This window comes from Microtus oregoni, unplaced genomic scaffold (assembly GCF_018167655.1).
Source record: "Microtus oregoni isolate MIOR12 unplaced genomic scaffold, Mior012 000062F_ref0000492, whole genome shotgun sequence".
Classification (NCBI taxonomy): domain Eukaryota; kingdom Metazoa; phylum Chordata; class Mammalia; order Rodentia; family Cricetidae; genus Microtus; species Microtus oregoni.
In genome coordinates, this window is record NW_024543872.1 from 5,340,701 (window position 1) to 5,412,789 (window position 72,089).

The 72,089-nt window shown below is 37.9% G+C and overlaps 3 protein-coding genes and 1 pseudogene across 3 annotated transcripts; 3 read left to right on the plus strand and 1 right to left on the minus strand.

The window, feature by feature from the left end:
• Window positions 1–5,250: 5,250 nt before the first annotated feature.
• LOC121439704 (vomeronasal type-1 receptor 90-like) lies at window positions 5,251–6,177 on the minus strand. Its single transcript, XM_041640288.1, has one exon. The coding sequence runs from the start codon at window positions 6,157–6,159 to the stop codon at window positions 5,251–5,253; it is 909 nt and encodes a 302-aa protein (XP_041496222.1). The 5' UTR covers window positions 6,160–6,177.
• Window positions 6,178–22,416: 16,239 nt separating this feature from the next.
• On the plus strand, window positions 22,417–23,363 carry LOC121439661 (annotated as a pseudogene).
• Window positions 23,364–33,776: 10,413 nt separating this feature from the next.
• LOC121439611 (putative vomeronasal receptor-like protein 4) lies at window positions 33,777–34,718 on the plus strand. The gene has a single exon (XM_041640151.1). It carries the CDS (start codon window positions 33,801–33,803, stop codon window positions 34,716–34,718), a length of 918 nt encoding a protein of 305 aa, XP_041496085.1. The 5' UTR covers window positions 33,777–33,800.
• Window positions 34,719–51,068: 16,350 nt separating this feature from the next.
• Window positions 51,069–51,441, plus strand: LOC121439739 (high mobility group protein HMG-I/HMG-Y-like). The gene has a single exon (XM_041640347.1). It carries the CDS (start codon window positions 51,069–51,071, stop codon window positions 51,357–51,359), a length of 291 nt encoding a protein of 96 aa, XP_041496281.1. The 3' UTR covers window positions 51,360–51,441.
• Window positions 51,442–72,089: the final 20,648 nt, after the last annotated feature.

Sequence of the window (72,089 nt, forward strand, 5' to 3'; positions counted from 1 at the left end):
AGAGCACTGCCTGCTCTTCCAAAGGTCCTGAGTTCGATTCCCAGCAACCACATGGTGGCTCACAACCATCTGTAATGATATCTGGCGCCCTCTTCTGGCCGCAGGCATACATGCAGACAGAATACTGAGAATACTGTACACATAATAATAATAAATAAATAAATCTTTAAAAAAAAATTCAAGGGACCCTGGATATTTGGAATCTGACAGATGGAAAAATACCTGCCCCATAGGAAATATCAAGAAAACTGAATAGGTTGTGTAAGTAAAATATATTAAACCATATTTCTAAATTTATAGAGCTGGTTTTGAAGTTGGACTCTGGCTCAGTCCCTCTCCAATTCCAAGCCTGTTAGTAAGAGAAAAACCCAGAGTTTCTGGAGTTTCTGTCTCATGTCAAGAGCCATGATATGGGACAGAAAGAAATATGAGTTTAGAAAACATCTTTGCTTTTCAATGAATATATCTATCATGCCTTTCATTGAATATATATATATATGTATATATACATATATATATGTATATATGATTAATGTTTAAGTTTTTCACAATGAACAATGAGTTTTTCCTGAAGTGACATTTGAAGTTTCCAGGAAGAAGATGGATCCCCATAACAAAAACTCCACCTGGTTGATATGACGTCATGATATTGATAGCACTACTACAAGACCTGCTTTGGGTACAAGCTGCACAAGACAGTTTCAACTTGGTTAGCTGAAATGGTGCACATCTTATACAACATTTCGGCCAGACCTGGACAAAATATTCAGAGGCTATTTGCAATTTTAAAAGACATTGATCTTGAAATTTAACCATCATTTTACTTTCACAGGATCCCCCAGAAAGAATGTCAGCCCCATGACAGCTGGAAGTAATTCTAGAGGACGACGTCCCTTCTCCCAGTAAAGTTTGCCCTTGGGTTTAGGGACATCATTTAGGGGTTGATTATAATTAGTATATGGTTGAGGGTTGGGGGAGGAATTTTATAAGCTCAGGGATCATTTTAGAAAAAAAATAGGGATCATGGGATAATAGATTTGTAATTGTGAGTTACTGTTTTAGACAAATATATTGGTATCGATTCTTGTATATTGATACAAAGTTAAATTATATTGACTATTGTATGCATGTATGTTTCTACCTCTGTTTAAAACATTTTTTATGTATTGACATATATTGTATATATATATATTGTATATATTTACCATATTGCAGTGTACATTTCTACCTCTGATTTAGATACTTATATATTGTTTGTGTATTGATATATATTTACCATACTGCAACATATATTTGTACATTGTTTATATTTGGAGGTCATTGTCCTCATTTGTTTCACAGTACTTTATTGTCTTAGTCCTTAAGTTAGATAGGTATTGAGAATTATATAGATCAATAGTATTCTAAGTTTGTCATTTATAATTAGACTAATCAGGTTCTTTAGATACATAGAGATTATATTCAGTATAGATAGAAAATCTTCAACCTCTTCAAAGAGCTGTAGAAAATGACCTTTAATCTAACTCAGAGTTTTGTGGTAGTGAGACACAATTGCTCCTGGCAACACTACTCTATTCCCGAGAGAATGTTGAGCACCAAAGACACTCCACCTGGAGCCTTTCTTTTTGGCAGAACTGGCCTTGGGGCAAAGAAATGCCCATACCTCAACCACTTACAGAGATACAGAACATGCATCAATGGATAAAACAGGACTGTCATATCCTGCCAAGACAGGGTAAGATAGTTTTGAAAAGTTGCTTGCCTTTGAAAATGGTATGTCAGTTATATTAGGCCTTAGCCAAAGTTGGTTGCTTCAATGCTGCAAATGTGACTTTGGGTGATTGCCCAGGTAGCCATTTGTCTCTGTGATTTGTTGCATGTTTTGGAAGTCGTTTGATTGCACTTCCTAATTACTCAGGTAACATTATTTCCCTTCTCAGATCTTCGATGGGATTGAAGACTATATAAATGTAGTTACTTTCCACTCATGACTTGGCCAAGCTATTTATTATACAGGACCTAAGCTAGTTCGACTAGGATATTTGTACTTATTGTATATAATTTCGTAGTAGGTTTAGAACTCTCTTACTTAAACAAAAGGGGGAATTGTTGCGGGAGGTCCTTCTGAACCTCCAGCCAATAGCCGCTGAGATACCAGCCTATTGGGGCGTGGTCTCTCTCCCTTGAAAATAGTGGCCACTTCCTTTTCCTCTCTCTCTTACTTCCTGCTCCGCTTGTGGCGACTAGACTCCCTTCCTGATTGCACAGAGGGCTGTTGTCTGGGACAGTGATATGTAAGTTTTTTCCCCTTTAAATAAATAACCATTCTATTAATCATAATTCCAAACTGGTGTGGGATTGTTATGACTTACACCTTCACCTTCAGCTGAAACCAATAATGAGTGAGTACATCCCATGTTCATCTTTTTGGGTCTGGGTTACCACACTCCGGATTGTGTTTTCTATTTCCATCCAATTGCATGCAAAATTCAAGATGTCTTTGTTTTACTGGTGAGTAGTACTCTAATGTGTAGATGTGCTACACTTTTTTTTATCTATTCTTCAATTGAGGGGCATCTAGGTTGTTTCCAGGTTCTGGCTATTACAATAATGCTGCTATGAACATAGTTGAACAAATGTTTTTGTAGTATGATTGGGCATCTCTTGGGTACATTCCCAAGAGTGGTATTGCTGGATCCTGAGGTAGGTTGACTCCCAATTTTCTGAGAAACCACCACACTGATTTCCACAGTGGTTGCACAAGTTTGCATTCCCACCAGCAATGGATGAGTGTTCGTTCCCCATACTCCACATTCTCTCCAGCATAGGCTATCATTGGTGTTGTTGATTTTAGCCATTCTGACAGGTGTAAGATGGTATTACAAAGTTGTTTTGATTTGCATTTCCCTGATAGCTAAAAGTTGAACATGTCATTAAGTATATTTGGCCATTTGAACTTCTGTTGTGAATTCTGTGTTCAGTTCAGTGCCCCATTTTCTAATTGGGTTATTTATAATCTTAATGTCTAGTTTCTTGAGTTCTTTATATATTTTGGAGATCAGACCTTGGTCTGATGTGGTGTTGGAGATCTTCTCCCATTTAGTAGGTTGCCTTAATGTCTTATTGACTGTGTCCTTTGCTTTACAGAAGCTTCTCAGTTTCAGGAGATCCCATTTATTCATTGTTGCTCCTATTGTCTGTGCTACTGGAGTTATATGTAGGAAGTGGTCTCCTGTGCCCATGCATTGCAGGCTACCTCCCACTTTCTCTTGTATCAGGTTCAATGTGGTTGGATTTATATTGAGGTCTTTAATCCATTTGGACTTGAGTTTTTGCATGGTGATAGATATGGGTCTATTTTCATTCTTCTACAGATTGACATTCAGTTAGGGCAGCACCTTTGTTAAAGATGCTTTCTTTCTCCCTTTGTACAATTTTGACTTCTTTGTCAAAAATCAGGTGTTCATAGGTGTGTGGATTAATATCCAAATCTTTAATTTGATTTCATTGGCCAATGCCTCTGTTTTTATACCAGTACCAAGTTGTTTTCATTACTGTAGGTCTGTAATAGAGTTTAATGTCAGAAATGGTAATGCCTCTGGAAGTTCCTTTACTGTATAGAATTGCTTTGGCTATTCTGGGTTTTTTGTTTTTCCATATAAAGTTGATTATTGTTCTCTCAAGGTCTGTGAAGAATTTTGTTGGGATTTTGATGGGGATTGCATTGAATCTATAGATTGCCTTTGGTAGAATTACCATTTTTACTATGTTGATCCTACCAATCCGAGATCATGGGATATTTTTTCATTTTCTGGTATTCTCCTCAATTTCTTTCTTCAAAGACATATAGTTCTTGTCAAAAAGGTCTTTTACTTTCTTGGTTAGTGTTACCCCAACATACTTCATGCTATTTGTGGCTGTTGTGAATGGTGATGTTTCTCTGATTTCCCTCTACAGGTCCTTTGCATATGTATTATGTGTTTTAGCTTTATGTTCTTTATGAGATCCCTAGATATGAACTTGCCTTTCTTTATCTATTTGTGTTTTTTGTTCTTTTTCACTATCTCTTTTTTTCTGATTTGTTTATTTTGTTTTACCTTGATATTTATTTCATTATTAGGCTTAGATGCTTGCTTGTTTTCTAAGGAGAGACAGAAAGGTGTATCTCGATGAGGGAGAGGAGAAACTAAGAGAATCAGGGGAACATGAAACTCTAACCAGAATATATTATATGAAAGAAATAATTTTTTTTTATAAAAGAGAAACACAAAATTTCAGTGGTGGGCTATGGTGGTGAACACATCTAAAGGTAGAGCTGGGGGTGACAGAAACAGGAGAATAACTGGAGCTACGATCTTGGCCTTTTAGTAAACTCTGTGTTACAGTAAGAGATGCTCAAAATAGAAAGTAAATGGGCACAGGAAGAATTAACGGCAAGGTTGTTGTCTCCTGACCTCCATGTGCACATGCACACACATCCTTTATATGAGCACAAGCACATGCATACACACATTCACAAAAAACACACAGAACATCATATATGTGTATATAACAATTTTTAGTTACCAACAATATTTCAGTAAGAGTGAATGAAATAAATTTCAAATACACAGAGAAATGAATTTTTCCACTAAGACTCATTAATTAACCTTGATTAAAAATGGAAAATTCAATTCACATTGTTTTTGTGCTGCAGAGAAACTATACTTATGATAGAGAGTTAAAGCTACAATAGGATATTTACACTATTCTTTAGACTGGAAGTAGATTAAATTCCTTTCAAACAAAAAATGTAAAATATCATTATCAGCAAGGAGCTTCCTTTGAATAATTTCAGTGTTAAAGGAACATTTATGATATAAAATAAAAAGGAGAGAGTAAAAGATTTCCTGTGGAAATTTCAACTTATGCTGTACAGTGAACTTAAAGGACTATGCAGTACTTGGCAACAGAAATCTCACAATATGGCAACAGTAATATCACAAATTTTATTTAAATATATAAGGAATCTTGATTTGTTACTTGAACTATTTAAAAGTTTAAGAAATAAATCTGTATTTTGAAAAAATATAATTGTAACTGAACCAGAATTATGTCTTACAACCATCTCTTTGTTCAGGTCAAGTGGGGCCAATAGCTTCTTCTGACCTCTGTGGGTATCAGGAATCCACACATACACACATGTTGATGCAATACCCATAAATAAAAATAAATAAATTATTTTATTAAAAATGAGAAAAATTATCCTTTTCAAAAAATCTGGTGGCACTTTGACTGCAAGCTTTTCAGTATATCAATTATTCTGCTATCAGAACTGATTTGTACCAAAGGAGTAATTGTGGGATAGACATTCATCACAAACTTCTGAACACTTAGGGTGACTGGGTCATACATCCATAACAGGACTGCAGTAGATGAGATGATGAAGTCCACCGAGTACATCACCACAAAGAAAACTACCAGCAGCAAGATGGTCTGGGTAGCCCTTTTCTCAGGAGATGCTCTAGGGTGGTTGAGGCTGTGAAGATGCTTGTGTTGCCTCTTATGTCTGAACAAGATAATCACCATGTATCCACTAGCGCCCAGCATAACTCCTAGAAGAAACACATCTATAGAGATTGTCACTGCTAAAATCAGTGCCCCAGTGTTGTAGTTCAAAGGGAAGAGTGAACAGGATTTACTGACCTTTATCTGTTTGGCCTCACTAACATTGATAAAAGCACCAGCAGAGAAAATCTGGTTGCTACTGAATGTCAAGTTGAAAAACCAGATAAATAAGAAAGCACAAATCATATATTTCTTTAGCTTATGTTTAAATTTATTCAACAAAGAGGTACTGGGACTGATAGTGACAGCCTGGAACACACTCAGGAGGCAGGTGATGCAGATGGAGAGGCCTCTCATCACCCTGCTTATGTAAAAAGTTGTCTTACATTTGAAGTCATTGTCCATGTTCAGTGACTCAACTATCTCTTTAAGCCAAATATCCCCTTTAGTGAGTACTAGCACTATGTGGATAAAGGCCAGTTGACAGGAGATCATGTCCGTGGGCTTAGGTCTGTGGCTTAGGACTATGAAAGTATAGAAAACAAGGAGAAACATATTGGCCAGGACTCCAAGCCCAGCTTGGAAATTAAGCACAATCTTTAATGAGGACATACGTGGAAAGTGTACTCATCTTAAGCTTGTAGTAGAAGCATATTTCATACATCTGAAAAATAATAGAGTATACATCAGACTTGTGATTCACTGGTCAGTGTTTCTATATCATCATTTTATTTTACCTACTTATTCTTGATTAACTTGTTTCTTTAACTTTTGATGTTCCGGAATGGATATCATAGCCCACATTTCTATATACTTCTCCATGTATCTACCTGTGTATGTAGCATACTAAAGATGATAAAGGCATTCACAGTCACATCCTACACAGAATGCACAGTTTGTGGGCCCGCTACTCACTTATAGGTCATGCCTTAGAAATCCAAACCTATTCATTTACATTGCCTTGTTTTAGAATTAATACATTAAACAGTAGTGATGAACATAGAATATTATTCACATTTTTACACCTGAGTACAACTTACATTGATCTGGAAAATATTCACAAAAGAAATCCAAAAGCATGAAGTAAGTCAGTCTCATGTTGCATAATTTTAATGTGCTCTATTTTACAACCTTTTCAACTCTTAATTCTAATAGAATCATAGAAATAATTCATGATAATTCTGCATTTTAATCAGCAAACTGTCTTAGTTCATATTTTTCTTTATTTACTGTCCCTTTTTCTATGAAGTCTTACATCACCTCAATCTGGAATTAAAGAAATACATACAGTTGGAGACCATTATTGCAGTTTCCACACCTTATTTATTGCATTGCTATTAATTATGATTATAAATGATCTTTAATGTCTTTGAATTATTCCTATTTCATCAGCTTTTGGAACACTCTTCTTCAGGCTTAAAGAACTACCTCACAGCTATCAAGACAAGCACTGGTTTTTCTTTTATTGAGAGGGTGAGTAAATCATTCATAGTAGGATGCCTTATAATTTTTCTCTTTTTGCCTTATGACTTTTTCAGCCATCCATATTGTTATTTTACTACCTCCTATTATATTTATCTCCCTCCACCCTTCCTAGAAACTCCCATTAAATTTTCCCTATCAGCTCAATTGTACTCTGCTACTCCCCTACATCTTCCTCCCACCTTCTGCTATATTTAACCTCTGTCCTCCCCCTGCCTAAGGATCTTTTCGTTTCCATTTCCCTCCTGAAATCACTTGTACCCTGCTGTACTCCTTTCTAAGGCTCCACACACCACCCCAGTCCTGGCCATAGTTCTGGTTTGCTCTGGTCTCTGAAGTTACTACAGGCTACACACTCACATCTTAAATGTGGAGCTAGGAGCATCCAAGAAGAGCGAACATGCCTCACTAAGACAAACACTATTTTCAACACATTGTGACAAACATAAACTTGCCACAGATGACCATCTAGTGATCGTGGTTTGCGATTTCTGTTTTAAAAGCTATTCCTTCCCATGCAGTGGAAATCAAGGGTCCCAGTGTTAACTCACATAATCAACAGTCTTATAATTATAATTTTGATAAACAGTCCTACCTTTGGTTCTTATGTTAGTTATTTGTCCCAGTTACCCATATCCTTAATTTGTCAAATTACTGTAATTCAGTACTTTCAAACAGCGTTGTGATAAAGAAATAGAAAACCACTACATTTACTCAGATTCCTGAGACAAAAGAGTGCTCAATTAAATTGTCAAGATCACTTGTATTCCACACATATAGATGAATGCATGTACATACGTGTGGACATAATGCAGAAGTTAATGTGTGTGATTCTCCCACCAGTGTACATATACAGTAGCTTTACAGTGGTAGTCTGTTTATTTTAAAGTTCCAGAAAACAACCTGGAAGATGGTTCAGTGGTTGAAAGCATATTTTACTCTTGCAAAGGACCTGGATTTGATTTTCAGCAATAACTCGGTGGCTCATAACCATCTTTAACTGCATTTCTGCAGGTTCCATTTCCCTCTCTGACTCATGCATGCAAGTGGCACATAGACACATATGCAGACAAAACTCATAAATGCAAAATAAAAGAAATAAATCCTAGAAATAAATATTAAATACATAAATAAAAGCTCCAGGATACCATTTAATTCAAATCTTCACCTCCAAAATAAAGAATGGTGGTTCAATTCTGTTTTTCAAATTGCAACTGTACAAACCATATATGTAAAATAACCTTCATTAATTGTACATCTATAATTATAGCAATATAGCACATGTATTATATGTAATACAAAAGATGATAATATCAAGTAAAAGGTAATTTAAAATTTTTTTCCTTAGCACAAAGATATGTTCTACAATCTGTATATTTCATATGCATTGATTTGTAAATATCTGTGACTTATAGGAAATCAAGCATCTCCTAAATCATCATGTGTCATTTTTCTATGGAGCTCATTCTGGCTGAGACTTAACCAGAAATAACCCCATATCTACCATTGATACAAATTGAACTATTACCATATAAATGCAATGAGAAAGGATATTTGTTTTACTTGTAAAATAAATTGCAGTGCAGGGGGCTTCGGGTCAGTTTCAGTTACATCATTTACTTATCAGTAGAAAACATGAAGTGTGGCCATAAATATTCACAATATGCAGAAGCCATCACTATTAAATTGACCCAGACCTAGAGACCAAGCAGACTCCAGGCAGCTGTCTGAGGAGATGTGCAACAATAAAAACCAAGGGCTGCTGCGTGGATACATAGCTCTGCATTCTTACAAGAAAATCACTCTAAGCCGGGCGGTGGTGGCGCACGCCTTTAATCCCAGCACTTGGGAGGCAGAGGCAGGCGGATCTCTGTGAGTTCGAGACCAGCCTGGTCTACAAGAGCTAGTTCCAGGACAGGCTCCAAAACCACAGAGAAACCCTGTCTCGAAAAACAAAAAAACAAAAAAAAAAAAAAAAAAAAAGAAAATCACTCTACCCCTTCATTATCACAGTACTTGATTTTAGAACAGTCTTGTTTTAAGACTTATGGTGATCTATGTATTCTTCTTGGTGGAGAATAAATACCATAATGAACATAAAACATACTAGATCAAATGTATCATTTTCATTTTAAGTTTTACCATATTTAGTGAGTAATGACCTAAAAGCAGTATGACGACTCAGAGAGATCATAGAGCAACTGTGTGATTGATGTTCAGGTGACAAGATACATGGTATTGGCTGACGTATTGTCCACTGTCAGCAATATTAATAAGCCTTCAGGAATCTCAGGAAGATGAGGGTCTTAGCCACTCAAATGAGTTCCATGAGCAGATCTTTATGAAATACATAATGCCAGCAGGAACAAATAGTGACTGCCTTTTAAGAATGTATTTATTCATAGCTATTACCTGATACACTTACATAATTAAAATGAATAAATTATTATTTATGAAATTAAATTTAGCTCACTGGCTACTGGAAGCACACAGGCGCTCACTAGAACCTTACAGTCTCACACTTTGGAGCTAGTTCCCCTGCGATGAAGCAGCAGCAGCAGTGTCACTGCAGAGCCTGTGGGGAAGCAGTCAGACCCAGAGCTCGATCACAGGTCACATGGTGGAAGTGTGGGAAAGACATGAAAATGTTCACTGAAAGAGTCTCTCTCTCTCTCTCTGTGTATGTGTCTGTGTGTGCTTGTGTGTGTCTGTGCGTGTGTTTGAAATGACTATTGGGACTAAGAATAGATCAATAGCATATTGTGTGCTGGAGCTGATGTCATGAATATGTGTACAGCACATGAGTGAAACTGTGATTTTTATCAAATATGTTTGTGAAATAATGAACTTTAAGGAAAATGGAGCGTGTGTCCTTTGTTTTCTGTGTGACTTGATGAGATCAATGAGGGTCCTGTCTAGTGCATCAGTGCAGACTTTTAATGTGCATTCTGCAAAAAAAAAATCAAAATTCTATAATGCTTGCAAACAGAAACTCTTGCTTCCATCATCTGTTTTTGTGCTGTTCATAATCTGTGTCCAGTTATGAAATGACATTTACCTGCATAGTTTGTTACATTTATTAAACAAATTCATAATTGTATATTTTCTGATTTCCACTGTAATATTGTTGTATTTGTATGGGTCTGTGGGTTGCTGTCTCGACCTGTAGTTCAGACTGACTTTATTAAACGCACAATGCTTGTGAATTAGCCTTCAAAGTGCTGAGATCAGAGCCGTGTGCCACCACGCCAGCCTTCACTTTCCATGTATTCTCTCATATACATTAGTAAGTGATTTTGCAGCAATATAAAAATGGACTCAAGACATTCAGCAGCTAAACTTAAATTTACTTGGCATTTTTTATGAACATGTATTTTAATGAGCAATTGTATTTTCTAATGACCTTGGAGATTTTGGCTTTAAATAATTTTATACTATTCAATAATTGAAATTACTTTCTCACTGCTAATGAAAATATTATTCAATATTGTATCAGTCTCAATGTTACAAAGTTCAATTTAGAAAACTTGATATATTAAACTTAACTTATTTTACATAAAACACTCACTATGCAACTGACTTTTTCCAACTTTAAACAATGTTGAAGACCATTTTATGGTTTAGTAGGACATAAGCTGAAACTTTCCTCATAATGCCTAAGTATATGAAAACTTAACAAAAACTTACTGATAAACAGTAAATCAGTTAATATTTGTTTTTTATTTCTGTCTTAAGTTTCATATACATAAATGCATGGTCAGTTAGCTTGAGAAAAGTAGTAAAATGACAAAAACAAAGTATAATTTAAAGGAAATTTATTATTATTAATGTACACCTGCAAACTAATAAATGTGTGTTCTCTGATTTTCACCCTCTAAGTTATTTCAGGCTTTTGTGACAAGAATGGAAAACTAAGACAGTGGGCATTACTAGCTGGAATCATGTTCTCAGAATTATTAGAGAACATGCAGGAAAATAGATAGATATCGCTAAAATATTCCACTTGGGGTCACTTTTTACATATGTACTAGTGTATACTCATTGTAAAACTGAAGGATTTTATGACATTTTCATTCAATATATAACATCCATTGATTATCCTCACACTGTTAGCCTTTCCTGTCTCTCTCTCTACACTTCTGCTAGGCTCTGTCCTCTCCAGTAGCCCCACCTTCTACTGTCACACATATTATAGTCAGAGGTCATAGTAAGTGCAATCTATGTTCTTTTACAAATCATTACACTGATATTTTATGTCTACAAACATCTGTTTTTTTTTGTGACACAATGTGGCTCAAAAGTAAAATTCTAAGCACAGCGTTCTCTAATCATTTCATTGCAGAAAATCTGGATTCACTCACCACCCACTTACAACTCTCACTATTAATGAACAAACAATCACACTCACCTGGCCAGGCCTTTGATAAACATCTATGTAGAATGAGGCTCTAAGAAGCAGTTATAAGGAGGAAATGTCATCATCTCATCTCCCTCAAGAAAAATAATTTTCATGTCATCAGTAGAGGGCAGTCCTGACCTTGAAGTTGTTAGGAAGTGCAACCATCAAATGGGAAAGTGAACTTTCCTAATTCCAGGAAAACAGTGCAGTAGGAACAGCTGAGCTCTGGGATTCCTGTGTGTTAGCTATTCTCCCCAGGCCCTACATGTCTGTGCGCATTAGCTGATTCCAGTCCTTGTGAGCAAAACACAAGTAAAATAAAATTATCCTATTTAAAAGAAGTAGAAAAACATTTTCACTTTTCCAAGGTATCCTTCCTGTTTCCAAAATATTCTTGGTAGCCTCCATACTTACTTGACAGTGGCTTCAGAGTCTCATCTAGAAATTAACATAAATTTTGCTGAAATTAACAAGATGTTCATATAGCCACATAACCTTTGATTTACAGCCTGTCCTGTCTGTTATATGTGCTTGGGAAAGGGTGAACAAGAGACCGGCCAGTTACAAGTCTAGCCTAAAGCCCATGGAGGAGAGTAAGCCCACCCTGTCACTGTCTGGAGTACCAGGACACAGAGACTGGATGGCCCAGGGACCGAGGATAGAACCACACACAACAAAAGAAAAAATTGTCAATATAATGATGCTTAACAATGTTCTGTTGTACTCATAGATTTTTGCCTGGCCCACTTGTTAGCAGACAGGCTTCATCCAGCAACAAATGCAGACCCCACAGCCAAACAATAGGAAAGAAATATAAGAAAGAAGAGGAGGAGGAAGAAGAGAATGGGGAAGAAACATCTATAGTTAAAAATTGTGCTTTTTTTTTTCCAAAAAGAAATACTCAAAAATTCTTACCATATCTAAAATAAAAACTGAAGTAGAGATTTGAAGGTTGCTACACAGGGACTAAGATATGAGGCACAAAACAGATGATCAAAATTGGACCACAGCCGGGATGGTTGAAATGAGATGTCCCCTGAAGACTTGGGAATTTAAACCTTTAGTTCCCGGTTGACATTTCTGTATAGGGAGGTTTAAGAGGTGTGACCTTTAAGAAGAAAGTTTGTCACTGGAAATAGCGTAAGTCCTTAACAATCAAAGCCTGCTTCCAGTCTCAGAATAAGTCTGTATCTGAGAGCTGTCTCCTCCCATTTTTTATTCCTCTCTAGGGCTGGGATTAAGGACATGTGTCGCTACCACCTGGTTTCTATTGCAAACAGTTTGGCTAGTGGGATTAAAGGTGAATGTCACTGATTCCTGGTCTGTAAGGCTGACCAGTGGGGCTGTTTTACTCTCTGATCTTCAGGCAAGTCTTATTTATTAAAAGACAAATGAATTTTTGCTACACTTTCCCTTTTTGTCTAAAATAAAAGAAGGCTATAGCTAATATAAGAAAATTGTATACATTAATTCCAATGACTATATACAATATATACAGGCAGTAAATACATCAAAAATGTCCAGTTTATTTGTATTTGACAAATAATTCATATCTATCCTATCTTGGTAAGTCCAACATTCTGTACCTAATTTACTTTTTACTGCAGATGGGTACTATTATGGTGAGCAAATGTATGGTGTGGTATGAGAGAGAGATAATGGCTCATGTGCTATGGGCAAAAGCATATCTGAAGGGGTGAAAGCAGTGAGGAGCAGGTTAATGTGGCTTGATTGCCACCTAAGGCCATGATGAGGTCGGTGCCTGTCCTGCTGCAGCCACCATGTCTAAGTTCTTTGCTCGGTGCATCCATGGTTTGTGTTGATGTCCATGGCTCCTAATTCCGCCAAAGCCCTAAAGGGTAGGATTGTATAGAATTGATCTTGTCCCTCACTTACTGCAACACTATGGAGTATTGGTCCTGCCTCTCACCTAATGAAGCACTCAGGAGAGAGTCCTATACCTCTCCTGGCCAGCACAATAGAGATGACCTTATGTGCTCGGGCATGAGTGAGGGCATTAGAATGGGAGAGCAGGTCAAGCCTGCTATGTGGTTATGTGGTGAAGGAAAGACCCTTCCCCATTCTGTTAGCCAACTACAGCAGATGAGGGACCAGATACAACCTCCCACCCTGCACCAGCTGCAACACTCAGAAAAGTGGAGCCTACACCTTCTGGCTAGAGCAATAAGACAACAAAAGTTGATCAAGGGGATTCAAATTGGAAAGGAAGAAGTCAAACTTTCACTTATTTGCAGATGATATGATCATATACATAAGTGACCCCCAAAACTCTAATAGGGAACTCCTACAGCTGATAAACATCTTCAGTAATATGGCAGGATACAAGATCAACTCAAAAAAATAAAACCAGTATCCCTTCCTTATAAAATGATAAAGAAGCCGAGAAAGAAATCATAGAAAGATCAGCCTTCACTATCACTACAAATAACGTAAAATATCTTGGGGTAACACTAACCAAAGTAGGGAAATACCTGTTCAAAAAGAACTTTAAGTCTTTGAGAAATAATCTGAAGAAGATACCAGAAAATGAAAAGATCTACCATGCTCTTGTATAGGTAGATTCATCATAATAAAAATGACAGTCCTATAAAAAGCAGTGTATAGATTCAAAGCAATCTCCATCAAAATCACAGCACAATTCTTCACAGACCTTGAAAGAACAATAATCAACTTTATATGGGAATACAAAAAAAACCTAGTATAGCCAAAACAATCCTGTAGGCATCACTTCCTTGACATCAAACTCTATTATAAAGCTATTGTAACAAAAACAGCTTGGTATTAGCATAAAAACAAACAGGTTGACCAATGGAATCAAATCAAGGACCTAGATATTAATCCACACATCTACGAACATCTGATTTTTGACAAAGAAGTTAAAATTACACAGTGGAAAAAAGTATCTTCAACAAATGGTGCTACTATAAATTGATGTCAGCATGTAGAAGAATGCAAATAGATTTATATCTATCCCCATGCAAGAAACTCAAGTCCAAATGGATTAAAGACCTCAATATAAGTTCAACCACACTAAACCTGATAGAAGAGAAAGTGAGTAGTCTTCAATACATGCACACAGGAGACCTCTCCCCAAATATGACACCAGTATCACAGACACTGAGAGAAACAATAATTACTGGGACTTCCTGAATCTGAGAAGCTTCTGTAAAGCTTGTTGACACAGTCAAAAAGACAAAAACGCAGCCTACTGAGTAGGAAAAGATCTTCACCATGCCCATATGAGACTGAAAACTGATCTTCAAAATATATAAAGAACTCAAGAATTTAGACATTAAAATTCCAGATAACCCAATTAAAAAATGTGATACAGAACTAAATAGAGATTCTCAGCAGAAGAATCTCAAATTGTTGAAAGACAACATCCTTACCCATCAGGAAAATGCAAATAAAAACTACTCTGAGATACCATCTTTCATCACTCAGAATGGCTAAAATCAAAAACACCAATGATACCTTATGCTGGGGTAAATGTGGAGTAAGGGGAATACTCATCCTTTGCTGGTGGGAGTGCAAACTTGTACAACCACTTTGGAAGTCAGTATGGCAGTTTCTCAGAAAATTGGGAATCAATTTACCTCAGGACCCAGGAATACCATTCTTGGGCATATACCTAAAAGATGCTCAATCATGCTATAAGGACATTTATTTAATCTTTTAAATTTTTTTAGTTGCAATGATTTGTTTTGCATTTCAAGATGTGGTTTATTTTAGAAAAGTTTCTTTACAATGCAGAGTAAAATGTATATTCTTTAGTATTTGGGTGGATTATTCTGTGGGCATTTTTATGTCTATTTATTATATGAGGTCAATTCTGATGTTTCTATGTATATTTTTCTTTGCAAAATATCTTGTCAACTGGAGAAAGTTGGGTATTGAATTCTCCTGCTATTAATGGATTATGTTAATCTGTGTCTTTTAAAACAAAGATAGAATTTTTTTTAAAATTATGTGTCTCTGAGTTTGGTGTGCATATGTTTAGGGCAATAATGTTTTCTTGGTTAACTGCTCCCTTGATCAGAATGCAGTTTCCCTCTTTATTTTTGTTGATCGGTTTCTATTCCAAGTCTGTTATCTTAGATGTTTGGATGGTGATGCCTCTTTTCTTCATGGTTCCATTTGATTGGAGTACTTTTGTCTATCCTTTTACTCTAAAGTGGTTCCTGTCTTTATATTTAAATTTGCTTTTTGTAGGCAAAAGATAGACTTTGTTTCTTGATCCATTCAGTCACTCTCTGTCTTTTTAGTGGAAAATTGAGGCCATTCATGCTTGAATTGTTATTGAAATGTGTGTGCTAGTTCTGGTCTTCATGCTGTTGATTTTTGGTGTTGTGTTCTCAGTGGTCTTTATGGTTTAATAATTATGGCTCATGTTCATTCCAAAGTCTCTATGTTTTGCTTATCCCTCTATTTACCCCAAAATAAAGCTTCTTGTATTAACTTAGGTTTGTTTTGTTAAATATAAATTATTTTTAGGTTGTAAATGTTTGCAAAATTGTAACTTTTCCTTCAATCATAGCAGTAGTTTTTCTGGGCGTATTATTTTAAATTGGCTGTCATTTAGGACTTGGGTGGTATTATTCCTGGTTCTTCTGGCTTTGAAAGTTTTCCTTAAGAAATCAGCTGTTCTTTGAAAAGTGTTCTTCACTCGTGATTTGCACCTTTTCTTGCAACTTTCAATGCACCTTTATTTCTCTGTCTTCTCAGTGTTTTAAATATGAGATGCTATGGAAATTTCCTTTCCTGGTCTTGTCTTTAATGTGTTATGTGTGCTTCTTCTATGTGTGTGGGTCAATCTTTCCTAGGTTTGGTACAGTTTTTTAAAGATATCTTTGAAGGTTTTGTGTTTGCCATTGACTTGGGATTTTTCTCATTCAACTGTGCATAGAATATGAAAATTTGATTTTTTCATGGTATCCCACACAGACAATTATGTCTAGGCAGGCATTCTACAAACTAAGTTACATCCCCAGCTCCACACCTCATTGTCTGCTGATTATATCACCTCATGTCTGTTCCCCCTGTAAGAAAGATTACTTTTCCCAAGTGTATTTACATACATTTTCTTAATTTTAGCAAAAGTACTTTTAATTTCCTGGAGAAGTCATGAAGCCATGTCAAGTAAGTGTGGAGGCCATTAAGGAATATTTTGGAAGCAGGAAGGATTCCTTGAGGAATCAAAATGTTTTTCTACTTCTTATGAATGTGATGTTATTTTTATTTTAGCATTGTCTAGGACAGGGATCCACTAATTCACACAGACAGATAGGGACTGGGGAGAATTGTTCACACATGGGAAAGCCATGGCTCAGCTGCTCCATCTCTACTGTTGTCCTGGAATTAGAGAAGTTCACTCTCCCAGTTAATGGTACCTCGTTCTAACAACCTCAAGGTCAGAACTTCACCTTACCAGGTGACATGGTAATTATGGGTCTAGAGAGAGATGAGCTGATGACATTTCTTCCCTATAACTACTTCTTAGGGCCTCATTCCAAATGGATGTTTATCAAAGGTCTGGCCAGGTGAGAATTTCTTTTTCTCTTCATTAATATTGAGAGCAGTAAGTGATAGAAGGAAGCAGAGTTTTCTGTAATAAAATGATTAGAGAATTCTCTGTTTAGAATTTATTTTTGAGCCTTATCGTATCAATAGCAAACACCACAGATGTCTGTAGACATAAATTATCAGTGTAGTGATTTGTAAAAGAACGTAGATTTCACTTGCTATGACTTCTGATTGTAATGTATGTGATGTAGAAGGTGGCCTATTGGAAAGAGGACAGGGCCTCGACAGGGAAGGCTAATAGGGTGAAGGTGATCAATGGATATTATGTATTGAATGAAAATATAATGATATCTATCTCTTTGTACAGTAAATGTACATTTATATCTCTGTAAAAATGACCACAAATGGAGTATTTTAATGAGCATATCTGCGTATGGATTCTCCTGAGGGTGTACTCTTATAATTCTATAAACATGGTTCCTCCTAGCTAACGGTAGCTGTGCTAAATTTCCAACCCACTCACAAAACACTTGAAATGGCTTTAGGGTAAAATACAAAGAATACACATTCATTGGTTTGCAGGAGTGCATTTATAATATTAAGACATATATAAATTATATTTTATATTTTCTCATTTTTCTACTTTTCTCAAACCTATGCATTAGTTTATATGAAACATCACCAGAACAATTATTAACTAATTTAGTGTTTATCAGTATTTTTCTATTCTGTTAAGTTTGTGTATACTTAGGAATTCTTAAGAGAGTTTTACTTCATGACTTAGTAAAATGTAAGATGGTCTTAACATTATATTAATAAGATTGATTTTTTTCATAGATTTGGTTATTCTATTGTAATAATTTCAAATGAAGTAGACCTTTATTGGTTATCTCAAACGTATCTAGACTCTGACTTCACTTAGTCATCAAATTCTTTTTTTCTCTTCCCATGTTATTTTTCTAAAAAAGAAAACAAAGTACTTAAATTCTTTCAATGTTATGTTTAAAAAAATGTAAACAGTAATTTTCAGTAGGAGTTTGAGTATTTTAATTAAAATAAATAATTTAAAGTATTTTCAGTTTTCTAAGTTGAACATTGTTACATTGCTACTAATATAATATTGAGTAAGCTTTTCATTAGCAGTGAGAAATATTTTCAGTTCTTGAATAGTATCAAATTATTTTGAGTTAAATACCCAAAGTTTTTTAATAGTTGCAAAATACAATTGTTCACTAAAATATGCATACAGAAAATATGCCAAGTAAATTTAAGCTTAGCTGATGAATGTCAGGTCCATGTTAATATTGCTGGAATATCATTTACTAATACATACAGGGGACTCAAATGGAAAGTGAAGTCAGGTGTGGTGGCAACACCTATGGACCCAGAACTTTGAAGGCTAAGTCAGGAGCTTCTGTGAGTTCGATTGAAGTCAGTCTGAACTAAGGCTGAGGTTCTTCCTCTGTCTCTGTCTCTCCCACACACAAATACAACAAAATTATAGTGGTAAATAAATACTATAGAATTGTGAAATCGTTTTAAAAATGGAATAAAATGATGCCAATAAATGTCACTTAATCACTAAACACAGAGCATCCACTCCAAGAAAACCAAATGATGGAAGCATAAATTTATGTTTACAAAAATTAAAAAAAATTCAGTTTGTTTTGTGTAATTCACGTTAAGAATCTACATTGATGCTGACGTGCTAGGCATGACCTTCATGGATTTGATCAAGTCACCCAGAAAATAGAGATTTTATTTTAGAAATATATTTGATATAACTCTGTTTTCACTCTATGCTGTTTCATTTACTCATGATAGCAGCCCCAGCACACGATGTGCTATTGATCTGTTCTTAGTCCAGGTAGCCATTACACACACACACACACACACACACACACAGGCACACACGCACGCACGCACGCACGCATGCACACAGACACAAACACACACACAATTACACCATGTGATGTGTGAGCTCTGGGTCTGACTGCTTCCCCAGAGGCTCTGCAGTGACACTGCTGCTGCTGCCTCATCACAGGGGAACTGGCTCCAAAGTGTGAGACTGTAAAGTTCTAGTGAGCATCTGTGTGCTTCCAGTTGTGGGTGAGTTAAATTCAATTTCTACAGAGTAACTGATACTTTAAAATTATTTAATAGTATCAGGCAAGGGCTGTAAATTAATACCTTAAGTAAGTCATCACTCTTTATTCCCACTGGCATATGCATTTCATAAAAATCTCCTAATGGCCCTAATTTGAGTGTCTAAGGTCTTCATCTTCCTGAGATTCCTGAAGACTTAACATTGCTGACAGTGGATAGCACATCAGCCAACACCGTGTATCTTGTCACCTGAAAGTCACACAATCACTCCATGTTCTCTCTGAGCAGTCACACTGCTTTTAGATTATTGCTCACTAAATATGGTAAAACTTAAAATGAAAATGATAATTTTCATCTAATATGTTTGTATGTTCATTATATCATTATCTCCTCAGAGAAGAATGCAAAGACCACCATAAATTCATAAAACAAGACTGTTCTAAAATCAAATACTGTGATATTTAAGGGGAAAGCGATTTTTGTCCATATAATGTAGAGCTAAGTGGAAACAGCTCGTTGTTTCAGACAGCTGTCTGCCCAGTGTATTGGTCTGGATCCCTTTAATAGTGATGGCATCCGCACTATTATGAATGCTTATGAATACACTTCAGGTTTATTCCTTACAACTAAGTACTACAACTTAAACTAATGTGAATACCTGAGCACTGCATTTTTTTTTTCAAATAAAACAAAGGACGTTTCTCAGTTTATGGATGTGTTGACAACTCAGTTTGCAGCCGTGGTAGCTGTGGTTTTTCTGGTCCAGTCTCACCTCCAGTGCACCCCAGAGAAAGATGGCACATGAGGAATGAGAAGAAGCATCATTTTCTGTAGGTGACAAATGTTTACTAAGCAAAGGGTGTGAAGTAGAGATTTTTAAGTTCATAGCCTTGAGATAAGAAAAAACTTTTTGACTAAAATCTTTAACTTCTATTATCATTTTTTATTTTATTTATTATACATTGCCTTATTAAAATTATAGAGGTGTAGTTAATAAAAATGATTGTACATATAGACTTTGTCCATTTGTAATTTTAAAATTGGAATGTGCTACAGTTCTTTCAGGTTAGAGACCAAGTCTTGAATTAATTGTTATCCTTAATAAATCAAATGACACATTTTCTTTCTTTCTTCCTTTTTTTTCTTTCTTTAATATTTACTTATTTTATTTTTCATAGATACATGTATTACCTGTATGTATATCTGTGTACCACTTGCTTGCAATATCAAAGAAGGCAATAGATTCCTATAACTAGAGTTACAGATGGTTATGAGCCTCCATATCATTGCTGGGAATCTAGCCCAGATCACTGGCAAGAGAAAAACGTGCTCTGAACCTCTGTGCCATCTTTGCAGCCTGTATTCTAGAACTTTAAAAAAAACCAGAATACCATTGTGCAACTACTGTAACTGTATGTTGGTGGAAGAATCATATGTTTGGCTCTGGCTATTAGACTGAACCTATTCCTTTACTAGACAAAGCTTTTAAAGAGCAAACATAATGTATATATCTAAAGGTATGATTTTTGTTGGCATATTCATGGGGATGTTATAGCATGGACACATTTACTGACTTATCAATTATTTCTATATCTATATGCATGCACATATATTTGGAATATACAAGTGAAGTTGAAAATAAAATTGGACACTCTCACAAGAATCTTGGTATAGTTTTCTATTCCTATATCACTTGATTTTAAAGTAACAAATCATACTAATTTGATAGAATAATGATACTGGTAACCAGTCTAAATAACTAACAAAGCATAAAAGCTAAGACTATTTGTTGAAATAATATAAACTGTGTTTGGTGACATATGATAACATTGGGGCCCTTGATTTCCACTGCATGGGAAGGAATCTCTTAAACAGATTCTAAAACAGGATCTCTATGTGATCATCTTTGGCAAGGTAATGTTTGTCATATTTTGTTGAAAATGGAGTTTGTCTTATTGTCACATGCTCGCTCTTGTTGGGGGCTTCTAGCTCCACATCTTCAGATGAGAGTATTTCCTGTGTAAACTACCGATATCAGGAAAGCAAAATGGGACCATGGCCAAGATGGGGTTGATCGTGGGTAGCAATGGAGATAAGAACAACAGGGTACAAGTGGTCTTATCAGGGAAATGTGAAAGAGTGGGCTCCTTAGCAGGGAGGAGGGAAGAACATATAGAAGGAGGTGGGAGGAAGGTAGAGGGGAGTAGCAGGATACCAATGATCTGATAGGGAAAATGGGAAAATGGTGTTTCTTAGTTAAAGAGGAGTACATAAATACAGAAGATGAAATAGGTAGGTAAAGTAACAAGCGATGGATGAGAAACTCAAAGGAATCATACTATTAATCATTTACCCCACACCACTGTCATGCCTTGAAAAATAAAGAAAAATAACATTTGTCTTGATAGCTGGGAGTTAGTTCTTTAAACCAGAAGTAGAGTTCACACAAGTTTTAAAGGGTTAGGAAGTAAACTTAAAGACATCTAGGGGCATTTATTACAATAATGGTTATACAATTAATATGGTGTGGAAAGTGCACTAATGGCCTCCATTTGTATCCTTGTCTTTAATCCCAGATTCTGGGTGGTGAGTTCATTGAAAAATAAAAATAGATGTATTAAGATAGACATACCACTGATTAAAATAATGGGATTATCATGAATAATCAACTGTGAATTCATTAGAATTATGAATGAAAACATGGATAGCTGTAAAATGGAGCTTATTAACATTATGAAATATAAAACTGACTCACCTCACTCTTTTGAATATCTTTTGTGATTTCTCCCCAGAACAACATAATTTTAATCAGTTGTACAAATATGATTATGCTCCTCTATTCTCATCACTGCTGTTTTCAGTGTTAACTATAAAATGAGACAATGTAAGTCATATCAGTAGGATTAAATTTCTAAGGCATGAAGTCTAGGTGCAATACAGGCACATGAAGTGTGCATTCTGTGTCGGATGAGGCTGAGAATACTGTATATCCAGGAGATATATTGAGAATATATGAAACATAGGCCACGTCTAGTGTGGAACTTCAATTAAAGAGATGGGTTAATCAAGAATAAATAGGCAAAACAGAGTGATGATATAGACACACTGACCAGTGAATCACAAGTTTTGTGAATATTATTTTTTTTCAGATATTTGAAATAGTTTTCCACATCCATATGTATTGGGATCTGGTCCCTCTTGAGGAAGATACCTGGTCAGTCATCCTCATCAACTTAGACTGTTAAACCCAATATGGACAAGGTCAACAGAACCGCCATATATGGGCTGCACATGCATGCTTCAGCATTGCCAGGACATAAATTTCATTTTTTCATTTCATGTTCTTAAGGTGAATAGAATTTCTACATATGTCTTCATTAAGGATTATCATTAATTTCCAAGCTGGACTTGGAGTTCTGGCAAATATGTTTCTCCTTGTTTTCTATACTTTCATAATTCTAGGTGACAGACCTAAGCCCATGGACATAATCTCCTGTCAACTGGCCTTCATCCACATAGTGCTACTCATCACTGGAGGGGATATTTGGCTTACAGACATATTTGAGTCACTGAACAGTGACAATGACTTCAAATGTAAGACAACTTTTTACATAAACAGAGTGATGAGAGGCCTCTCTATCTGTATCACCTGCCTCCTGAGTGTGTTCCAGGCTGTCACTATCAGTCCCAGTTCCTTTTTTTGGCAAAATTTAAATATAAACTAAAAAAGTACATGATTTCTGCTTTCTTACTTATTTGGTTTTTCAACTTATCATTCAGTAGCAACCGAATTTTCTACGCTGGTGCTTTTAACAACATTAGTAAGACCAACCAAATGAAGGTCACTAAATTCTGCTCACTCTTCTCCACGAATTACATCATTAGTGCACTGATTTTAATACTGACAATGTCCAGAGATGTATTTCTTGTAGGAGTTATGCTGACCACAAGTGCATACATGATGATCATCTTGTTCAGACATCAGAGGCAACACAAGCATCTTCACAGCCTCAGCCACCTGAGAGCATCCCCTGAGAAAAGGGCCACCCAGACCATCTTGCTGCTGGTGATTTCCTTTGTGGTCATGTACTGGGTGGATTTCATCATCTCACACACTGCAGTCCTGTTATGGATGTACGACCCAGTCACCCTGAGTGTTCAGAAGTTTGTAATGAATGTCTACCCCACAATTACTCCTCTGATACAAATCATTTCCAATAACAGAATAATCAATATGATGAAACATATGCAGTCTGTGTGCCACCAGATATTTAAAAAGGGATAATTTTCCCCATTTTTAATAAAATGATGTAATTTTTATATTTATGAATATTGGGTCAGCATGTATGTATGTGTGAATTCCTGGTGCCCAAAATGTCAGAAGAGGCCATTGTCTCCCCTTCCTGAGCTGGACAGACAGATGTTTGTGAGGCTTCATTCTGGTAGTAGCCACAACTAATTTTTCCAAAAACTTATTCGTCTTAAACTCTGTAATAGTTCAAGTAGAAAATCAAGATTCTACATAATTTAAATAAAATTTGTGGCATTACACATGGACATTCTTGTGACATTTCTGCTGCCAAGTGTTACAGATATTTTAAGTTCACTCTCCACCATAAGTTGAAATTTCCACAGGAATTCTCTTACTCTCTCCTCTTTACTTTTTATCATAAATGCTCCCTGATGCTGAGGTTGCTCAAAGGAAGCCTCTTGCTGATACTGAATTTGATTTCCTTTCAGCCATCATAAATAATTTAAATGTCCCATTGCAGCTTTAATTCTCTTTCCAAAGTGTAATTTCTCTGAATCCACAAAAATACTGTGATTTAAAATTTTCCCTTTTACCACAGTTACTTAATGAGTCTTATATGATAATTCCATGTGCCTGTGTATTTGTACTTCATCAATACTGATATATTATTAGTAAAACGAAATTGTTTCTATATACACAATATACAGTGTGTTTTTGTGTACATGCGTGTGTGCACAGATGAAGGATGTATGTGCAGGTGTACGTGGAGGCCAGAAGACAACATTGGCTGTTTTTCTTCAGAATCCACTCACCTTGGTTTTGATAGTGTCTCAGTGACCTGGGGATTGCCAAATAGGACAAGATAATAGTCCTAGGTATTTTTTTGTCTCTCCCTCTCCAGCTCGGGATTACAAGTGTGCAACACCTCACTTAATTTTTTTCCCTTAATTTTTCCTTTATTGATAATAAAAAGCTATTGTTTTTTTCATACAGCGTATTCTAAATAGAGTTTCTCCTCCTTGTCAGTTAGTTCTAGGAAATCTGACCATAGGCAGTGAAGGAAACCATAGAAAATAGAGAGCTGGTGAAGATGTCATTGGATTAGGAGCCACACCATAGCCCCAGAAAGCAGCCGAACTTAGTTTCAGCAACATGGTTCTGGCTTTAGATGAAGGTTAGAAGAAAGAGGTTATGGAATCTTCCTCTGTGACTGAGGAAAGCTGCTGAGGACAGGCACAGGTGTCAATGCATGGAGGCCTAGAGAGGCCATTGTGTGAAACTGTGAAAGTCAAACCTGGATTGCTTCAGAGATCCCAGGCTGTTGGAGATGCCAGAGGCATGTGATAGCTGCTGAGGAAAGCTGCTAACAGGGAGTGGAACCAGCCCAAGTGAGAGAAGTGTGATGTGGTTTTGATCTTAGCCATTCTGACCATCCTGGTGCAAGATGGTAGCTCAGAGTCATTTTGAGTTGCACTTCCCTGATGATTAAGGTTGCTGAGCAATTCCTTAAATGTCTTTCAGCCATTTGTGATTTTTCTGTTGAGAATTCTCTGTTTAGGTTTGTACTGCCATGCTACTTCCTGCGGAGTCTGTGTGATCTCTCAAGTAAGATGTGGTACAAGCTTCAAGGAAGAGTGCCTGCAGAGAAGGGGGGTGTGTGTGTGTGTGTGTGTGTGTGTGTGTGTGTGCTTCCTTCATGAGAGCCGTTGCACTTTTGGCATTACCTGCTTACATTCTAATGAATAGAGTGTGGTTTCTTCTGGAAGGGAAGATAGTATGTTTTAGTTTCCAGTGGTTTTATGAATTCAAGCCATCTTTTGATTTGTAGTCCTGATATAGGGTTCCAATTCCTAGGAATTGAATATCTGCCTCCCAAAGAGGCCAATTTGGATGCCAAGTTTCTGGAGTAATAATAGTCACATCTACACCTGTGTTAATAATCGTTTAATTATAATGTTATTTATTTGTACTATCAGATTTGGTCTTTGAACCTTTATTGAAGCCTAGCAAAGTATATATAGTCTATTTTCTCCTGAAGTTTTGATTCATCCTTCATTGCTATTTCATCATTCAGAGTAGTATCATTTTTTATACAGCAGGCACTGGATTTACTAATTTTCCTGGGGAGGCATGTCATCCACAGTGGCTGGGAATGACTTGGCCACTTAGGATTGCAGGAAGCTGTGTGGATGCTGTGCAGGATGACAGCAAGCCATGCGTGCCACCAGAAGTCATGGGTGGACAGGCAGGGCTGGAGAAAATCTAAGCCAGTGCTATGCTAGTTTTTCTTCCAAATCCAAGTGATTAGGTTTGGGTCTAGCCCTGGCCTATGCCAGTGGCTAAAATGCCACAGGAAAATAACTTTTTTTTTCATGAACTCGTAAACCAAACATTGGGTGCCAAATGTAGAAAGATTAATAAAAACTCAGAAACCGGTCAGAAAAGCAAAACAGCAAGCGTCTGACTCTTACCTCTACCTCAGTGTGAAATGATTTTGCATTCAGGAATCTAGAATAAGACTGTGTCTGTGAGGCTGTTTCCTCTCATCTTATAGTCCTCGTACGTCTGGGATTAAAGACATGTACCACTACCACCTGGTTTCTATAGTAAACAGTTTGACTAGTGGGATTAAAGGTGAGTGTCACCACTTCCTGGTCTGTAAGGCCAGGGGGACTATTTTACTCTCTGATCTTCAGGAACGCCATATTTATTAAAAGATAATAAAATACCACCACAGTAGCTCAGTTGGTAGAGTGCACACGTGGAAAAAATTTTATATGTGGAATACTAGGAAAATATAAAACTTTCAAATTATAGGCATAAGAGAGACAAGAACCCCAAGTCAATGGCAAAGATAAGACCTTCAATAAGATCATAAAAGAAAACCGCTGCTAACACATACCCACAAATAAATAGAAACACAGAACACATAAAAGACAAGAATAGAAAAGAAAATTTCAGACAACAAGACCACACATATGAGACTGAGGACTGATCTTCAAAATATATAAGTAACACAAGAAATTAGACATTAAAATTACAGATAACCCAATTTAAAAATGTGGTACAGAACTAAACAGAAAATTCTCAACAGAAGAATCTCAAATGGTCGAAAGACAACATCTGTCAGGGAAATGCAAATCAAAACGACTCTGAGATACCATATTACACCACTCAGAATGGCTAAGATGAAAAACACCAATGATAGCTTATCTTGGAACGAATGTGGCATAAGTAGAATACTCATTCATTCCTGGTACAAAGCAAACTTGTACAACTCTGGAAATCAGTATGGCGGTTTCTCAGAAAATCTGGGATCAACTTATCTCAGGACCCATCAATACCACTCCTGGGCATATACCTAAAGGATGCTCAATCATGTTACAAGGACATTTATTCAATCTTTTTCATTTGTAATGATTTTTTTTTGCATTTCAGTATATGGTCTATTTTAGAAAAGTTTCTTTATAATGCAGAGTAAAATATGTATTCTTTTGTATTTGGGTGGACTGTTCTGTAGGCATTTTTAAGTCCCTTTGATATATGAGGTCAATTAATTCTGTTGTTTCTCTGTATATATTTTTTGTGAGATATCTTGTCTATTGGAGAAAGTTGAGTACTGAATTCTCCTATTATTATTGGATTAGTGTAATCTGTGTCTTTTAAGACAGTGATAGATTTTTTTTTTAAATTTTGTGTCTCTCATTTTGGTGCACATATGTTTAGGGTATAATGTCTTCTTGGTTAAGTGCTCCCTGGATCCAAATGCAGTTTCCCCCTTTATTATTGTTCATCAGTTTCTGTTCCAAGTCTATTATCTTAGGTGTTCTGATGGCAACACCTTCTTTCTGCGTGATTCCATTTGATTGGAATACTTTTGTCTATCCTTTTACTCTAAGGTGGTACCTATCTTCATAACTGAAATCTGTTTCTTTTAGGCAACAGATAGATAGGTTTTACTTCTTGATCCATTCACTCATTCTCTGTCTTTTCAATGGAGAACGGAGGCCATTCATGCTTAAATTGTTATAGAAATGCCTGTGCTAGTTGTGGTCATCAGGTTGTTGATTTTTGTTGTTGTGTTCTCATTGGTCTTTATGGTTAAATAATTATGGCTCATGTTCCTTCCAAAGTCTCTGTTTTTCTTATCCCTCTATTAACCAACAAATAAAGCTTCCTGTATCACCTTAGATTTGGTTTTTGAATGCAAATTATTTTTAGGCTGAAAATGTTTGTAAAATTGTTCCTTTTCCTTCAATCATGGAAGTAATTTTGCTGGCCATATTATTTTAAGTTGGCTGTCATTTAGTACTTGGGTGGTATTATTCCAGTATCTTCTGGCTTTGAAAGCTTTCCTTGAGCAATCAGTTGTTCTTTGAAAAGTGTTCTTTACTTGTGATTTGCACTTTTTCCCTTGCAAATTTTAATATATCTTTATTGCTCTGTCTCCTCAGTGTTGTAAATATGTGATCATTTTTGGGTCTTGTCTTTAATGTATTCTGTGTGCTTCTTTTAGGTGTGTGGGTGAGTCTTTCCTTTGCACGATACAGTTTTTTTTATAAGGTCTCCTTGAAGGTCTTGTGTTTGCCATTGACTTGGGATTCTTCCAAGTCTGTGCATAGAATGTCAAGGTTTAATTTATCCATGATATCCCACATTCACAACAATGTCTACACATGCACTCTACCAACTAAGTTACATCCCCAGGCCCACAGCTCACTATCCGATGATTATATCTCCTCATGTCTGTGGCTCCTGCAAGAAAGATTACTTTTCCCAAATGTATTTATGTACATTTTCTTAATTTTTAGCAAAAGTGCTTTTAATTTCTTGGTGAGGTCATGAAGCCACTGTCAAGTAAGTGTGGAGGCCATTAAGGAATATTTTGGAAGCAGGAAAAATTCCTTGAGGAATTAAATGTTTTCTACTTCTTATGAATGTGATGTTATTTTTACTTTAGCTTTGTCCAGAAGGACAGGGATCCACTAATCCACACAGACAGATAGGGACTGGGGAGAAGAGATCACACGTGGGAAAGCCAGAGCTCAGCTGCTCCTTCTCTAGTGTTGTTCTGGAATTAGAGAAGTTCACTCTTCCAGCTAATGGTGCCACTTCCTAACAACCTCAAGTACAGAACTTTCCTCTTGCCAGGTGACATGATAATTATGGGTCTAGAGAGAGATGAGCTAATGACATTTCTTCCTTATAACTACTTCTTAGGGCCTCATTACAAATGGATGTTTATCCAAAGACCGGCCAGGTGAGTGTTTCTTTTTCTCTTCAGTAATAGTGAGAGCATTAAGTGGTAGAAGGAAGCAGAGTTTTCTGTAATAAAATTATTAGAGAATTATTATTATTATTATTAGAGAAAAATTATTAGAGAATTCTCTGTTTAGAATTCATTTTTGAGCCTTATTGTATCAAGAGGAAACACAACAAATTCCTATAGACAAAAATATCAGTGTAATGATTTGTAGAAGAACATAGATTTCACTTGCTATGACCTCTGATTGTAATGGATGTGATGTAGAAGGTGATCCTATTGGCAAGATGACAGCGCCTAGCAGAATTGTGGACAGAGAGACAGGGAAGGCCAATAGGGTGAATGTTTTCAATGGATATTATGTATTGAATGAAAATAAGATACATATCTCTTTTACAGTAAATGTACATTCATATCTCTGTAAAAAGTGACCCCAAATAGAGTATTTTAATGAGCATATCTGCCTATGTATTCTCCTGAGGGTGTACTCTTATAATTCTATAAACATGGTTCCTCCTTGCTAATGGCAGCTGTGTTAAATTTCCAACCCTCTCACAAAATACCTGAAACGGCTTAGAGGGTGAAAAGCAAAGAACACACATTCATTGGTCTGCAAAAACACATTTATAATATTAATATATATATATATAAATTATATCTTATATTTTCTCATTTTATGCTTTTCGCAAGCCTATGCATTGATTTATATGAAACTTCATCTGGACTATGCAACAAATATTAGCTAATTTAGTGTTTATCAGTATTTTTCTGTACTGTTAAGTTTGTGTATACTTAGGAATTATTAGTAAAGTTTCACTTCATGACTTAGTAAAATCTAAGATAGTCTTAATATTGTATTAATAAGATTACCTTTTTTCATAGATTTTGTTATTCTACTGTAAATATTTCTAATTAAGTAGATCCTTTTGGTCTTCTCAAAAGTATCTAGAATCCTACTTAACTTATTCATTAAGTACTTTTTTCTCTTTGCATTTTATTTTTTTACAAAAGAAAATAAACTATATAAATTATTTCAATGTTATCTTTACAAACATTTAAAGTGACTAATTTTCGGTAGAAGTTTCAGTGTTTTAATTATAATGAATTAATTTTCAATATTTAAGTTTTCAAAGTTGAATATTGTTACACTGCTATTTATATAATATCGAGTAAGCTTTTCATTAGCAGTGAGAAATATTTTCAGTTCTTAAATAGTATCAAATTATTTAGTCAAAATACCCCAAGTTTTTAAGAGTTGCAAAATATAATTGTTCATTAAAATATGCTTACAGAAAATATGTCAAGTAAATTTAAGTTATGTTAATATTTAAGTACATGTTAATATTTCTGGAATATCATTTACTGATACATACAGGAGACTCAAATGGAAAGTAAAGTCAGGTGTAGTGGCAACACCTATGGACCCAGCACTTTGAAGGCTAAGACAGGAGTTACCTGACTTTTATTGAAGCCAGTATGAGCTATAGGTTGAGCCCTGTTGAGAGCAATGAGACCCCAGATCCTGAATTTCTTGTTTTCCCCCGATCTGAGTGCCTACAGCTGCTCTGAGCAGGAGACCTTCAGGAGTTCCTGATGGCAGGAGAATGGTTTCTGGTGGGTTTGGCTGGGGTATGGCTATCTCTATATAATCTGCCCCTGAACACAATAAAGGGGGCATTCTTGGGGAATTCAAGGATGACCCGTGTCGCTGTCTCTGTCTGTGTGTGTCTGTGTATTTTAACCTCCAGCCCCCATGCCCGAAGCTTGTGAACTGGGTGCCAGCGCACAGAGCGCAGACACGGGGGCGCGGTGCGCGACAGAGCCCCTCCCTCTGCCTCCGTTTTTCCAACACACAAATACAAGAAAATCATATTCATAAATAGATAATATAGCATTATAAAAGCATTGTTTTTAAAATGGAATAAAAGGATGACACTAAATTTCACTAGACACAGAGCTTCCATGCCACAACAAACCAAATGATGGAAGCATGAATTTGGTTGCAAGCATCACAAAATTTTTAGTGTGTTTTGTACAATTCTCTTTAAGAATCTACACTGATGCTGATGCACTAGGCAGAACCTTTGCAGATTTTATCAAATTATCCAAGAAATAGAGATTTATCTTAGAAATACATTTGATATAACTCTGTTTTCACTCGATGCTGTTTTATTTACTCATGACAGATGTCCAAGTACACAGTATGCTATTGATGTATTCTTACTCCAGGTAGTTACTTCACACACACACACACATACATAAAGAGAGAGACAGACAGACAGACAAACACACACATAGACACACACGCAGACACACACACACACATGCAGACACACATATACAGACGCAAACACACACACACACACACACTTCTAGTGAACATTTTTATGTCTTTCTTAGACTTACACCATGTGACTATTGGGCCCAGATCATGACCCACAGAGGGAGACCACCAAAAACCAGAGCAGACCGGAATGCAAAATGCAAGGTTAACTCCTTTATTGTACAGGGTGGCCAGGAACTTCTCCTAGACCCCAAAACTGCAAGGGAGCAAGGGAGGGAGAGAAGTTAAAGGTTCCTCTGTGGGGTTAGTTTTTTTACAGGTGAAACTACAAGGAAGCTTTTCAGATCCACTTTGGCACAGGTGCAAGGTCTTTTTTCTTTCCCATAGCTTGTTCTTTGTTTTTCTTTATCACCAGGTGGCTGGCTGAGTGTCTTTGTGCTTTGGAATTTCTCGGGTGGGAGGGGGAAGGGAAGCATTATCTTTCTGTGAAGCTAATCTGTGTTTCTAGTTTTAAAACATTCTGCTAGGAAATTTTTGTCCCTTTGAGAAAAAGGGGTGAGGGTCTCACAGTGACCAGTGATTGGGCTCTGGGTCTGACTGCTTCCCCACAGGCTCTGCAGTGATATTGTTGCTGCTGCTGCTTCATCGCAGGGGAACTGGCTCCAAAGTGTGAGACTGTAAGGTTCTAGTGAGCATCTGTGAGCTTCCAGTGACAGGTGAGTTAAACTCAATTTCTACAGAGTAACTGATACTTTAAAATTGTAAGAGTTGAGGCAAGTGCTATGAATAATTACCTTAATCACCTAATCACCCTCTTCCTACTGGCATTTCGTTGCATAAAAATCTGCTCATGGACCTATTATGAGTGTCTAAGGTCCTCATCTTCCTGAGATCCTGAAGACTTATTAATGTTGCTGACAGTGGACAGCACATCAGCCAACACCATGTGTCTTGTCACCTGAAAGTCACCCAATCACTCCATGTTCTCTCTGAGCTGTCACACTGCTTTTAGATCATTACTCACTAGATATGGTAAGACTTGAAATGAAAATGATACTTTTGATCTAATATGTTTGCATATATTCATTACATTATTATCTCCTCAGAGAAGAATGCAAAGACTACCATAAGTTCATAAAACAAGACTGTTCTAAAATCAAATACTGTGATATTGAAGGGGGAGAGTGATTTTTCTTAGAAGAATGTGAAGCTATGAGGAAATAGCTCGTTGTTTCTTTCTTTGCACTTTTCTTCAGACAGCTGCGTGCTGCCTGCCCAGTCTTTTAATCTGGATCCCTTTGATTGTGACCAGATCTTTACTATTATGAATGTTATGAATATATTTTGAGTTTAATCCTTACAACTAAGTACTACAACTTAGACGAATGTGAACACCCAAGCACTGCATTTTTTCAAATAAAACGAATGACTTTTCTCAGTTTATGGATATGTTGACAACTCAGTTTATAGCCATGGTAGCTGTGGTTTTTCTGGTCTAGTCTCCCCTCCAGTGTACCCCAGAAAAAGATGCCACATAAAGAATGAGAAGAAGCACCATTTTCTAAGAAATATTTACTCAGCAAAGGGTGTGAAGTAGAGATGTTGAAGTCCATAGCTTTCATATAAGAAAGTTTTTGATTACCATCTTTAACTTCTATTATAATCTTTTTATTTATTTATAATACATTGCCTTATTAGTAAATTATAGAGATGTTGTCAATAAAATGATTGATTATACATATAGATTTGAAAAGGTAATTGAGAAAGTGGGGGTTTCTTAGTTAAAGAGGAGTATATAAATACAGAAGATGGGCATCAGTGGATAAAGTAACAAAGGATGGATGAAAAACCCCAAAGGAATCATACTTTTAATGATTTATCCCCACCACTGTCCTGCTGTGAAAAATAAAGAAAAATAACATTTGTCTTGATAGCTGGGTGTTTGTTCTTTAAACCATAAGTAGACTTTACACAAGTTTTAAATGTATAGGAAATAAACTGGGAGATATCTAGGAGCATTTGTAACAATAATGGGTATAAAATTAATAAGGTGTGGAAAGTGCACTAATGGCCTCCAACTGTATCATTGTTTTTAATCCCAGATCCTGGGGTGGTGAGTTCATTGAAAATAAAAATAAATAAATAGAGATAGACATCCCACTGATTAAAATAGTGGGATTATCATGAATTATCAAATCTGATTCCATCAGAATGATGAATGAAAACATGGATAGTTTAAATTAGAGGTTATTAAAATTATAAAATATAAAACTGACTCACCTCACTCTTTTGAATATCTTTTGTGATTTTTCCCCCGATCAACATAATTTTTATTCAGTTGTACAAATATGATTATGCTCCTGTATTCTCATCACTGCTGTTTTCAGTGTTAACTGTAAAATGAGGCGATGTAAGTCAAATCAGTATGATTGAATTTCTAAGGCATGAGGTCTAGGTGCAATACAAGCACATAAAGTGTGCATTCTGTATAGGATATAGCTAAGAATGCATTTATAATGCTCAATATGTTGTATGTCCAGGAGAAATATTGAGGCTATTTAGAAACATAGGCCATATTTAATGTGAAACTTCTAAAATTAAAGACATGGGCTAATCAAGAATAAATAGGCAAATAGAATGACGATATAGACATACTGACCAATGAATCAAAAGTTTGGTGAATACTCTATTATTTTTTTTCAGATATTTGAAATAGATTTCCACAACCATTTGTGTTGGGATCTGGTGTCCTCTTGAGGAAGATACCTGGTCAGTTGTCCTCATCAACATAGACTGTGAAACCCAAGATGGACAAGGCCAACAGAACAATCACATATGGGATGCTCACGCATGCTTCATCATTGTCAGGGCATAAATTTCATTCTTTCTTTTCATATTTTTAAGATGAATAGAATTTCTACGTATGTCCTCATTAAGGATTGTCCTTAATTTCCAAGCTGGACTTGGAGTCCTGGCCAATATGTTTCTCCTTGTTTTCTATACTTTCATAATTCTGTGTCACAGACCTAAGCCCATGGACATGATCTCTAGTCAACTGACCTTCATCCACATAGTGTTGCTCCTCACTGGAGCAGATATTTGGCTTTGGGACATATCTGAGTCACTGAACATTGAGAATGACTTCAAATGTAAAACAAATTTTTACATAAGCAGGGTGATGAGAGGCCTCTCCATCTGTGTCACCTGCCTCTTGAGTGTGTTCCAGGCTGTCACTATCAGTCCTAGTTCCCCTTTGTTGGCAAAATTTAAATATAAACTACAAAACCACATGATTTATGCTTTTTTATTTATTTGGTCTTTCAACTTGTTACTCAGTAGCATCCAAATCTTCTATGCTGGTGCTTTTACTAACGTGAGTGAGACCAAACAGATGAAGGTCACTAAATTCTGCTCACTCTTCTCCATGAACTACATCATCAGGGCACTGATTTTAACAGTGGTAACATCTAGAGATGTATTTCTTGTAGGACTTATGCTGGCCAGTAGTGCATACATGGTGATTATCTTGCTCAGACATCAGAGGCAACATAGGCATCTTCACAGCCTCAGCCACCTGAGAGCATCTCCTGAGAAAAGGGCCACCCAGACCATCTTGCTGCTGGTGGTCTCCTTTGTGGTCATGTACTGGATAAATTTCATCATCTCATCCATTTCAGTTCTGTTATGGATGTACAACCCAGTCATCCTGAGTGTTCAGAAGATTGTTATGAATGTCTATCCCACAATTACTCCTTTGGTACAAATCATTTCCGATAACAGAATAATCAATATGGTGAAACACATGCAGTTTGTGTGCCATCAGATTTTTAAAAAGAGATAATTTTTCTCATTTTTCATAAAATGATTTATTTATTGTTTTTATATTCATGACTATATTTTCAGCTTGTATGTATCTGTTAATTCCTGGTGCCCACAATGTCTGAAGAGGCCATTGTTTCTCCCTCCTGAGCTTGACAGACAGATGTTTGTGATTCAGCCACAACTAATTTTTCCCAAAAAACATATTCTTCTTAAACTCTGCAATAGTTCAAGTAGAAAATCAAGATTTTTTCATATTTTAAATAAAATTTGTGGCATTACACATGAGCATTCTTGTGATATTTCTGCTGCCAAGTGCTGTCGATTCCTTTAACTTTATTCTACACTATAGTTGAAATTTCCACAGGAATTTTCTTCCTCTTTCCTCTTTACTTTATATCATAAATGTTCCCTGATGCTGAGGTCGCTCAAAGGAAGCTCCTTGCTGATACCAACTCTTTACATTTTTCTTTTGAAATTAATCTACTCTCAGTTATCAAATATAGATCAAATGTCCCATTGCAACTTTAATTCTCTTTTCTAAGTGTAGTTTCTCTGGGTCCATAAATACTGTGAATTTTAAATTCCCCTTTTTAGTACAGTAACTTAATGAGTCTTCCATGAAAATCCCGTGTGCATGTGTATTTGTACTTCATCAATACTGAGATATTATTAGTAAAACAAAAATTGTTTGTAGATATTCATGTTGTATAGTGTACATGTGTTTGCATGTGTGTGTGTGCACAGATGAAGGATGTGTGTGCATGTGTATATTGAGGACAAAAGACAGCATTTGCTGTTTTTCTTTAGAATCCACTCACCTTGGTTTTGATATTGTCTCCAGTGACCTCGGGTTTGCCAACTAGGACAAGATGATAGGCCTAGGTATTTCCCTGTCTATGACTCTCCAGCTCGGGATTACAAGTGTGCAATGCCACACTCCACCTAATTTTTTTCTTTTATTGATAATAAAAAATATTTGTTTTTTTTACAAACAATATATTCTGAATAGAGTTTCTCTTTCCTCTCAGTCATTTCCAGGAACGCTGAGCTTAGGCAGTGAAGGAAACCATAGAAAACAGAGAGCTGGTGAAGATGTCATTGAGAGAGGGGTCGTATCACAGTCCCAGAAAGCAACAGAACTTGGCAGCTTCGGGCACATGGTTCTGGCTTTAGATGAAGGTTAGAAGAAAGAGGTTATGGAATCTCCTTCTGTGACAGAGAAAGCTGCTGAGGCCAGGAACAGGGGTGTCACTGCACGGAGGCCTAGAGGGGCCATTTAATTAATTAATTAATTTATTTTTATTGAAAATAATTTCCTCCTCCTCCTAGCCTCCCATTTCCCTCCCCATCCTATCCCCCTCCTCCAACTCCTCTCCTCTTCCCTCTCCATTCCGAAGAGCAGTCAGGATTCCCTGCCCTGTGGCAAGTCCAAGGTCCTCCCCCCTCCATCCAGGTCTAGGAAGGTGAGCATCCAAACTGGCTAGGCTCCCACAAAGCCAGAACATGAAGTAGGATCAAAACCCTGTGCCATTGTCCTTGGCTTCTCAGCAGCACTCATTGCCCGCCATATTCAGAGAGTCCAGTTTTATCCCATGCTGTTTCAGTCCCAGTCCAGCTGGCCTTGGTGAGCTCCCAATAGATCAGCCCCACTGTCTCAGTGTGTGGGTGCACCCTCACGGTCCTGACTTCCTTGCTCATGTTCTCCCTCCTTCTGCTCCTCATTGGGACCTTGGGAGCTCAGTCCGGTGCTCCAGTGTGGGTCTCTGTCACTATCTCCATCCATCACCAGGTGAAGTTTCTATGGTAATATGCAAGATATTCATCAGTATGGCTATATGACCCTATGCTAGAGAGGCCGTTTTATGAAGCTGTGAAAGTCAAACTTGGATTGCCTCAGAGACCCCAGGCTGTTGGAGATGCCAGAACCATGTGATACCTGCTGAACAAAGCTGCTAACAGGGAGTGGAACCAGCCCAAGTGAGAGAAGTGTGATGTGTTTTGATCCTAGCCATTCTACCTATTCTGGTGCAAGATGGCAGCTCAGAGTCATTTTGAGTTGCTTTTCTCTGATGATTAAGGATGTTGAGCAATTCCTTAACTGTCTTTTAGGCTTTTGAGACTTTCTGTTGAGAATTCTCTGTTTAGTTCTGGACCCTATTTTTATTTTATTTTATTTATTTTGTACTTTGATATCTAGTTTCTTGATTTCTTTATATACTTTGGAGATCAGCCCTCTGTCAGATGTTGGGTTGGTGAAGATATTTTCCCATTTGTAAGTTGTCTTTTTGTCTTATTTATGGTATCCTTTGCCTTATAGAAGATTTTCAATTCCTGGAGGTCCCATTTGTTGATTGCTGTCTTAGTGTCTATGTTACTGATATTATATTTAGGAAGTGGTCTCTTGTGCCAATGTGTTCAAGGCTGCTTCCACTTCCTGCTCTGTCAGGTTTAGTGTACCTGCATTTATGTTGAGGTCTTTGATGCACTTGGACTTGAGTTTTGTACATGGTGATAGGCCTGGATATATTTTCAGTGTTCTCCATGATGACATCAGTTATTTCAGCACTATTGTTGAATGTGCTTTTCCCCCCATTGTATAGTTTTAGCTTTTTTTTTTTTTAAAAAAGTCAGGCATTCATTTGTGTGTGGTTTAATATCAGGGTCTTCAAATTATTTCTATTAGTCCTTGTGTCTGTGTCTCTTTTTATGCCAATACCAGGTTTATTTTATTTTATTTTTTATTATGGCTCTATAGTAGAACTTGATGTCATGTCAGGGATGGTGCTGTCTCTGGAAGTTCCTTTATAATACTGGATTTTTTTTAAGCTCTCCTGTGTTTTTTATTTTTTTCCAGAATTGAGTTGAGTATTGTTCTTTTGAGTTCTATGTATGATTGTTTTGGGGTTTTGATGGAGATTGCATTGAGCCTCTAGATTGCTTTTGGTAAGATTGTCATTTTTATTATTTATTCCAGTCTATACAAGAGCATGGGAGATATTTCCATTTTCTAATATCTTCCTCAACTTCTTTCTTCAAAAACTTAGTGTTCTTGTCATTTTGGTCTTTCACTTGTTTTGTTAGAGCTGCTCCACAATATTTCATATTACTTGTGCCTATTGTAACGGGTGGTGTTTGCTGAATCCTGCCTCTTTATCATTTGTATATAGGAGGGCTACTTTTTTTTAGTTAATTTTGTTTCCTGCTAAATTACTGAAGATATTTATCAGCTGTAGGAATTCCCTTGTAGAATTCTTAAAGTCACTTATATATGCTATCATTTCATCTGCATATAGCAAAAGTTTGACTTCTTTCCAATACGTATCCCATTTATCACCTTCTGTTGTCTTATTGCTCTAACTAGAACTTTGAGTAGTGTATTGAATAGATGTGGAGAGATTGGGCAACCTTGACTTGCTCCGGATTTCAGTTAAATTGCTTTGAGTTTCTCTTTATTTAATTTGATGTTGGCTGCTGGTTTGCTGTAAACTGTATTTGTTAAGTTTAGGTCTGTTCCTTTTAAACCCGATGTTGCCAATACCTTTATCATGAAGGGGTGTTAGATTTTGTCAAAGGTGTTTTCAGCGTCTAATGAGATGATTGTGTGAGTTTTTTCTTTTAGTTTTTTTATGTGGTTGATTCCATTGACATATTTTCTGTATTGAACCATACCTTTATTTTTGGGATAAAGCCTACCTCATCATGATGGATGATTTTTTGATGTATTTTGTATTACGTTCACCAGTATTTTATTGAGTATTTTTGTACCAATGTTCATGAGGGAGACTGGACTGTAATTCTATTTCTTTGTTGTTTCTTTGCATAGTTTGAGTATCAGGGTAACTGCAGCCTCATAAATGGAGTTTGGCAATCTCCTTCTGATTCTATTGTTTGATACAATTTGAAGACTATTGGTATTAGTTGTTTTAAATTCTGGTAGAATTTTTCAAACAATATCTCTCCCTCCTCTCCTCCCATTCTCTCCCCCACACCTCCCTTCTACTTGCCCTCCCATCCACTCCTCTGTAGTAAAAGGGGCGGCGGGGCTGCGTCCCTGGCACCCCAGCCGCCTGCTCGGCTAGCTTATGCCCCAAAATAATTACACAGACACTGTATTCTTTTAAGCACTGCTTGGCCCATTCTCTTCTAGGCTAATTCTCACATATTAATTTAGCCCATCTCTAATCATCTGTGTATGGTACCCCAAGGTGCACTTACCAGGAAGATTCTAGCCTATGTCCATCCTGGGTCGGAGCTTCATCCCGGGAGCGGGGCATGGCGTCTCTCTCAGGCGTCTGCTCCTGAGAGGAGAGCTGTCGAGACTCTGACCTCACTTCCTCTTCCTCCCAGCGTTCTGTCCTGTCTACTCCTCCCACCTATCCTCTAACCAATAAAATGGGCCAAGGACCCATTTATTAGCCAATGACCTTCCTCCATCATTTCCCCTTTTTCGGTTTAAACAAAAAAAAAAGGCTTTAACTTTAACATAGCAAAATTACATATAACAAAACAGTTATCAAGTAAAAGTTACAATAATCTTTATCATAACTAAGGAAAACTGTAACTAACTATTCTTAACTCCATCAAAGACTCCAGAAAGATACAATACTACCTAAGCAAACAAGAAAAAAGCAACTTTTAAAACTCTAGAAATGACAGAGACATCTCGCTGCCTGGACAGTCACCCAAAGTTCCTCTGTACCGTTGGGGCATCCATCTTCAGCCTTCAGGCCCATGGTATCCAGCAGACATTTCCATAAAGCAGGAAAATTCAAAGTCAGTTCAGTCACTATCTGTTGTGTCCTGCAGAATGTCTTGCAGACTCTTTCATGAATCAGGAACCCCGAAAGATCATCTCGCCTTAGGCAAGTTCAGTGGTCCTCTCTCTGCGGGTTCTCTGTGTCCAGTTTATGCAATAGTCCAGGCAAGAGCAGTTTTTTGCCCAAATGGCTATCAAACTCCATAAGGATCCTCTTCGATGCCCATCTTCCTCTTGAAGTAGATTGGTGCTGCCAGGAGCAGAGTGTCTCATTGTCATGAAAAGTCCTCAGTTATTAAAACATTAAATGTCCTATTCTGTAATCTTTGAAAGACATGAAGAATGTCTATCTAAAATATATCTCTATATATCTAGAAAATCTAACTAACATGACTACAAGCTTTACTATTATTGATGATTATCCATTAACAACCTATATTTCTTAATTATACAGTACATATTTAAATGAACTACACAATCACAATACCTTAATCAAAATCAGAAACACACACACACACACACACACATATATATATATATAACAAAATTGACCTTAAATCTCTATCAATAAAGCAAAATCTATACTAATGCAAATTATTCATACCTATATCATATCCCCCTTTAAATGTAAAAGGACGTTTATAAACCATATTTGGGAACATGGGCACAGTTTTTTCTCTCCAAACTGCTTCCTGCTGAATGGGGGCGTCGTTAATTAGGTCTTTCATAGTATAACCTATGTGCTAGTTTTATCTCAGTTGGCAGTTGAGCGAAGCAATTTTCTGAAGGACTTCACACCAACCCTTCAGGAGGGCGTGGTCCATCATACCAAATCGGAATAGAAGATTCCATCTCCATTCCAAATGTGTAAGGCATCACATGGGAGTCAAGAAGGCACGGCAAATCAAGTTGAGGCAGGTCTGTGCTCCTCCCCTTTGCATCAAGGCTGAGCAAGGCATCACACTTTAGGAAATAAGTTCCAAATGCCAGGTCATGCACCAGGGCCAGGTTCTGGTTCCACTGCTAGGGGCCCTACATACAGATCAACCTACACAGCTGTCACTCACATGCATGGGCCTAGGTTGGTTCATGAAGACTCCCTTGCAGTTGGTCTTGAGTCCATGAACTTCTACAAACTCAGGCCTGCTGTCTCTGTGGGCTTTCCATTCATGATCTTACCTTACCCCCTTGCTCATATAGTCCCTTCTCTTCTTCAGCTGTAATCCTGGAGTGTGGTCCAAGGCTTGGCTATGGATCTCTGCATCTGCTATTGATGATCTTTTTGGTGTGTTCTTGGATTTAGTTTGCAAGAATGTTGTTAAATACTTTTGCATCAATGTTCATTAGTGAAATTGGTCTGTAATTATCTTTCTTTGCTGAGTCTTTGTATGATTTTGGAAGTAGAATAACTGTGGTCTCATATAAAGAATTTACAAAGTTGCTTCTTTTTCTATTTTGTGGAAAAATTTGAAGAGTATTGATATTAGCTCTTCTTTGAAAGTCTGGTAGAATTCTGTGTTAAAACTGGCTGATCCTGGGTATTTTTTTTTTGGGTTGGGAGATTTTTTATGAATCTTTCTATTTATTTAGGTGTTATTGGTTTATTTAAATTTTTATCTGATCTTGATTTAATTTTAGTAAGTGGTATCTATCAAGAAATTTGTCCATTTTTTTAGATTTTTCAATTTTGTAAAATACATTTTTTTGATGTATGCCCTAATGATTCTCTCTATTTCTTAGAGTCTGTTGTTATGTCCCCCTTTCATTTCTGATTTTCTTGATTTGGAGATTTTCTTCCTTTTATTTAGTTTAGATATTGGGTACCAGTTTCAACAAAATTACCACTTTCCTGGGTAAGGGTGTGTGAATTAGAGATATAAGTAAAGAGTATTAAGATGCAAAAATAATAAAACAGAAATCATAGACTAGTACTTGCAGGGAGTTCTAGTAAATAATGAGATTGCCTACATTTATTTTCAAATTGCTTAAAATACCCCAACCCCAGTTGTTAGGAGTAAGATAAAAAACTGCATTGACATGATACAAGGAAATGACCAGACCAGTTTAAGGTTGTGGGCTATATTCATAGATAAACATTCTGTTGGTAGAACAAAAAGAGTAACACTCACACCCGAGACCAAAACACTCTCTAGGCAACCCACCCCCTGGTTGGAATTCAATGATAATATCCTTAAGGGAACTGGAACTTTCTTGGATTCTTACTTAGACTTTTATTTGTAGTAGAAACATACCCACTTCTTTATACCTGAAGCACAAGGTCTGGATATTAGTTACACCTTTTGATAATAACCTTGAGAGAGCAGAACTCCCTGAGCAAAATCTAGGTGGTACCTTTGTTTGAGGTAGAAACACAATAACCTTGAAGGAATAGAGGTAAGTAACAACTCTGACCTTTCTTTAAAGTTGAAATAGGCTCACATTTTTGGGCCTCCACATTTGGATAAAGGCTTATCTATATTGTTGATTTTCTCAAAGATCCAACTCTTTTTTTCATTGATTCTTTGTATTGTTCTCTTTGTTTCTATTTTATTGATTTAAGCCTTCAGTTTGATTATTTCCTGCCATCTACTCTTCTTAGGAGTTCCTGCTTCATTTGTGTTAGATCTTTCAGGTATGCTGTTAACTCAGCATGCGCTCTCTCAGAATTCTTCATTAAGACTCCTAGTGCTGACCAAGAGAGCCATCACTGGGGTGAGTTTCGGACCCACGGCAGCAGCCCGGGACACGGAACTCAGACATTCCTCATCCTCCCTATATTTCCTGGGCTTCCTGCTGGGCCTATACACCCAGCATACTGCCTCTCTCTTCCTATCCCACCCTGCTTGCATCCAGAACCCTCCCCTCTTTTGCCTCCCTTCCCTCTTAGGGGCGCTGGGGCCGAATCCCAAGGGCAACCTAGTGGGCGGGAGCTTCTTTGTTTCAATAACCTGCCTGCAGCAAGCAAGGTAGGGGCTTTGTTTAAGAGCTACCCAACCAGCACAGAGATCTGATCTCGGCACCAGGAGAGACATCACGGGAGCACCAGGAGAGCCATCACTGGGAAGGTACATCAGTAGACAAGGAGACCTGGTCCTGTGATGTAGGGATATGTCCCACCCCTTAGGGGGCATGTTCGCCTCGGGCTAATGTTGGCCTATAAATTTGGCAAGCATGCTCCCAGCTGTCCCTTTCTGCTTTCCTGGTCTCCACGGGAACGGTGGTTCTGTAAGTCTATTTCGCCATTAAAGCTATATATATTTTTACAATCTGTCTGCATTTCGTTTACGCCGTTACATTTTGGCGTCCAACGTGGGCTATTTTGCCCCTGACTCAAGCGGGTAGCCCGCTAGCTAACACAGCACCCTCTCGGGTGCTGTTTTTTAGTTCGTGACTCCGGCCCCAGTGCCGAGTCCAAGACATACTCAGCCACACAGGCCCATTCTGCCTGCCTTGGCTAAGTTTGCAGCAGAACCCCACTGCCTGAATTAGCAGAAGCTCAAGTACCTGTGGTTTTGCAACAAAAGCTGCCACAGTGGCAGATTTGGTCGGATAAAAAGTGACTTGGCCGGTTGTGGTGGCACACGCCAGTAGGATTTGCTGAAGGAGGCAAAGGCAGGCAGATCTCTGTGAGTTTGAGGCCGGCCAGGCAGTGGTAGCGCAAGCCTTTAATCCCAGCACTTGGGAGGCAGAGACAGGCGGATCTCTGTGAGTTCGAGGCCAGACTGGTCTACAAGAGCTAGTTCTAGGACAGGTTCCAAAAACACAGAGACCATCACTGACAGGAACCGATCATTGCAGGTAAGAAATTTTTTCTTCTATAAATAAAATGTCTGAACACATTAGTATTCAAGAATTTAACAGTTTTTTTAATTGTACCATGTGGGAGATTTTACAAGAGGTGTCTAACACCCCACATCTATGGATCCTTCTGGGATTCATAGTTTTCATTGCCACTAAATGGTTTGATAATAGAAATATGATAAAGTCTTTACGAGACGAATCCAGGATTCTTAAGGCAGAGATTGAATGCTTAAAAACAATTGAGAACGACAACAATCTTCTCAAGAATCAGTTTGAAGTTCTCCAGGCTGATGTTAAGGAGAAATTTATTACTATGGAAGAGGGAACAGCTGATCTGAATTGTAAGCTTCAGTCCCTTTCTGTAGGAACTGAAACATTAGTGGCTGATATTAAGGAGAAATTTATTACTATGGAAGAGGGAACAGCTGATTTGGACCATAAGATTCAGTCCCTTTCTGTAGGAAATGAAACATTAACTGAGAGAATCAAAACTGCTGAATGTGACAATCGGATTTTGTCTAAAGCTTATGACAGATTGGCGGAAAGATTGTCAATACAAGAAGGCACGGTTTATGCCATAAAAATTATGTCGAAAGATGAGATGTTATCTCTAACAGACAAACTTCATACTTTAGAATCCTCAATGAAGGCTTTGGAACATAATTCTGGACAGGAGATTCAGACATTGTAGAAGGCAATGGTGAATAGAATTGAAAAGATTGAGGAATTTCTAAATTCTGATGAAGAAGAGCAAAGGGTAGAAAGGCAAATTTTAACTACATCTATGGGTAAATCTTTCCGGGACAATTTCCACAAAGCTCTACCTACAGCTCTACCTGCCTTTCCAGTAATAACAACAGAGAAGGTGATTGGTTCCAAAAACCCTAGGGTCATCAAGGAGGATACATCGGAGCCTGTCCGTATGAATGATCTCAAGGAAATAAAACAGGCTGTCATGACTTTTGGGATGCAAGCCTCTTTTGTTAAAGAGATGCTAAGATCTTGGGCCATGACAAGCAGAGCAACCCCCTCGGACTGGCTCCAGCTGAGCTCTGCGGTACGCGAGAGTGGACCACAATTAAAATGGAAATGCTTATTCAGGCAAGAGGCTAGACTCTTAGAACAGCAGGAAAAAGTGAAGGGAATTGACATTTCCCTAGATAAAATTCTAGGTGAAGGGCTCTTTTCTGACCCTCAGGAACAAGCTAATTTGGATGAAAACACACTCTCCATGTGTACTACAGCAGCCTTAAGGGCTTGGGACAGGGTACAAGACCCAGGACAGAGAATGGAATCATTTGTCAGAGTTAAACAGGGTCAGAGAGAACCCTTTAGTGACTTTTTACAAAGTTTAACTAAGGCTGTACAAATAGGGATATCTGACCCAGAAGCAAGACATATAATGATTGAGTCTTTGGCTTATGAAAATGCAAATGTGGAATGCAAAAGGATTTTGGGCCCTTTAAAGCTCAGATCAGCGCCCTTGGAAGAATGAGTCTTGCATACACTCAATGTTGATACATTTGATTATGGTACTGAAGCATGGGTAGAAGAAGCAATTTCCAATGGTAAAAGGAGACACCAGAATACCAAATGTTTTAATTGTGGCAAAATGGGTCATATGAAAAGGAATTGTAGACAACGGATTTTCAGAAATAATAATAATAATGCATCTTTCAGAAATAATAATAATAATGCATCTTCTAGAAATAACAGAAATAGGAGGACTCAGCCTTCAGGTTTATGTAGAAGATGTGGAAAAGGCAGACATTGGACTAATGAATGCAGGTCTACAAGAGATAGACAAGGGAACCTGATACAGTCGGGAAACGTGAGGGGGGGGCCTCACAGGCCCCCATGGCAAACATGGTTCAGTCATTTCCAGTTTCTGCAGAGAACGTGCCTCATCAGGACAATTAGGAAGCCCCATGCCTACTGTTAAAAGCAATAATGATCAGAAAGATAAGTTACGTGTGTTTTGGCAAACTTCTAAAAATGATCAAAGACCTAAACTGAGAGTGTGTGTAAATGGCATTTTTATTACTGGCCTGCTGGACACAGGTGCTGATGTAAGTATCATTACCCCAGAATCTTGGCATCCGTATTGGCCTCTTCAGAATGTAAATGTTCAGCTCCTGGGAATTGGAACCCTATCTTGAGTAAGGCAGAGCATGAGATGGGTTGAATGTTTAGGGCCAGAGGGACAAATAGGAAAATTAAAGCCATATGTAGCCAATATTGCAATGAATTTATGGGGTTGTGACCTATTACAACAATGGAATACCGAAATTAACATTCCTGCTACTTCTAGAGCCTATATTTCTGAGAATAATATTAAAAGATATTACAAACGGAAAAAACCGGCCATTCGGGCTGTACAAGAACAAGCAATTGATGTCCCTTCAGAGATACCAACAGCCTTGCCTCTAAAATGGTTGACTGAGAAACCAATATGGACAAAGCAATGACCTTTAGCTGAGGAAAAGTTACAGGCTTTAGAACAGCTGGTACAAGAACAATTAGATGCTGGACATATAGAAGAATCTACCAGCCCTTGGAATTCTCCTGTATTTGTGGTTAAGAAAAAATCAGGTAAATGGAGAATGGTGACAGATCTCAGGGCCATCAACAAGGTAATTCAACCTATGGGCCCTCTGCAATCTGGAATTCCTTTGCCCTCTTTATTACCAAAAGGATGGCCTCTCATAGTTATTGATTTAAAGGATTACTTTTTCACTATACCTTTGCAAAAAGAAGATAGAGAAAAATTTGCCTTCACAGTGCCTACTTATAACAATTCTCAACCTTCGAGGAGGTACCACTGGACCGTCCTCCACCAGGGTATGTTAAATAGCCCCTCCCTGTGCCAATATTTTGTGAACCAACCATTACAAATAATACGCAAGAAATTTCCCAAATCTATAGTATACCATTACATGGATGACATTTTGTTATCCGATTCAAACACGGATACCTTGAACAGACTGTTTGAAGAAATAAAGATACTTTTACCTAAATGGGGATTGCAAATCGCTCCTGAAAAGATTCGGAAGGGAGATTCTGTTAATTATTTAGGTTATAAAATAGGTTTGCAAAAAATTAAGACACAAAAAGCACAAATTAGGAGAGATCGCCTACGGACTCTTAATGACTTTCAAAGCCTGTTAGGAGACATTTCCAGTCTACGACCAGCTATTGGAATAACACCTGATCTAATAATTCATTTGAACAAAACCTTGGATGGTGATAAAGATTTAAACAGTCCCAGAGAATTAACAGCTGAAGCAGAAAAGGAACTGACAATGATTGAGGAAAAATTACAACAGGCACATGTGGACAGGGTGAATCCAGAGCTCGTTGTATTCTCGTCATACTACCATCAAAAATTTCTCCTACAGGAATTTTAATGCAGAGAGATGATATTATTTTGGAATGGATCTTTTTACCACATAAACCAAGTAAGAAACTGAAAACTTATATGGAGAAAGTCTCTGAGTTAATTATAAAAGGCAAGCTGAGACTTCGTCAACTAGCAGGCATAGACCCAGCAGAAATTATAGTGCCTTTCACTGCTGATGAACTAAAGAAATTATGGGAAGATAATGAACCATGGCAAAGAGCTTGTGCTAATTCTTTGGGAGACATTAATAACAACTATCCAAAAAGCAAGAGGCTTAACTTCATAAAGAGAACTTCTTGGATTCTTCCTCGAATCATCCGTGATGCTCCAATAACTGGAGCCCGTACATTCTATACTGATGCCAATAAATCAGGGAAGGCAGGTTACAAATCAGAAGACTTGGATAAGGTGGAACAAAGGCCGTATAATTCTGTCCAGAAGGCGGAATTATATGCCATTCTTATGATGCTAAGGGATTTTAAAGAACCTATTAATATAGTCACTGATTCACAATACGCAGAAAGAGTTATTTTACATATTGAAACTGCTGAATTTATACCTGATGATACAGAAATAACCTCATTGTTACTCCAGGTTCAAGATTTGATCAGGAACAGGCTTTGCCCTATGTACATAACACACATCCGATCCCATACGGGTCTGCCAAGTCTTCTAGCACAAGGTAATGCAGAAATTGATCAATTATTGATTGGCAGGGTGCTACAAGCCTCTGAATTTCATAAAAAACATTATGTTAATAGCAAAGGTTTGAAGAAAGAATTTTCAATTACATGGCAACAAGCTAAGGAGATTGTAAAGAAATGCCCTACTTGCTCTTTCTATAACCAAACGCCACTGCCTGCAGGGGCTAATCCAAAGGGCATCCAAAGGAATGAAATCTGGCAGATGGATGTGTTCCACTTTGCAGAATTTGGCAAATTAAAATATGTTCATCACACCATTGACACTTATTCAGGTTTTCAGTGGGCAACTGCTTTAAGTTCAGAAAAAGCTGATTCAGTAATCACTCATTTATTAGAAGTCATGGCTATCATGGGTATACCTACACAAATAAAGACGGATAAGTCTTGCTTATGTCTCTAGGAAAATGAAACGGTTCTTTGATTATTACAATATCAAGCATGTTACAGGTATACCATACAACCCTACAGGTCAAGCAGTCATAGAAAGATCAAATCGAACTATAAAGGATATGTTGAACAAACAGGAAGGGGTTGAAACCACCCCCAGAAATAGGTTACATAATGCTTTGTTAACCTTGAATTTTCTCAACGCTAATGAGAAGGGAACAACGGCTGCAAAAAGACATTGGATAATGGAAAAGTCTACTGAACTAAATCAACCAGTTTATTTGAAGGATGTGCTGACCTCATAATGGAAGCCAGGAGATATGCTACATTGGGGAAGGGGTTTTGCTCTTATCTCCACAGGTGAGGAAAAATTGTGGATACCATCAAAATTAATAAAGGTTCGGTTTGAAGAAGAGAAGCCACTTGGAAAAGATAAATAGCAATTCATTCACAAGGATGGTGAGCATACTGATGGTAAGAAATACAGATAGGTTGGGGCAGGGTTCTTTTCTTATCTCCACAGGAAAATACTCATCTTCAAAGAAATTGAGGGACCCTGAATATTTAATTACTGATGGATGGACACATTTTGTAAGTATTAATTTTTATATATGTCTTATTAAACGTTTCTTTATAAATATATAGAGCTGGTTTTGAAGTTGGACTCTGGCTCAGTCCCTCTCCAATTCCAAGCCTGTTAGTAAGAGAAAAACCCAGAGTTTCTGGAGTTTCTGTCTCATGTCAAGAGCCATGATATGGGACAGAAAGAAATATGAGTTTAGAAAACATCTTTGCTTTTCTTCATATCTATCATACTTTTCATTGAATATATCTATCATGCCTTTCATTGAATATATATATGTATGTCTATATATGTCTATATGATTAATGTTTAAGTTTTTCACAATGAACAATGAGTTTTTCCTGAAGTGACATTTGAAGTTTCCAGGAAGAAGATGGGGCCCCACAACAACAACTCTACCTGGTTGATATGGCGTCATGATACTCATAGCTCTACTACAAGACCTGTTTTGGATACTAGCTACACAAGACGATCCCAACTTGGTTAGCTGAAATGGTGCACATCTTGTACAACATTCTGGCCAGACCTCCACAAAATACCCAGAGACTGTTTGCAAATTTAAAAGACATTGATCTTGAAATTTAACCATCATTTTACTTTCACAGGATCCCCCAGAAAGAACGTTGCCCCCATGACAGCTGGAAGTAATTCTAGAGGACGATGTCCCCTCTCCCAGCAAAGTTTACCCCTGTGTTAGGGATGTCATTTAGGGGTTGGGAGGTTGTGGGAGGAATTTTATAAGCTCAGGGATCATTTTGAAAAAAAAAAGAGGGAATGATGGGATAATAGATTTATAATTGTGAGTTACTGCTTTTAGACAAATATATTGGTATAGATTCTTGTATATTGATACAAAGTTAAATTATATTGACTATTGTATGCATGCATGTTTCTATGTCTGTTTAAAACATTTTCATGTATTGACATATATTGTATTGATATATATATATTGTATATATTTACCATATTGCAGTATACATTTCTACCTCTGATTAAGATACTTATATAATGTTTGTGTATTGATATATATTTGCCATATTGCAATGTATATTTGTACAGTGTTTATATTTGGAGGTCATTATCCTCATTTGTTACACAGTTGTTTATTGTCTTAGTCTATAAGTTAGATAGATATTGAGAATTATATAGATAAATAGTCATCTAAGTTTGTCATTTATAATTAGACTAATCAGGTTCTCTAGATATATTGAGATTATACTCAGTATAGATAGATAATCTTTGACCTCTTCAAAGAGCTGTAGAAAATGGCCTTTAATCTAACTCAGAGTTTCGTGATAGTGAGACACTATTGCTCCTGGCAACACTGCTATATTCCCGAGAGAATGTTGAGCACCAAAGACACTCCACCTGGAGCCTTTCTTTTTGGCAGAACTGGCCTTGGGGCAAAGAAATGCCCATACCTCAACCACTGACAGAGATACAGAGCGTGCATCAATGGATAAAACAGGACTGTCATATCCTGCCAAGACAGGGTAAGATAGTTTTGAAAAGTTCCTTGCCTTTAATAATGGTATGTCAGTTATGTTAGGCCTTAGCCAAAATTGGTTGACTGAACATTGCAAACGAGACTTTGGGTGATTGCCCAGGTAGTCAGTTGTCTCTGTCAATTGTTGCACATTTTGGATATATCTCGTTTGTTGAGTAGTGTTTATTCCCTTCTCAGATCTTTGATGGAGTTGAAGATTATATAATTGTAGTTACTCTCTACATTATTTGGACTCCTTGAGATAGATTGTTTAGCTAAGCTTTTATTCTCAATATTGTTTGTTATATTGATTATTTGTTGTTATTGTATATAGTTGTATTTGGTTTAGTTCTGTCTTATTTAGACAAAAAGGGGAGATGTAGGGATAAGTCCCTCCCCTTAGGGGGCGTGTTCGCCTCGGGCTAATGTTGGCCTATAAATTTGGCAAGCATGCTCCCAGCCGTCCCTTTCTGCCTTCCTGGTCTCCGCGGAACAGTGGTTCTGTAAGTCTATTTCGCCATTAAAGCTATATATATTGTCACTATCTGTCTGCATTTCGTTTACGCCGTTACACTGTAAAAGAAGATCCATAGGGGAGCATTCAGAGGAAGAGATGGGCAGGTGCCAATGCAAGAATTAACCCAACAATCTAAAAAACAACATGAAACCACCAGAATCCAGCAACCTCACAACAGGAAGACATGAACACCTTAATCAAGAAGAAGTAGAAAAAATTGACTTTATGAAAGTGATTGACGCCCTTAAACAGCACGTAAAAAATGCCCTTATAGAAATGGGTGAGAAGTATAATGGAAAGTTTCAAGAATTGAATAAATCAGTGAATGATACCCTAGGAAACCAAGGTAAAACAATCAAACAGATAATGGAAACAGTTCAAGACTTGAAAACTGAAATGGAGGCAAAGAAGAAAACACAAACAGAGGGCCGGCTGGACATGGAAAATCCAGGTAAACGAATAGAGACTACAGAAACAAGCATAACCAGCAGAATACAAGGGATAGAAGAAAGAATCTCAGATTCTGAAGAAACCATAGAGAAAATAAATGCACTGATCAAAGAAAACAGCAAGTCCAACAAACACTCATCACAAAACATTCAGGAAATATGGGACACAATAAAAAGACCAAACCTGGTCTAATTGGGACTCCGAGTCGGGGCTATTTCTGGTGTTGGCGCGGCTCCAAGAAGGCTATCACAGCCAGTCCCCCTCACTGCCCCGTAGAGAAGAAAGATGAGCGAGTACAGCTCAAAGTCCAGCCAGCCCCTGGCCTCCAAGCAGGAGAAGGACGGGACTGAGAAGCGAGGCCGGGGCAGGCCGCACAAGCAGCCTCCGAAGGAGCCCAGTGAAGTGCCAACACCCAGGAGACCTCGGGGCCGACCAAAGGGAAGCAAAAATAAGGGTGCCGCGAAGACACGGAAAACGGCTGCAGCTCCAGGGAGGAAACCGAGGGGCAGACCCAAGAAACTGGAGAAGGAGGAAGAGGAGGGCATCTCCCAGGAGTCCTCGGAGGAGGAGCAGTGACCACGCGCAGTGCCACCTGCTTCTTGGCCACCACAGGAGCAGCTTCCCCTGGGACCGGAAGCCCTGCTTCCAGCCCCCTCCCTACCCCCACTGCACACTACTGCATCAGCTACAGGCTCTGAGGCACCCACGGGAGCAGGGTTTGGCTCAGTCCCTGTGCCCTCCTTCCCAACACACCTGCCCTCTCCCGACAAGGCTAACTTCCCACTTAGCCGCAGCCTGCCCTGCTGCGCTCTACCCTGGAGATGTTGCTCTCTGGGCTCTTTCTTTTGCAGGTCCCTTCTGCTCTGCTGTTCCTGGCTTCCTTGTACAGGGTCCTGGGAGCATTCCCTGGCCTTAAAGGGCCCCAGCCCCATCTCAATTCAGACAAACCCCATTGGCTGACCTGGCCGCAGCAAGTGTGGTTGGTGCAGGGATACATAGATCCCAGCATGCCCCACCCCTCACCGAACTGTCACCAGGTGGGTTTCTCAGTCACTTTTGCCCCACCTTACCTAGACCCTGCATTAGGTTGGCTAGAGTCCCTTGGAAGTAGGACATGATGGGCCACCCACCTTGTTCTCACCTGGGACCCAATGCAGTGACAGATGGGGGTCACACCCATCTCCAGGGTGAGGTCCTATTCTCTGACATTCACCTAAGGCAGATGGGGCGCTAACTCACCTCCCCCACTCTAGGCTGTTACCCTTCCTCCAGTGGGGCACCAAGGAGCTAGCCTTGCCCCCCTCCTTTTGCTCTTCCCTGCCCCCCAAGGTTCTGGTTCCATCTTCTCCTCTGTTCACAAACTACCTCTGGACAGTTGTGTTGTTTCTGTTCAATGTTCATTCTTAGACACCCACCATTGCTGCTGCTACCAGCACCAAAAGTTCATCCTCCCGTTCTGCCTGCATTCTCCCCGAGACACTATAGGGGGAAGGGGGGCTGGGGTGCAGCAGGCTGGCTACCAACCACCCCACACCAGGGACGATGGGGCCCTGCCCCTTGGATGCTGCAGCAGAGTGAGGAGGGGGACCCATTTTGATGGGAAAGGGGTGTAGGACCACCTCCCCTCCTTCGGTGGGGGAGGGGTGGTCAGTATATGTCCCGGGCTGGGGCTCCCCCTCTGGTTTCCTATTTTCAGTTACTTGAATAAAAAAATAGCCTTTTCTGGACTGAAAAAAAAAAAACCAAACCTAAGAATAATGGGAGTAGAAGGAGAAGAAGTGCAGCTCAAAAGTCCAGAAAATATATTTAATAAAATTATAGAAGAAAACTTTCCCAACCTAAGGAAAGATGTACCTATGAAGGTTCAAGAAGCATATAAAACACTGAATAGGTTGGATCAAAAAAAAACATCCCCTTGCCATATAATAATCAAAACACAAAGCATACAGAATAAAGAAAGAATATTAAGAGCTGCAAAGGAAAAAGGCCAAGTTTCTTATAAAGGTAAACCTATCAGACTTACACCTGAGTTCTCTATGGAAACCATGAAAGCCAGAAGGTCCTGGATAGATGTACTGCAGAAACTAAGAGAACATGGATGCAAGCCCAGACTACTATACTCAGCCAAGCTTTTGTTCAATATAAATGGAGAAAACAAAATTTTCCAGGCTAAAAAAAAAAAATTAAACAATACGTAGCCACAAATCCAGCCTTACAGAAAGTAATAGAAGGAAAATCACTAACAAAGGAGTCCAACAATGACCACAATAACTCAGACATCTAGAGACCCTTCACCAGCACAATTCAAAGAAAGGAAACACACAAACTCCACTACTAAAAAAGTGACCGGAGTTAACAACCACTTGTCATTAATATACTTAATGTCAATGGACTCAACTCACCTATAAAAAGGCACAGGCTAAGAGATTGGATATGAAAACAAGATCCAACATTCTGCTGTTTACAAGAAATACACCTCAACCACAAAGACAGACACTTACTCAGAGTAAAGGGCTGGGAAAAGGCTTATCAAGCAAATGGACCTAAAAAAGCAGGTGTGGCCATACTAATTTCTAAAAAAGTTGACTTCAAACTTAAATCAATCAGAAGAGATGGAGAGGGACATTTTGTACTCATAACAGGAACAATTCATCAGGATGAAGTCTCAATCCTGAATATCTATGCCCCTAATATAAAAGCACCCACTTACATAAAAGAAACATTACTAAAACTCAAGGCAGCCATCAAACTGCACACACTAATAGTAGGAGACTTCAACACTCCTCTCTCACCAATGGACAGGTCAATCAGACAGAAACCTAACAGAGAAATAAGAGAATTAATGGAGGTAATGAAGCAAATGGACTTAACAGACATCTATAGAATATTCCACCCAAATAGGAAAGAATATACCTTCTTCTCTGCACCTCATGGAACCTTCTCGAAAATTGAACACATACTCGGTAACAAAGCCAACTTTACAAAAAAATATTAGTAACCACCTGTGTCTTATCAGATCACCATGGATTAAAGTTAGAATTCAACAACAATGCTACCCCCAGAAAGCCTACAAACTCATGGAAACTGAACAGTCAACTACTGAACCATACCTGGATTAAGGAAGAAATAAAGAAAGAAATTAAAGTCTTCCTTGAATTCAATGAAAATAAAGAAACAACATACTCAAACTTATGGGACACTATGAAAGCAGTCCTGAGAGGAAAGTTCATAACACTAAGTGCCCACTTAAAGAAAACAGAGAAAGCTCACATTGGAGACTTAACAGCCCAACTGAAAGCTCTAGAAAAAAAAGAAGCAGACTCACCTAGGAGGAGTAGAAGACTGGAAATAATCAAACTGAGGGCTGAAATCAACAAAATAGAAACACAGAAAACAATCCAAAGAATCAATGAAACAAAAAGCTGGTTCCTGGAGAAAGTCAACAAGATTGATAAACCCCTATCCAAACTAATCAAATGGCAGAGAGAGAATATGCAAATTAATAAAATCAGAAATGAAAAGGGGGACATAACCACAGACACAGAGGAAATTCAGAGAATCATTAGATCTTACTACAAAAGCCTGTATGCCACAAAACTGGAAAATGTAAAAGAAATGGACACTTTTTAAGATAAATTCTATATGCCAAAGTTAAACCAGGACCAGGTGAACAATCTAAATAGACCTGTTAGTTGCGAAGAATTAGAAGCTGTCATCAAAAACCTCCCTACCAAAAAAAGCCCAGGACCAGATGGTTTCAATGCGGAATTCTACCAGAACTTCCAAGAAGACCTAATACCTATACTCCTTAATGTATTTCACAATATAGACAAGAAGGAGCCATTGCAAAATTCCTTTTATGAAGATACAGTTACTCTGATATCAAAACCACACAAAGACTCAACCAGGAAAGAGAATTACAGGCCAATCTCACTCATGAACATCGACGCCAAAATCCTCAACAAAATACTGGGAAACCGAATCCAAGAACACATTAGAAAAATTATCCATTATGATCAAGTAGGCTTCATCCCAGAGATGCTGGGTGGGTTCAGCATATGAAAATCTATTAATGTAATCCATCATATAAATAAACTGAAAGAAAATAAAACCATATGATCGTTTCTTTAGATGCTGAAAAAGCATTTGACAAAATTCAACATTCCTTTATGATAAAAGTCTTGGAGAGATTAGGGATACAAGGGTCATACCTAAATATAATAAACGCTATATACAGCAAGCCGACAGCTAACATCAAATTAAACGGAGAGAAACTCAAAGCCATCCCACTAAAATCAGGAACACGACAAGGCTGTCCACTCTCTCCATACCTCTTCAATATAGTGCTTGAAGTTCTAGCAATAGCAATAAGACAACATAAGGGGTTCAAGGGGATTTGAATTGGAAAGAAAGAAGTTAAACTTTTGTTATTTGCCAATGATATGATAGTATCCATAAGCGACCCCCAAAACTCCACCAAAGAACTTTTACAGCTGATAAACAGCTCTAGTAATGTGGCAGGATACAAGATCAACTCCAAAAAATCAGTTGCCCTCTTATACACAAAGGATATGGAAGCAGAGAGGGAAATCAGAGAAGCTTCACCTTTCACAATAGCCACAAAAAGCATAAAATATCTTGGGGTAACTCTAACCAAGGACGTGAAAGATCTATTTGACAAGAACTTTAAGGCATTGAAGAAAGAAATTAAAGAGGATACCAGAAAATGGAAGGATCTCCCTTGCTCTTGGATTGGGAGGATCAACATAGTAAAAATGGTAGTTCTATCAAAGGCAATTTATAGATTCAATGCAATCCCCATCAAGGTCCCACCAAAATTCTTCACAGATCTTGGGAGGACAATATTCAACTTTATATGGAAAAACAAAAACCCAGGATAGCCCAAACAATCTTATACAATAAAGGATCTTCTGGAGGCATTACCATCCCTGACTTCAAATTCTATTACAGAGCTTCAGTAATGAAAACAGTATGGTACTGGCATAAAAACAGAGAAGTCGACCAATGGAATTGAATAGAAGGCCCGGTTTTTAACCCATAAACCTATGAACACCTCATTTTCGATAAAGGAGCTAAAAGAATACAATTGAAGAAAAAAAGCATATTCAACAAATGGTGCTGGCACAACTGGATGTCAGCCTGTAGAAGAATGAAAATATACCCATATCTATCACCATGCACAAAACTCAAGTCCAAATGGATTAAAGACCTCAATATCAGTCCGAACACACTGAATCTGATAGAAGAGAAAGTGGGAAGTACCCTACAACACATGGGCACAGGAGATCGCTTCCTCTATATAATCCCAGCAGCACAGAAATTAAGGGCAATGTTGAATAAATGGGACCTACTAAAACTGAAAAGCTTCTGTAAAGCAAAGGACACTATCACTAAGAAAAAAAGGCAACCTACTGACTGGGAGAAGATATTCACCAACCTCGCAACAGACAAATGTCTGATCTCCAAAATATATAGAGAACTCAAGAAACTAGACTTTAAAATGCTAAATAACCCAATAAAAAAGGGGCACTGAACTGAACATCGTATTCTCAACAGAAGAAGTTCAAATGGCCAAAAGACACTTATGTCATTCTTAACCTCAGCGATCAGGGAAATTCAAATCAAAACAACTTTGAGATATCATCTTACACCTGACAGAATGGCTAAAATAAAAAACACTAATGATAGCCTTTGCTGGAGAGGTTATGGAGAAAGTGGTACCCTCATCCATTGCTGGTGGGAATGCAAACCTGTGCAACCACTTTGGAAATCAGTGTGGCCATTCCTCAGGAAATTCGGGATCAATCTACCCCTGGAACCACTCTTGGGAATATACCCAAGATATGCCCTATCATATGACAAAAGCATTTGTTCAACTATATTCATAGCAGCATTATTTGTAATAGCCAGAACCTGGAAACAACCTAGATGTCCTTCAATGGAAGAATGGATGAAAAAAGTGTGGAATATCTACATATTAGAGTACTACGCTGCGGTAAAAAACAATGACTTCTCGAATTTTGCATGCAAATGGATGGAAATAGAAAACACTATCCAGAGTGAGGTAAGCCAGACCCAAAAAGATGAACATGGGATGTACTCACTCATAATTGGTTTCTAGCCATAAATAAAGGTCACGGAGTCTATAATTGGTGATCCTAAAAAAGCTAAATAAAAAGGTGAACCCAAAGGAAAAAAGTTATCCTCCTGGCAATGGGAAGTAGACAAAATTGCTGGGCAAAGAATTGGGATCTTGGGGGTGGTGTGGGATGGGGGTAAGGGGAGATGGGAAGAGAAAAGTGAGAAGGGGAGGATGGGCGGTACTTGGGGAAACAGTATGATTGGGATAAAGGAAGGTTGGATAGGCGAGCAGGGAAGCACATATCTTAGTTAAGGGAGCCACCTTAGTGTTGGCAAGAGACTTGAACCTAGAGTGGCTCCCAGGAGCACAAGGCAATGTCCCCAGTTAGTTCCTTGGGCAGCTGAGGATAGAGAACCTGAAATGACCCTATCCTATAGTCATACTGTTGAATATCTTGCATATCACCATAGAACCTTCATCTAGTGATGGATGGAGATAGATGCAGAGACCCACACTGAAGCACCAGATTGAACTCCCAAGGTCCCAATGAGGAGCAGAAGGAGGGAGAACATAAGCAAGGAAGTCAGGACCATGAGGGGTGCACCCACCGACTGAGACATTGGGTCTGATCTATTGGGAGCTCACCAAGGGCAGCTGGACCGTGACTTAAAAAGCATGGGATAAAACTGGACTCTCTGAACATGGCGAACAATGAGGGCTGATGAGAAGCCCAGGACAATGGCACTGGGTTTTGATCCTACTTCATGTTCTGGCTTTGTGGGAGCCTAGCCAGTTGGGATGTTTACCTTCCTAGTCATGGACGTAGGGGGGAGGACCTTGGACTTTCCACAGGGCAGGGAACTCTGACTGCTCTTTCGACTGGAGAGGGAGGAGGAGAGGAGTGGGGTATGGGGGAAAAGGGTGGGTGGAGGGGGAGAAGGGTGGGTGGAGGGGGAGGGAAATGGGAAGCTGGTAGGAGGCAGAAACATTTTTTTCTTTTTCTCAATAAAAAAAATTTATGTTGAAAGTTTTAGAACAGTGTTTCTCATTCTGTGGGTTACAAACCTTTAATGGGTTCAATGACCCTTTCACAGAGGTCAGCTAAGACCTTAAGAAATATCAGATGCTTACATTGTGATTCATAAAAGAAGCAAAATTATACTTACTTAAAATAATTTTTTGGTTGAGAGGGTGACCACACCATGAACTATATTAAAGGTTCAAAACATTAGGAGAGTTGAGAACTATTGATCTCGAATCATGTCATGTAATTTATTTTAGTCAGTGTTGTCTAGAGTAAAGCATATTTACTAGAATGGCTTACAGGTTGTGGCGCCGCTAATCCAATGATTACTGTCTACCATAGATACTGTACAAAAATACAGTATCTGTTCAATTCACAAGGCTGATGTCTCAGCTGTTCTTTGGTATATGCTGAAATCCTGAAGACATAGGCTCAAATACCAGTGCAACATTGATCTTTCTGGAAACAGCAAGGGAACCACACAAAGATAGAACAATCCTCTCTTTTCCATGTCCTTTAAATATACTACCATCTAAGGTGTGGTCCAGATTAAAGTTGGATCTTCCTACCTCAAATATTCAGAGTAGAAGTGGGTTTTCTACTTCTAAAAATTAAATGACAAAAAAAACACCCTTACCCAGGTATCTCTAGCCACTTTGGGGTTTGGTAATTCCAGAAGTAGAAACATTGAAAACTAACAATATCATCACACTACTGTAGCATCTGCAAATGAAGATGCTTTGACTTCTTTCCTATCTATGCCTCCTCAAACTCCTTCAGTAATTTTACTGCTCTATAAATACTTTGTGGTAGCTTGAATGTATTCAGGGCCCCATAATCCCAAGGTGAGTGGGACCTTCAGGAGGTGTGGACTTGGGGTATAGGTGTTGAAGGAAGTGTGCCACTGTGGGGTGGGCTTTGAGGTCTCTTTTGCTCAACCTTCACTCAGTATGACACTCAGTCAACTTTCTGTTGCCTGATGTAGGGCTCTCAGCTACTTCTGCATCACCATGTCTGCCTGCCTGCTGCCATGTTGCTCCCCACCATGCTGATAATGGACTGTACATCTAAAGATGCAAGCAAGCCACACCAATTAAATATTTTCCCTTATAAAAGTTGCCATGGTCAAAGTGTCTCTTTACAGCAATAGAAACTCTAACTAGGAAAGACTTCAAGTCCTATATTTAATAGGTATGGAGGGTGGATATCCTTGTCTTCTTTCTGATTTTAGTTGAATTGCTTGGTTTCTCTCCATTTAAGTTGATATTGTTATGAGCTTGGAATAAATTGCCTTTATTATGTTGAGTTAGGTACCTTGTATCCCCAATATTTCCAAGACTTTTTTTCCTAAAGTGGTTTTGGAATTTTGTCAAGGGACTTTTCTTTATCTGATGAGATGATTATGTAGTATTTTGGCTTTCAGTCTGTTTATACAGTGTATTGTTATTATTTTTTTCATCAATTTATGTATGTTGAATCTTCCCTGCTTCTCTATGTTAAAGTTTACTTAATCAGGGTAGATGTTGTGTCTGATGGTCTGATGTTTTCTTGGTTTGGGTTTGCAGGTATTTTATTGATAAACTGTTGCATCCATGTTCATAAGGGAAATTTATCTGAATCCTCTTTCTTTATTGTGTCTTTTTGTAGTTTATGTTACAGGTTAATTGGGACTCATAAAAAGAATTAGGCAGTATTCTTTCATTTTTGAAATTGGTGAATAATTTGAGGAATATTTTGCGGTGGTGATTTGAATAAGAGTGGCCCCCAGAGGCTCATATATTTTAATGTTTAGGGCGTGATACTATTTGATTGACTAAGTGTGGCTAGGTGTTTGGAGTAAGTGTGTCACTGGGGGTGTGTTTTGAGGTTTCAAAAGCCCAAGCCTGGCTCAGTTCTTCTCTCCTTTCCAGCTGCCTGTGAATCTGGATGCTGATCTCTCAGTGCCTTCTCCAGAACCATGTTTTCATGGCATCATGCTTCCCACCATAATGATAATGAACTGATTTTCTGAATTGTAAGCAAGCCCCCATTAAAGGCTTTCCTTTATTGGAGTTTCCATGTTCATGGTGTCTCTTCACACAACAGAACACAGGCCAAGACATGGGCTTACCTCCCTCTGGGAAGACACAGAAAATTTTGTCCTAAAACTGTATTGTCCTTGGTTTTTCATTTTTTTTAAAAAAATCTTTGGTTGGGAGACTCATATTACTTCATCTAATCCTTTGATGTTATTGGTCTGTTTAGCTTGCTTATTTAACCTTAATTTAACTTTGAAAGGTCACATTTATTCATCAAATTATCTACTTCTGATTCAGAGATTCACAGCGGAGCACTGGACTGATCTTCCAAAGTCCAGTCGAAGAGTGAGAGCAATGAGAAGATAAGCAAAGAGGTCAAGACCATGATGGGGATACCCACTGAATCAGCATACCTGAGCTAATAGGATCCCACTATCTCCAGTCTGAAAGTGAGGGAACCAACATAGGCCAAATAAGGCCATCTGGTGTGGGTGACAGTTGCATAGCTGGGGCACACTGTGGGACCACTGGTAGTGAGACCAGGATTTGTCCCTACTGCTTCAACTGGTTTTTTGAAATCCATTATCTTTGGAGGGATACCTTGCTCAGCCTAAATATAGTGGCGGAGGGCTTTGACCCTGACTCAAAGCAATGTGCTAGACTTTGTTAACCCTCCATGGGAAACATTACCCCTTCTGAAGTACAGCAAAGTCTTCTTGGTTAACTGCTCCATTGATCATAATGCAGTTTCCGTATTTATTTCTCTTTTTCAGTTTTAGTTTCAAGTCTTTTATGTCAGATGTCTTCCTGGATCCATTTGATTGGGAGTACTTTTGTCTATCTTTTTATTTTCTTTTTTTGGTTTTTCAAGACAGGCTTTCTATGTTGCTTTCGTCCTGACCTGGAACTAGCTCTTGTCGTTATCCTTTTACCCTAAGGTGGTGCCTGTCTTAATAACTAAAATCTGTTTCTTGATCCATTCAGTAACTCTGTCTTTTGAGTGGAGAACTGAGTCATTCATGCTTAAATTGTTACTGAAATGTGTGTGTTAGTTCTGGTCATCACGTTGTTAATTTTTGTTTTGTTCTCAGTGGTCTTTATATTTTAATAATTGTGGCTCATGTTTATTTTAGTTTCTCTGCTTTGCTTATTCCTCTCTTTACCCCAAAATAAACCTTCCTGTATTACCTTAGTTTTGGTTTATTGATTATAAAATTTTTTAGGCTGTCAATGTGTGTAAAATTGTTTCTTCTCCTTTAATCATGGCAGTTTTGCTGGGTGTAATATTTTAGATCAGCTGTCATTTAAGTCTTGGGTTTTATTATTCCAAAGCTTTCTGGCTTTGAAAGTTTTCCTTGAGAAATCAGCTGTTCTTTGATGGGTTTTCTTTACTCGTGATTTGCACTTTTTCTCTTGCAACTTTAAATGCACCTTTATTGTTCTCTCTCCTCAGAGTTTTAAATATGAGATGTCATGGAAATTTTCTTTTCTGGTCTTTTTTTTTTTAATGTGTTCTGTGTTCTTCTTCTATGTGTGTGGGTGAGTCTTTCTTAAGTTTGGGACAGTTTTTTCTATGACCTCCTTGAAGGTCTTGTGTTCGCCATTGACTTGGGATTCTTCTCCCTCACTGTGCATAGAATTTCAAGGTTTGATTTCTCCATGGTATCCCACATTAACAACAATGTCTACACATACACTCCGCCAACTAAGTTACATCCCCAGCCCACAGACCACTATCTGCTGATTACATCACCTCATGCCTGTGCCCCTGTAAGAAAGATTAATTTTCTTACAGAGTGTTTGGAGGTGGTGACATTTTCTTAATTTTAGCAAAAGTGCTTTGATTTCTAGGCGAGGTCATGAAGCCACTGTCATGTAGTTTGGAGGCTATCAATCAGGAAAGTTTTGGAAGCAGGAAGGATTCCTTGAGGAAACAAAATGTTTTTCTACTTCTTATCAATGTGGTGATATTTTTACTTTAGTTTTCTCCAGAAGGACAGGAATGAGCTAATCCACACCGACAGATATGGCCTGGGAGAATAGCTCACACACAGGAAAGCCAGAGCTCAGCTGCTCCTTTTCTAGTGTTGTTCTGGAATTAGAGAAGTTCACTCTTCCAGTTAATGGTACCATTTTCTAACAACCTCAAGTTCAGAACTTTCCCTTTCCAGGTGACATGATAATTATGGGTCTAGAGAGAAATGAGCTAATGACATTTCTTCCTTATAACTACTTCTTAGGGCCTCATTCCAAATGGATGTTTATCAAAAGACCGTCCAGGTGAGTGTTTCTTTTTCTCTTCAGTAATAGTGAAAGCAGTAAGTGGTAGAAGGAAGCAGAGTTTTCTGTAATAAAATGATTAGAGAATTCTTGTTTAGTTTTATTTTAAGCCTAATTATATCAACAGCAAACACAAAAGATGTCTGTAGACATAAAATATCAGTGTAATGATTTCTAAAAGAACATAGATTTCCCTTGCCGTGTCCTCTGATTGTAATGTATGTAACAGGAGATGTTGGCCTATTGGAAAGAGGACAGGCCCTAGCAGAAGTGTGGACAGAGAGACAAGGAAGGCTAATCAGTTGAAGCTGATCAATGGATATTATGTATTGAATGAAAATGTAATGAAATCTATGTCTTTTTTTACAGTAATTGTACATTCATATCTATGTAAAAATTGACCCCAAATGTAGTATTTTAATGAGCATATCTGCCTATGGATTCTCCTGAGGGTGTACTCTTATAATTCTATAAACAATGTTTCTCGTAGCTAATGGCAGTTGTGTTAAATTTTCAACCCTCTCACAAAACACCTGAAATTACTTAGAGGGTGAAACAAAGAACACACATTCACTGGTTTGCAGGAGTACATTTATAATATTAAGATATATTTAAATTATATTTTATATTTTCTCATTTTTCTACTTTTCTCAAAACTATGTATTGATTTATATGAAACTTCACCATGACTACGCAGCAAATATGAACTCATTTAGTGTTACCAGTAACTTTTCTGGTAAATTTGCATTTACTTGGGAATTCTTAGGAGATATTCACTTCATGGCTTAGTAAAATGTAAGATGGTCTTAATGTTATATAAATAACTTTGAACATTTTTTCATAGATTTATTTTTCCTATTGTAATAATTTCTAATGAAGTAGATCTTTTTTAAGTATCTCAATATATCTATAAGGCTTCCTTCACTTATTCATTAAATTCTTGTAACATTATCTTATTTTTTTTAATTTTTCCATTAAAAAATTTATACTTCCTCCCCTCCTCCCATTCTCCTCCCGCTCTCTGCTCCCTTACTTACCCTTCTCCCTCTTCTTCCCTGCTGGAGAGAGGGCAGGGAACCCTGCCCTGTTGGAAGTCCAAGGTCCTTCCCCTTTCATTATCTTTACAAAAATGTAAACTGAGTAATTTTCAGCAGGAGTTTGAGTGCTTTAATTAAAATGAATTGATTTTCAATTAATATTTTAAGTTCAACATTGTTATACTGCTACTGATAAAATATTAAGTTTTGATTAGCAATGAGAAATATTTTAAGTTCTTGAATAGTATCAAATTATTTAAAGTAAACTCCCCACAGTTTCCTCTAATGTCTGCAAAATACAATTGTTCATTAAAATATGCATACTCAAAATATGCCAAGTAAATTTAAATTTAGCTGATGACTGTCATAAGTCCATGTTAATGTTTCTGGAATATCATTTACTAATACATACAGGAGACTCAAGTGGAAAGTGAAGTCAGGTGTGGTGGCAACACCTATGGACCCAGCACTTTGAAGACTAAGACAGGAGCTTTCTGAGTTATATTGAAGCCAGTATAAGTTGAGCCTCTGTCTCTGTCTCCGTCATTCTCACATAAAAAAACAACAAAATTATATTGGTAAATAGACACTATAGAATCATGAAATAATTGTTTTTAAATTGGAATAACACAATGCCAATAAATGTCATTTGCTCACTAGACACAGCACTTCCACGCCACACACACACAAAAAAAAATGATGGAAGTATTAGTTTATGTTGGCAAGTCTTACAGAATATTCAGTTTTTTTTTGTATAATTCACTTTAAGATTCTGCACTGATGCACTAGGCAGGACCCTTGTGGATTTTATTAAGTCACCCAGAAAACAGAGATGCACAATCCATTTCCCCTAAAGTTCATTTTATTTCAGAAACATATTTGATATAACCCTCAGTTTTTCAGTTAAGTGCTGTTCATGTAATCATGATAGCAGCCTCAGCACACAGTATGATATTGATCTATTTTTAGTCCAGGTAATCCACACACACACACACACACACACACACACACACACACACACACACACTTCCAGTGAACATTTTCGTGTCTTTCCCAGATTTACACCATGTGACCTGTGATCAAGCTCTGGGTCTGACTGCTTCCCCACAGGCTCTGCAGTGACACTGCTGCTGCTGCTTCATCACAGGGGAACTGGCTCCAAAGTGTGAGACTGTAAGGTTCTCGTGAGCGTCTGTGTGCTTCCAGTTGTCAGTGAGCTAAATTCAATTTCTACAGAGTAACTGATACTTTAAAATTGTTTAAGAGATTAGGCAAGTTCTATGAATTAATACCTTAAATTAGTAATTACTATTTATTCCTTCTGGCATATCTATTTTATAAAAATGTCCACATGGAATTAATTTGAGTGGCTAAGGTCTTCATTCTCCTGAGAGTTCCAAAGATTTATTAACATTGCTGACAGTGGACAGTACCTCAGCTAACTCCATGTATCTTGTCACCTGAAAGTCACACAATCACTCCTTGTTCTCTCTGAGCAGTCACACTGCAAATAGGTCATTTTAATTATGACCTAAATATGGTAAACTTAAAATGATTATGATACTTTTGCTCTAATATGTTTTGTGTTCATTATATTACTATCTCCTCTGAGAAGAATGAAAATGCTATCATAAATTCACAAAACAAGTCTGTTCTAAAATTAAATACTGTGATAATGAAGAGGGAACGTGATTTTTTCCAGAAGATCGTAGAGTTATGCAGGAAACAGCTCTTTGTTTCTTTTGTTGCACGTTTCTTCAGACAGCTACCTGCTGCCTGCTCAGTTTTTGGTCTGGATCCCATTAAGAGTGATGGATTTGTTACTATTATGAAGGCTTATGGATACACTTTGGGTTAGGTCCTTACAACTAAGTACTACAACATAAACTAATATGAAATTCCAAGCACTGCATTCTTTTCAAATAAAATGAATGACTTTTCTTAGTTTATGTATATGTTGAAAACTCAGTTTGTAGCTGTGATAGTTATGCTTTTTCTGTTCCAGTCTCAACTCTAGTACACTCCAGGGAAAGACACCACGTAAGGAATGAGAAGAAGTGTCATTTTATGTAGGCGACAGCAATGGATATGAAGTAGAGAGGTTGAAGTCCATAGCTTTCAGATAAGAAAATAAATTTAATTACCATCTTTAACTTCTATTATCATCTTTTTATTTTATTTATATTACAATTCCATATTAAAAATTATAGCTCTACAATGAATAAAAATGTTTATATATATACAGTGTTTGTCCATTTGCAGTTTTCAAATTGGAATGTTCTCAGTTCTGTCAGTGTAGAGACCAAGCCTTGAATTAATTATTATCCCAAATAAATCTGATAACATATTTTCTTTGTTTCTTTCTTTAATATTTATTTCTTTTATTTTACATATATATGTATTTTACGTGCATGTATATCTGTGTACTACTTGCTTACAATATCAGAAAAGGAAATAGATTCCATACAACTAGAGTTACAGATGGTTATGAGCCACCATATCATTGCTGGGAACCTAGTTCATACTGTATTCAAGAGAAAACATGCTCTGAACCACTGTGCCATCTCTCAACTTGCATCCTGGAATATTTTAAAAAAACAGAATGCCAATGTGCAGCTACTGTGAAAGTTTGTTGGTGGGAAAATCATATGTTTGCTCTGGCAATTGGGTTCAACCTATTCCTTTACTAGATCAAGTTTTAAGAGCAAACATAATGTATATATGTAAAATCTAGGATTTATGTTGTCATATTCGTGGGGATGTGATAATGTGCTCTCATATACTGACTTCTGCAATATTGCTATATATACATGCATGCAGCTATGTGTGTGGAATATACAATTGATCTTGAGAACACAATTGGCCTCTCTTTGTCACAAGAATCTTAGTAGGTATAGTTTTCTATTTCTCTACCACAAAGTTTATGTTAAAGAATGAATTATACTAATTTTCTAAAATAATGATACTGGTAACCAGAATAAATAACTAACATCAGCACTCAAGCTAAGACCATTTGTTGAAAATAAAAAAATTGTCTGTGTGTTGGTGACATATGATAACACTGGGACCCTTGATATCCACTGCATGGGAAGGAATCTCTTTTAAAACAGAGAGTCTAAAAGAGGATCACTATGTGGTCATCTTTGTCACAATGTGTTGAAAGCAGTGTTTGTCTTAGTGTCACATGCTCTCTCTTGTTGGGGTCTCCTAGCTCCACATCTTCAGATGTGAGTATTTACCTGTGTAAACTACAGGTATCAGGAAAGCAAAATGGGACCATGGCCGAGATGGGGTTGATCGTGGGTAGCAATGGAGAGAAGAATAACAGGGTACACGTGATCTTATCAGGGAAATGGGAAAGGGTGGGCTTCTTAGCAGGGAGGAGGGAAGTATATAAATAAGGAAGTGTGGGAGGAAGGTAAAGGGGAGTAGTAGGAGACCATTGATCTGATAGGGAAAATGGGGGCTTCTTAGTCAAAGAGGAGGATATAAATACAGAAGATGGAATAGGTAGGTAAAGTATCAAAGGATGGATGAAAACACCGAAAGGAATCATACTAGTAATGATTTACCTACCCCATTGACCCGCTGTAAAAAATAAACAAAAATAGCATTTGTCTTGATAGTTGGGAGTTAGTTTTTTTTTTCTCTTGTATTCAATTAGTAATTTATTGTGAAGAACATAAACAATACTGGGTATGTAATATGTATTACAAAACTGTTAACACTGTATGAATTTTCTATGCATACACATAATATATACAATATTATGTTACATATAATACATATACAATACACATATGATATAGAAGTATGGTTTCAGGCACAACGGCATGAGACTTCATTGCGGCAGGATCAAAAAACAAATGCTCTTGGGAAAATGTTCTTTAATACGTTCATAAAAATACAGCATTTTCTTATCTACAGAAAATCAGTCAACAGAGGATGGGGCTGAATCCTAATGCCAAAGCAGAGTGTCGCATCTTACAATTCTCTGAGTCATCGCTGACAGCGAGTCGGCTATTTTCTGCCTTGTGCTTTTCCTGAGCTCTGTTCATTATTCACTTATTTTGGGCCGATTGCTCTTGGAATCCATTGTCTTCCACCCACTTACGACATAAACCAGTTAAAATGTGTCAATTCAGCCGGGCGATGGTGGCGCACGCCTTTAATCCCAGCACTCGGGAGGCAGAGGCAGGCGGATCTCTGTGAGTTCGAAACCAGCCTGGTCTACCGAGCTAGCTCCAGGACAGGCTCCAAAGCCACAGAGAAACCCTGTCTCGAAAAACCAAAAAAAAAAAAAAATGTGTCAATTCATAACACAAAGGTCAAAGCCAGCAGCAGCTAACAATGCGGAATCGAGGGGCTTTAACAGCAGCTCTCCAGCAAAGGCTTTTTATCAGGCCCCTCCTTTCCTTCTTACACGCTTAAAAAATACGTTGGTGTTTTACAATCCCATTTAAACATTACAATGTATTTTTTTAAAAAAAACAAATAGATTTGGCAATGCTAGGAAAGGTCTTTTACAGACAGCCATTTTTCTGTTTGGTGAGTAGTCAATATTACATTCAGAAACAGAAGTGCTTCCCCACAGGTTCACAGCAGGCTTCCTCCACAACTTCTTCCTTTTCCCACTGCCTGACTCATGTCAGCCCCTTGCTCATGTGTTTTGTCTTTGAATATATCTGTCCTTTGAATATCCTGCTGCCTGCCATCTCCAGGAAGCTCAAGGTCTCTGCCCCTTTGTTAGCTGTTCTTCTTCTTTTTTTTTTTTTTATCCCATAGTAGTTTTATTTGGGGAGGTGGGTGGAAACCAATTGTACTTTTTTACAATTAACAATATCTTTCTCATAATCTTAAAACTCCCAAGGATTTGAAATCTATTCTTTATACATAATAAGAAGAATCATGAATGACCTGTGGATTTTTTTTCATAGGAAAAACAGAGATTAAGATATAAAACATTAATATCATACTTAAGAGAGTATTGATGAGTATAAAATATCACAACTTGAACAGTTTTGTGGTTAACCTGAATGGGGCAGGGAGGAAATGAAGAGGAGACAGACACACCAATACATGAACAGAAAAACTGGGTTTACATGGGCCATGTGATCTGATAGAGATGCACCAGCAACAGCCTTAAAGCTGAGTATTTATTTTATATATCTGGATTGAGGAGGCAGGTTTATTATACATAGCTGAACAAGGAGAAGGTGGTAAGATATCTCTGTAGGGGAACAGTTTTATGCTGCAAACATACTGTCAAACTGTTGGCATCCTTACAGGGACCTGGATGTGGCTTTGTTATTTCCCTGATCTTGGGAAAGTTTTGCCATGGTTTGAAGCATTGGAATCCATGTCATGGCCATATACTTAACAATATACATTCACTTGGACTTTATCAACTTCCCACAATAAAACAGAATTTCTGGTTCAGAGTCCTGTCTCACGTGTCCTCTGTGCAAGAGGATGTTTCTGGTACTACTACTTATTATTATTGTTATTATTATTATTATTTTATTTTTTTAACTTTTTTTATTGAGAAAAGAGAAAAAAAAACAAATTTCCTCCTCCTCCCAGCCTCCCATTTCCCTCCCCCTCCTCCCACCCTTCTCCCCCTCCCCCCACTCCTCTCCCCCTCCCTCTCCAGCCCAAAGAGCAGTCAGATTTCCCTACCCTGTGGTAAGTCCTAGGTCCTCCCCCCTCCGTGCATTTCTAGGAAGGTGAACATCCAAACTGGCTAGGCTCCCACAAAGCCAGCACATTACGTAGGTTCAAAACCCCGTGCCATTGTCCTTGGGTTCTCATCAGCCCTCATTGTTGGCCATGCTCAGAGAGTCCAGTTTTATCCCATGCTTTTTCAGTCACAGTCCAGCTGGCCTTGGTGAGCTCCCAATAGATCAGCTCCACTGTCTCAGTGGGTGGGTGCTCCCCTCGTGGTCCCGACTTCTTTGCTCATGTTCTCCCTCCTTCTGCTCCTCATCGGGACCTTGGGAGCTCAGTCCAGTGCTCCAGTGTGGGTCTCTGTCTCTGTCTCCATCCATCACCAGATGAAGGTTCTATGATGATATGCAAGATATTCGTCAGTATTGCTCTAGGATAGGGTCATTTCAGGTTCCCCATCCTCAGCTGCCCAAGGAACTAACTAGGGACCTCGGCTTGGGTATCTGGGAGCCACTCTAGGTTCAAGTCTCTTGCCAACCCTAAGGTGGCTCCCTTAACTAAGAACCGTGCTTCCGTGCTCCCCCATCCAACCTTCCTTCATCCCAATCCTCCCCCTTTCCCAAGCTCCCCCCCCATTCTCCCCCTCTCCCCCCTCTCTCCCCATCTCCCCTTACCCCCATCCCACCCCACCCCCAAGATCTCAATTTTCTCCCCGGCAATTTTGTCTACTTCCCATAGCCAAGAGGACAACTATATGCTTTTCCTTTGGTTCACCTTCTTACTTAGCTTCTTTGGGATCACCAAGTGTAGACTCCGTGACCCTTGTTTATGGCTAGAAACCAATTATGAGTGAGTACATCCAATGTTCATCTTTTTGGCTCTGGGATACCTCACTCAGGATAGTGTTTTCTATTTCCATCCATTTGCATGCAAAATTCGAGAAGTCATTGTTCTTTACCGCAGCATAGTACTCTAATGTGTAGATATTCCACACTTTCTTCATCCATTCTTCCATTGAAGGGCATCTAGGTTGTTTCCAGGTTCTGGCTATTACAAATAATACTGCTATGAACATAGTTGAACAAATGCTCTTGTCATGTGATAGGGCATCTCTTGGGTATATTCCCAGGAGTGATATTGCTGGGTCCAGGGGTAAGTTGATCCCGAATTTCCTGAGAAACCGAAACACCGATTTCCAAAGTGGTTGCACAAGATTGCATTCCCACCAGCAATGGATGAGTGTTCCCCTTCCTCCACAGCCTCTCCAGCAAAGGCTATCATTGGAGTTTTTTATTTTAGCCATTCTGACAGGTGTAAGATGATATCTCAAAGTTGTTTTGATTTGCATTTCCCTGATTGCTAAGGAGGTTGAGCATGACCTTAAGTGTCTTTTGGCCATTTGAACTTCCTCTGCTGAGAATTCTCTGTTCAGTTCAGTGCCCCATTTTTTAATTGGGTTAATTAGCATTTTAAAGTCTAGTTTCCTGAGTTCTCTATATATTTTGGAGATCAGACCTTTGTCTGTTGCGGGGTTGGTGAAGATCTTCTCCCAGTCAGTAGGTTGCCTATTTGTCTTGGTGACAGTGTCCTTTGCTTTACAGAAGCTTCTCAGTTTTAGTAGGTCCCATTTATTCAATGTTGCCCTTAAAGTCTGTGCTGTTGGGGTTACACATAGGAAGCGATCTCCTGTGCCCATCTCCTGTAGGGTACTTCCCACTTTCTCTTCTATCAGGTTCACTGTGTTCTGACTGATAGTGAGGTCTTTAATCCATTTGGACTTGAGTTTTGTGCATGGTGATAGATATGGGTCTATTTTCATTCTTCTACAGGTTGACATCCAGTTATGCCAGCACCATTTGTTAAAAATGCTTTCTTTCTTCCATTGTATACTTTTGGCTCCTTTATCAAAAATGAGGTGTTCATAGGTTTGTGGGTTAAAATTCGGGTCTTCTATACGATTCCATTGGTCAACTTCTCTGTTTTTATGCCAGTACCACACTGTTTTCATCACTGTAGCTCTGTAATAGAGTTTGAAGTCAGGGATGGTAATGCCTCCAGACAATCCTTTATTGTATAGGATTGTTTTGGCTATCCTGGGTTTTTTGTTTTTCCATATAAAGTTGATTATTGTCCTCTCAAGATCTGTGAAGAATTTTGATGGGACCCTGATGGGGATTGCATTGAATCTATAAATTGCCTTTGGTAGAATTGCCATTTTTACTATGTTGATCCTCCCAATCCAAGAGCAAGGAAGGTCCTTCCATTTTCTGGTATACTCCTCAATTTCTTTCTTCAATGCCTTAAAGTTCTTGTCAAATAGATCTTTCACTTCCTTGGTTAGAGTTACCCCAAGATATTTTATGCTGTTTGTGGCTATTGTGAAAGGTGAAGCTTCTCTGATTTCCCTCTCTGCTTCCATATCCTTTGTGTATAAGAGGGCGACTGATTTTTTGGAGTTGATCTTGTATCCTGCCACATTACTAAAGGTGTTTATCAGCTGTAAAAGTTCTTTGGTGGAGTTTTTGGGGTCGCTTATGTACACTATCATATCATCTGCAAATAACGAAAGTTTAACTTCTTCCTTTCCAATTCGAATCCCTTTGATCCCCTTATGTTGTCTTATTGCTATTGCTAGAACTTCAAGTACTATATTGAAGAGGTATGGCGAGAGTGGACAGCCTTGTCGTGTTCCTGAGTTTAGTGGGATGGCTTTAAGTTTCTCTCCATTTAATTTAATGTTAGCTGTCGGCTTAATTTAAGTTTCTCTCCATTTAATTTAATGTATAGCTTTTATTATATTTAGGTATGACCCTTGTATCCCTAATCTCTCCAATACTTTTATCATAAAGGGGTGTTGAATTTTGTCAAATGCTTTTTCAGCATCTAATGAAATGATCATATGGTTTTTTTCTTTCAGTTTATTTATATGCTGGATTACATTGATAGATTTTTGTATGTTGAACCAGCCCTGCATCCCTGGGATGAAGCCTACTTGATCATAATGGATAATTTTCCTAATGTGTTCTTGGATTCGGTTTGCCAGTATTTTGTTGAGGATTTTTGCATCGATGTTCATGAGTGAGATTGGTCTATAATTTTCTTTCTTGGTTGAGTCTTTGTGCGGTTTTGGTATCAGAGTAACTGTAGCTTCATAAAAGGAATTTGGCAATGACTCTT

Excerpts from the sequence above, each read along its gene's own strand:
- LOC121439739 (XM_041640347.1), top strand. The coding sequence starts at position 51,069 with ATGAGCGAGTACAGCTCAAAGTCCAGCCAGCCCCTGGCCTCCAAGCAG.
- LOC121439611 (XM_041640151.1), top strand. The coding sequence starts at position 33,801 with ATGTCCTCATTAAGGATTGTCCTTAATTTCCAAGCTGGACTTGGAGTC.
- LOC121439704 (XM_041640288.1), bottom strand. The coding sequence starts at position 6,159 with ATGTCCTCATTAAAGATTGTGCTTAATTTCCAAGCTGGGCTTGGAGTC.